The sequence below is a fragment of the Astyanax mexicanus genome, chromosome 15, assembly GCF_023375975.1.
Source record: "Astyanax mexicanus isolate ESR-SI-001 chromosome 15, AstMex3_surface, whole genome shotgun sequence".
Taxonomy (NCBI): Eukaryota; Metazoa; Chordata; class Actinopteri; order Characiformes; family Acestrorhamphidae; genus Astyanax; species Astyanax mexicanus.
This window is the reverse complement of record NC_064422.1, coordinates 4,200,078-4,272,166: the sequence shown is the minus strand read 5'-3', so window position 1 is coordinate 4,272,166 and position 72,089 is coordinate 4,200,078. Positions and strand designations below refer to the sequence as shown.

At 38.7% G+C, this 72,089-nt stretch overlaps 3 protein-coding genes across 4 annotated transcripts in view; all 3 read left to right on the top strand.

Annotated features, from left to right (window-relative positions):
- The first annotated feature begins 20,550 nt into the window (after nt 1-20,550).
- Nucleotides 20,551-43,931, top strand: pth3r (parathyroid hormone 3 receptor). Of its 2 annotated transcripts, none has more exons than XM_022663016.2 (13): nt 20,551-21,735; nt 26,472-26,577; nt 28,194-28,304; nt 28,984-29,108; nt 30,782-30,876; nt 35,897-36,050; nt 36,646-36,799; nt 37,144-37,204; nt 37,308-37,374; nt 38,841-38,935; nt 39,132-39,273; nt 40,081-40,122; nt 41,125-43,931. In XM_022663016.2, the coding sequence occupies exons 1-13, from the start codon at nt 21,673-21,675 to the stop codon at nt 41,584-41,586; spliced, it is 1,677 nt and encodes a 558-aa protein (XP_022518737.2). In that variant the 5' UTR covers nt 20,551-21,672; the 3' UTR covers nt 41,587-43,931. The 2 variants fall into 2 exon arrangements, with proteins under 2 accessions (XP_022518737.2, XP_022518736.2); XM_022663015.2 differs by having other exon boundaries at nt 20,552-21,735; nt 28,984-29,114.
- A 3,524-nt stretch (nt 43,932-47,455) lies between these two features.
- On the top strand, nt 47,456-66,209 carry rundc3ab (RUN domain containing 3Ab). The gene is made up of 11 exons (XM_022663018.2): nt 47,456-47,736; nt 52,362-52,477; nt 52,590-52,717; nt 53,968-54,053; nt 54,370-54,459; nt 54,977-55,057; nt 58,412-58,577; nt 60,973-61,130; nt 61,223-61,342; nt 61,551-61,654; nt 61,776-66,209. Exons 1-11 carry the CDS (start codon nt 47,681-47,683, stop codon nt 61,916-61,918), a joined length of 1,248 nt encoding a protein of 415 aa, XP_022518739.1. The 5' UTR covers nt 47,456-47,680; the 3' UTR covers nt 61,919-66,209.
- A 4,245-nt stretch (nt 66,210-70,454) lies between these two features.
- LOC103043171 (translational activator of cytochrome c oxidase 1) overlaps nt 70,455-72,089 on the top strand; it is a 14,974-nt gene continuing 13,339 nt past the window's right edge. Inside the window, exons 1-2 of the mRNA XM_007239804.3 lie at nt 70,455-70,575; nt 70,861-71,108. Of these exons, the coding sequence (XP_007239866.1) occupies nt 70,871-71,108 (238 nt within the window). The 5' untranslated portion in view covers nt 70,455-70,575; nt 70,861-70,870. The remainder of the gene's footprint in view (nt 70,576-70,860; nt 71,109-72,089) is intronic.

The following is a 72,089-nucleotide window of genomic DNA, read 5'->3' as shown; positions in this document are numbered from 1 at the left end:
GGTTGAGGGGTGCTTAAAACTATACAGCAACAGATGGAAAGGTGCCTGAAAAGCTACACAGGAACAGGGATACTGTGACACTGTGTGTGTGTATATATATATATATATATATACGACAAGGATCCAGAAGCACAGCCTAACACCATGTTCATGGTCCATTGCCTCAACTGCCAAGTATCTAGACCTACCGAAAAATAACCTCACTTCCTTTAACTATGGCAAACAACACATTAACCACAGCACCCTACCTAAGCACAACCACACACACACAAATGACATTATAAGTTGCGTGAGCAGAACACAGCAACCACTATCATCTGATACTGGCTCGACAAGAATCCAGAAGCATAGTGAACTCTGTTCATGGTCCGTGCCTCAACTGCCATGTACTCAGACGTCTGCAAAAACTCATAAGACAAATTACTATTAGAACAACAGCACCACACCAATCCCCTTCATCCAAACTCTAACACAAACTTCAGTGCAAGCTCTTCTCAGGGGTCATCAGGCAGGCACCTTCCTTCGTCAGTGTTTCGCTGAATTAGGCCCACGACACATCCAGAAGGCTCAACAGTGAAGTCTGGTGTCCCAGACCCACCCCCTTCCAAGCCTGCTGTTGAAGCACAAACTCATTCCCTTCCCCACGTAGCCTCAGCCCTTCTGAACCACAACCACTGACTAGATCTTTCAGCTACATCTGACAACTCCTTCACTACTGTCCTCAGCACATGGCCTCTAATCCGAATTCAGACAGCAGTCTTGTGGCAGACTTTGCTACAAAGCCTCTAGTTCCTACCTCTACTGGTCTAATATATGCTTGCCACCCACGCTCTCTTACCTCAGCCACCAAGTCTGTATACTTCAGCCTTTTCCTTTCATAAGCTCCATCTACCTCGTCTTCAAACGGAACAGTCAGCTCTATAAAATACACTATCCACTTACTTTCAGAGTACAACACTACATCCGGCCTCAAGGTTGTAACCAGAATGCACTCTGGGATCTGCAGTTTACTACCTACATCCACTAACAACTTCCAATCTCGTGCATCAGCCCACTTCCCAGCAGTTTTCAAACACTGTGCTGTTTCTTCACTATGCTGCCCCTCACGCACAAACGTGAGACCCTACTGCAACCTACCACGGGCATGTTATTAACTTCTAACTGCTTCTTATCAAGTCCACCTGCAAGAGATCTAATTACCTGATTTTGCCTCCATGTGTAGCGCCCCTGGAATAAACTCACCTTACATGCCGAAAAAATGTGCTTCAGCGTGCCACTTCCTGCACATAGCTTACAACTTTGATCCTCACCCACCCACTGAGCAAGGTTTTGTGGGGTTGGCAGAACATCATATGTAGCTCCCAAAAGAAACTTTATACGACCTGTATCCAATCTCCATAACTCTCACCAGGTGATTCTCCGCTTCTCTACACTTTCCCATCTCATCCACTGCCCCTGCTTACTCTGCCCTGCTGCTTTTGCTCTCCTTGCTTCCTCCTCCTGCTCACGAATAAACCCTGTAACCATACACCTTTTCTCTGGTGATGCGGCCTTGCCAAATGCTTTCCACGAATCACCTAAACCTAATCCTGTCCTCCCATTTCTCACCTGCCCCACAACATCCCTGTGCTCCAGTGCCCTCTTTGCTCCTTGAGTTGCTTCTCGAGCATTACACTTTCTCCCGGACCTAGTCACTGGTGCTGTTGCTTTAGCCAGTCCGTCTTTTGACCCTAACAACTGCATCTCACGTCCTACCTTAGCACATTTGAACTCCTCAACCAAGTTCGTCAATGGCAGTTCCAGCATCCCTCTCCCACACCACGCCACACTACTGAGGCAACGCGGCACCCCAACCATGTCCGTATAGCCTTGTTCATAACCCTTTCTAACCTCTCAACCGCAGAAATCAGAATATCATAAACTGTTAATGGCCACCTTAGACGAGGCAACAAACCAAACTGCAGACACCACAATTTTAATTTACCTGGCAAAAAAGACGTATCAATTCTACTTATGGCCTCCACCATTTCCGTCCTCAACCCTTCCACCTGCTCTTTATCATTCAGTGCTGCAGTATACCACCTACCTAAACTCTTAGCTGACTTCTCCAATATAGATGGTATGACTTCTCCCTCCATCATAAACCTTTCTTGTATCAACTTCCCTTTAACGATTGATACACTCCTAGACTTGCTCGGTTTAACTTTCATCCTAGCCAGCCTAAGATTATCATTTAACTTCCCTAGTAGTCGACGGGTACATGGCATCGTGGTCATTAATGTTGTCATATCGTCCATGAATGCCCTAACTGGTGGGAGCCGGGTGCCATCATGCAGCCTCTCCCCGCCTACGACCCACTTAGAAGCCCTAATAATCACCTCCATTGCCATTGTAAACGCTAACGGTGAAATTGTACACCTTTTTCTCGGCTCTTGCGGTTTGAATCTGGTGCCAAATCATACTATTATGCTCTATGCAACCAGAAAAACCTGAAATTCCTGCCTTTTGTACAGACGTATCAATTAACTTATTTCTTTTCAGGTATGTTGCTAGTCTACATGCAACCACACTAAAGAAGATCTTACCCTCCACATTCAGCAAACTTATGGGACGGAACTGATCAATAGCCACAGAATCCTTTTCTTTTGGGATAAGAACTCCACCTTGTCACGGTCTCGCTCTGTTCCCCTGTGTTTCTCCTGTAATTTTCCGTCACGTGTGTCTAATTTGTAGCTCCGCCCCTCGTTACCTTTCTCCCCAGGTGTTCATTGTTATGTGTTACTATATATAGTACCTGTTAGTCTATGTTCGCGGTCGGTCTTTGCACCTTCCCGTGTTGTCTGTCTCGCCACGTTTACGTATAGCTTATTTCTCGTTTCTTGGTTATTTGTATTTTCACGCTCTTGTTATTTCTAGTTTCGTTTATTTCCTGTTTGTTTCTTTGTTTATTTTGTATATTATTTACGTATTTCCCTTGTATATATTCCCTAGCCCTGTTTAGTTATCTGTTTTACGTCACTCCCTGTTTGTTTGTTTATGTACTTATATCTCCTCGTTTTTTCCTTATTTGTTTGTGTTTATTTGTTATTTAATAAAGTCTGTCTTACCCGCTTTTACGTCCGCCTCCCGTCTGGTCCCGCGTTACACACCTGCTCTGCGTCACTCCTTTGGAATAACCACCTTCTTCCACACTACAGCCATTAGTTTCCATAAAAACTTCAAAACATCTGGTGCACTTTTATATAATCTATATGGAACCCCATTTGGCCCTGGGGCAGAAGCCACCTTTGCAGCCTTTACTACCTCCTGAATCTTACTCCACCTAGGGGGGCTAACATCCATCTTCCACTCTACATCACCTAGCGGCAGCATGTCTGCTGGTAGGTCCAGGTCTCTAGACCTTTCCTTCTCTGTATATTCTCTTTCAGAAAAGAAATCAGGATAATTTGTCGAAGTTGTCAAGTTTCTGGGGTTCTGGGGAAGAAGGAAGCATTGTAATACAACTCCAAATAAAAAAGGCTATGACAGACAAAAACATTCTAGTTTGTTGTAAATTTGGATATTTCTGCCAGTACAGCCCAGATTATAATTAAACTATTCAAGAAATTGGGATGAAAGGACAAGGGCATACGCCTAAACTGAAAACTTTTGCTCTTTTTGACCAAAGAACTCTGGTATCATTCAGGGTGCAGACTGCAGCTGAGGCTGTTCCATGTTGGTGGTAAAGGGCTACTTGTGGTCTCCCATTCCTCAGATGGCAAAGCATCACAAACTTTACTGTGCAGAACAAAAGCCTTTCGTTAACCACAACGAAAAGCAGCATTGACATATGGAATGGAATATTACAGAATTAGTAAGATTTACCAGCAACATATGCTGCCTTTAGGACCATATTTTTTTCCAAGAATATCCATGCATATCCAAGACAAAACTCCACATGCTGGACACATTATAACAAGACGTGTTTGCAGGAAGAATTGGACAAATTATCACGTGAAACACTTCATCACCCACTATCATCTGTACATTATGTCTCAAATGCTTTACTGCCTCAACGTTGTTGGAATGGGTTGTAGGAAAAGATGTATAAAGAATAAATGAAATAAAGTCTACCAGATGAATCTCTGACATACATTGAAATATTTTGGTTCATTTTTACACAAATTACAGTCTTTGCAATGTCATAAATTACTTTACAATACGTGTAATGCCCTGCTAAATATAGTTTAGCCTCTGACCTAGTCTAAGAGTTTCTGTAAAATGCAGAATCCACCGGAGATCCTGTGTAAACTTATTTACTTACACAAAGCTGAGTAGTCCAGGTCCAGAAATTAAAAATCCTTTTTTACGTTTAACTAGTGTAAAGGATTCTTTGCGGTAGGACACCTTTAAAGAAGAAAGATCTTAAGGACTGCTGCTTTAACTTGAATATTGGGCTTATGGATACATTACTTTGTCTGATACATCTACATCATGTACTGATACATCTACATCATGTACTGATAGATCACTTTATGATGTCATAAGTATTATGTGTAGGTTATAGGTGAAGGTAAATGTCATATTTGTTTTGTAGTCGTGGGGTCCCTCATTCCATTAACCACCAAAAAATAAATCAATTGTACTGAGAAAAGGAGAAGAATAAAAATTAGAAAGAGAGAGAAAGGGAGAGAGAAAGAAAGTGTTTGCGTGCGTGCGTGTGTGTGAGAGAAAGACAAAGACAGAGAACGAGAGAGAGATGTCTTTGTCAGACAGTAAGGAGTTAACACTAGCCTGAAGATTCATCCTTTTTGTTGGTCTGAGATATATCCCCCTCTTCAGACTGAACTGTCTCACCACACAAACTCATCCCCCAACAGAGCCTCTGCAGTAGGAAGAGGAACACCAGCTGCAGCGCTTTCCTCCTCTGAAGAAGACTGATCACCGCTAGAAGATCTATGGTAGAACAATGCTAAGAGATCACTGGTAGACGAACAATGCTAAGAGATAACTGGTAGAAGATCACTGGTAATGGATGAACATCTCTTTAATGCTGGTCTAACTTCAGGTAACTGTGAGAGTACCAGCAGAAGGACTTGGTCCATCATGTCAAGTGAAAAAATGGGGTTATCTGACATTCAAGTGAAGAGGGGTATTATAATATTAGCCTAAAAAAGCTTGTGGTTGCAATATGTAGTAAATAGGATAATTAACTGCTTAAAATGGTTTGACAAGTAATCCTTTACCCATGTGATTCTGTAGTTTTTCTGAGATCTGCCTGATACCCATTGTTTCTGATGTATCTCAAAGTCAAAGACTTCATTCACAAAGCAAAAGGCATAATTTTCATGAATAGATTTATCCTGCAGTCTTTGGTCTAACACTGATAGGCATTAATTGTTGTGAGCAGATAGCTTCCTCGGCCACACATATTGGTATCTGTTCAGTGGAGCAGATCATCATTTGGTCATGAAGATGATTGTAAGAGCAAAGCCAGCTAAGACACAACCTCACCACTGTTTTTGGCTCAGCTACTGGGGGAACTCCAAAACTTCTATTTTTTGGGGAGTGGTTTAGAGGTGGACTTGCTCTTGTATTGTAGATCATTGACTTGCTGCCTAACCTTATCATTCTCATGACCCAACATTATAGTATAAGCCGGAGTTCATTCTTCTGCTAGTCATGGAATGTTATTGAGGCTCTAAAGCGGCAAAGTACTCTGTACTGCACTCTAACACCACCAAGTATCGGGACAATTCCTAGTGGGTCACTCGTGTGGGCCGTTGAAAGGGATAAAAAGTCAAAGTCAAAGTGGTTTTTATTGTCATTTCAGCTATATACAGAGTACACAATGAAACGAAACAACGTTCCTCCAGGGACCATGGTACACATAAACACAGTGTAGACAGAACAAATTATGCAGTGTGCAATAAATGTTGAGACCAGTAAGGTAGTAATTACCTCTATTACGCAGTGTGCAATAGAGTCCAGTGAGGTAATAGGGTTTTTTAGTGCAAATGCTTTCCATTTTTTGGGGTAAGTGTGGTAAGAGTGTGTGTGCATGTACAGAAAAACCATCAGTTCAGTCTCTGCAGTTGAGGAGTCTGAGTCTGATGGCTTGGGGGTAGAAGCTGTTGCAGAATCTGGTCGTGCTGGACCGGATGCTGCGGTACCTTCTTCCCGAAGGCAGGAGGGAGAATAGTTCGTGTGAGGGATGAGTGGGGTGTAAATGTCCGTGATGGAGGGGAGAGAGACGCCGATGATCCTCTCAGCTGTCCTCACAATACGCTGGAGGGTCTTGCGTTCAGAGACGGTGCAGGTCCCAAACCAGGCAGTGATGCAGCTGCTCAGGATGCTCTCAATGGTCCCTCTATAGAAGAGTGTGAGGATGGGTGGAGGGAGACGGGCCTTTCTCAGCTTCCGGAGGAAGTAGAGACGCTGCTGGGCTTTCTTGGCTGTAGAGCTGGTGTTCAGGGTCCAGGTGAGGTTATCTGCTAAGTGGACACCAAGGAACTTGGTGCTCTTAACAATCTCCACAGAGGACCCGTCGATGTTGAGTGGAGAGTGGGTGTGTTGTGCTCTCCTGAAGTCAACAACCATTTCCTTTGTCTTGTCCACATTCAGGTGAAGGTTGTTGACTGTACACCAGTCTGTCAGCCGCTGCACCTCCTCTCTGTGTGCTGACTCGTCGCCTTTGGTGATGAGACTAGGGCTGAACGATTTTGGAAAATAATCTAATTGCAATTTTTTATCTATAAATTGCAATTGCGATTTAAAATGAGATTTTTTAATGTCTTCTCAAGTATTTTTCAACAAACAGAAGCAATAAATCAATTTGTTTAATAATAAACAATGTCAGATTTATTTTAAGCACAGATAACAATAAAGCAAACAAATCTATGCTTTTCCTTTTCACCATTTGTTTTTTTTTAATAGAAAAATAAATATATAAATAGCTTTTCCTTTTCACCATTTTTTTTATAGAAAAAATAGATATAAAAAAATTTAACTTACTGCTCTCCAGCTAGTAACATCATAAAAAAATAAAGTGCAAAAAACATAAAGAGAATCTGCTTTAACCAACTCGTTATTTTCTGTATTTGAAGATGCAGCACTGGTCGTTGGCATTTTAGCCTTGCAAATACCATACGAGGCTTTGTGATGTTTTTTTTTAGGGCGTTTTCACACCTGTAGTTCGTTCCTCTGGTCTGAATCAGTTAATGAGTTCGTTTACTTGGAGCGTTTTCTCGCTCTGTTCGGTCTGGTTTCACATAGGCATAAATGTAAACGCACCAAAATGCGCATCAATAAACCACGCGAGCAGCCTGTGTCCTCTGATTGGTCAGAGCTGTCTGACACGGGAGTACGTTAAATATAAATATACGAAAAAAGTAAATACAGCGAGAAGATTTTGTGTTTCTACGTGCAGCGCAGATTTATACATAATAAACAGAGTCACGCGGCTGTGAGCGGTGAATACAGCGCAGACGGCGCGAGCATGGAGACAGTGTTTGTTCACAGCTGTGGTAATTAACGTTATCCACCTCCTCTAGCTGGTCTCGGTTCGGTTCTTTTGATCCGCACCCGAGTGCGATTACTGTTTTCACACCTGCTCAATCAAACCACACTAAAGTTACAAACGGACCAGAGTTCGATTTAACCAGACCAAACAGTGCTGGTGTGAAAGTGCGCTGTGTTGACTTCACTTCTCCACCTCCCTGCCTCCTGCTCAGGTTTGCTCCGCTCGTCCTCGGCTCGGCTCGCTCCCAAGTCACGTGACCAGTCAAATCGCAGCCTGTGCGGTTAGAGAATCTCGTTTTAAAATATCGCGAGATAATCGCAAATGCAATTAATCGTTCAGCCCTAGATGAGACCCAGCACGGTTGTATCATCGTCGAACTTGATAAAGCTGTTAGAACTGTGTTTTGCAGCACAGTCATGAGTCAGCAGGGGACTCAGGAGGACTCGGAACACTGCCCTAGGGGGCCCCAGTGTTCAGTGTGATGGTGCTGGAGGTGCTGCCCCCGAACCGGACTGACTGGGGTCTCCCCGTCAGAAAGTCCAGGATCCAGTTGCAGAGGGGGGTGTTGAGGCCAAGCGAGCTTAGCTTCCTGATGAGGTTCTGTGGGATGATGGTGTTGAATGCTGAACTGAAGTCTATAAACAACATTCTGGCCTAAGTGTCCTTCTCCAGGTGGGTGAGAGAGAGATGAAAGGTGGTGGCATCGTCCGTGGAGCGATTGGGATGATACGCAAACTGCAGGGGGTCCAGTGAAGAGGGCAGTTGTGTCTTGATGTTCCTCATGACTAGCCTCTCAAAGCACTTCATGATGATGGGTGTAAGTGCAACGGGATGGTAGTCATTGAGGAAGGACACTGTGGACTTCTTCGGCACGGGGACGATGGTGTTGGACTTGAGGCACGCTGGGACAGTGGCACTGCACAGGGAGATGTTGAAGATGTCCGTGAGAACATCTGTCAGCTGGTCTGCGCACTCCCTGAGCACTCTGCCGGGGATGTTGTCTGGTCCTGCAGCTTTCCGTGGGTTGACTCTGCGCAGAGTGTTCCTCACGTCCACTGCAGTCAGGCACAACACTTGCTCGTCCGTCTTGGGCATAGTCTTTCTCACCAACGTGTTGTTTTGTGCCTCAAACCGTGCATTAAAGTTATTCAGGGCATCAGGGAGGGAGGCATCACGTTCACAGGACGGTGGCATTGTCCTGTAGTTGGTGATTGCCTGGATGCCCTGCCACATGCGCCGTGCGTCACCCGTGTCCTTGAAGTGGCTGTGAATTCTCTGGGCGTGTGCGCGCTTTGCCTCTCTGATGGCTCGTGACAGGTCGGCTCTCGCTTTCCTCAGGGCCACCTTGTCACCCACTCTGAAGGCGCAGTCGCGGGTCCTCAGCAACGCACGTACCTCAGCAGTCATCCAAGGCTTCTGGTTTGGGCGTGTGGTGGTGGTCTTGGAGACAGTGACATCATCAATACACTTGCTGATGTAGCCAGTGACACAGATAGTCGGAAAGAGTTCACACAGTGCTTCTTTAGCATTAGCACCAATGCTAGCGCTGGGTGGGATGTAAACAGCAGCTATTAGCACGGCGGAGAACTCCCGTACTAAATAAAAAGGTCTGCACTTGACTATCAGGAACTATGCGGAGAGCAGTGTTTGCCGCAGTCACAGCGTTGTTACACCAACCTGAATTAAGTATAATGATATTGAAATTTATCATGTATCCATATTGCCTGAAGTAATTTGAACTACTCATGAACTACGGATGCTGAGATGCATAGTGCACAGAGGTCAACAACTCTGAGTCACTCATTACATTAACTTGTCCAGTGGTGTAAAGCATGCTGCCACTGGACCCTAGAGTAATAGATATTTGTTCTCTGGAGTGGCAAATCATGCTTCTCAATCTTGGAATCTGGTAGACTGGTCTGGGTTTAGCAGTTGCCAAGAGAACTGTACTTGTCTAACTGCAATGTGCCAAGTGTAAAGTTTGGTGGAGGGGGGATTATGGTGTAGGGATGTTTTTTTTTCTCAGTAGACTCTGCCTATTAGTTCCAGTGAAATGAACTATTAATGCTTCAGCATACCAAGAGATTTTTGACAATTTAAGTGTGGGGACAGTACTTTTCTTCTCCAACATAACTGCACACCAGTGCACAAAGCAAGGTTCATAAAGACATAGATAAGCAAGTTTGTTGTGGAAGAGTCCAAACCTCAATCTGATACAACACTATTGGGATGAATAAGACCAGGTTCTGTAGGTGATCGGTTGTGTGTGTGATCAGTTGTGTGGGTGATCAGTTGTGTGGGTGATCAGTTGTGTGTGTGATCAGTTGTGTAGGTGATCGGTTGTGTGTGTGATCAGTTGTGTGTGTGATCAGCTGTATGTGTGATCAGTTGTGTGTGTGATCAGTTGTGTGTGTGATCAGCTGTATGTGTGATCAGTTGTGTGTGTGATCAGTTGTGTGTGTGATCAGTTGTGTGTGTGATCAGTTGTGTGGGTGATCAGTTGTGTGTGTGATCAGTTGTGTGTGTGATCAGTTGTGTGTGTGATCAGCTGTATGTGTGATCAGTTGTGTGTGTGATCAGTTGTGTGTGTGATCAGTTGTGTGTGTGATCAGTTGTGTGGGTGATCAGTTGTGTGGGTGATTCGTTGTGTGGGTGATTCGTTGTGTGGGTCATTAGTTGTGTGGGTCATTAGTTGTGTGGGTGATCAGTTGTGTGGGTGATTCGTTGTGTGGGTGATTCGTTGTGTGGGTCATTAGTTGTGTGGGTCATTAGTTGTGTGGGTGATCAGTTCTGTAGGTGATCCATTGTGTGGGTGATTAGTTGTGTGGGTGATTAGTTGTGTGGGTGATCAGTTGTGTGGGTGATCAGTTGTGTGGGTGATCAGTTGTGTGGGTGATCAGTTGTGTGTGTGATCAGTTGTGTGTGTGATCAGTTGTGTGGGTGATCAGTTGTCTGTGTGATCAGTTGTGTGGGTGATTCGTTGTGTGGGTGATTAGTTGTGTGGGTCATTAGTTGTGTGTGTGATCAGCTGTGTGTGTGATCAGTTGTGTGGGTGATCAGTTGTGTGGGTGATCAGTTGTGTGTGTGATCAGTTGTGTGTGTGATCAGTTGTGTGGGTGATCAGTTGTCTGTGTGATCAGTTGTGTGGGTGATTCGTTGTGTGGGTGATTAGTTGTGTGGGTGATTAGTTGTGTGGGTCATTAGTTGTGTGGGTGATTAGTTGTGTGGGTCATTAGTTGTGTGGGTGATTAGTTGTGTGGGTCATTATTTGTGTGGGTGATCAGTTCTGTAGGTGATTCGTTGTGTGGGTGATTAGTTGTGTGTGTGATCAGTTGTGTGGGTGATCAGTTGTATGGTTGGTCAGTTCTGTAGGTAACCAGTACTTCAAAATACATGTATTTTGACATTTTCATGCTGTACATTGTTTGAATAATTCTTTCAAATAACAAAATATACTTTTATTTATATGATGTAAACCGTCAGATAACACATACCATGTAAAAAGTATATGATACTTTTTTTTAATTAAAATCTGTTGAAAGTGAAAGATTAAATGTAATTATAGGACAGTTTCTTGTAAAATTAATAACTATTCAGTTTTAGGAGGAGTATATGGTACATTTTTAAGAATATAAATCTAGAAGCTAATACATAAAAGATTTCATGTAAATATATGAAACATTTTTTGTAAAATGACAGTAATAATTGTTAATTATAGTAAATACAATAACTGTTTTTTTTACAGTTTATATCTCTTTTAAATGTAACAGTATTTTTCTTTGCTTTTTTTCTGGTGCTCCCTGTTGCCAGAAAATTACCGTTTTTTTACACTTTATTTTTTAACAGTGAATAGTAGCATTATTTTTATGACTGGATGTATAAAATGACTGAACAAAACTGATAATGCTATACTCAATATCATTAAAACATTCATAAAACTGACATTTAAATTTGTGTCAAACATTGCATATGATATGATATGGCACACCCCTAACTGAGATATTTAAAAAATCAAGACTTTTCATCAGATTTGTAACAGAAGTCAATGCACTCCAAATATCTCCATATATCCAGGATTGAAGTAAAATACTGGTACTGTACATATATAATCTGTATGTAGTATATGTATATATATCTATATATCTATATATATATATATATATATATATATATATATATATATATATATATATATATATATATATATATAAAATAAATAAATAAATGTAGTGGGAAATGAAAACCGTGTGAATTTTACTTTTGCTAAAAAACGTAAAAAAAAACAACAAAAAGGAGCACCCTGATGTGATAGTTAGGGGTGGGTGAAATGGTACGATATTTCAGGGTATTTCGTTTATATTCATATTCGTATTATATTTCGTATTATACCATATTCACCAAAAAGTTGGCAATATTATTGTGTACAATACAATAGGATACACCCCTAGTTTGCAGGGCTGTTCAATTGTTTTGTGTTTTACCTGAGAGTATTTTTTAAATAATATAAATAGATTACATATTTGGACAGTTAGCAAACTGAATATCTCAAGCCTGAATAAAGAATGACTTACTGCAGGGCTGTTGGATAAGACTGCATAAATGTAAGCTGTGCAGAGCAGACAACATATTCTTGGCATTTTTAAGAAGACAATATTTTTAATGAATAGGTTTATACTAAGGTATACATGACGTTCTAGAAGATAGAAGATTTAACACACTTTATATGATCTGAACATGTTCAGCTGAGAAATACAAATAAATGATGTAGAATACATGAAATGTATTTTCATAAGTTCAACAACCTTCCATTTCCCATTTTTTCAGTGCAGTGTTGAGTGCCTATGTTAGAGGAGATGTTAGCTGCTACAAAATATGTAAAAACCATGGACAAATTCGCTGCTGCAGCCTCCGCATCCTCTGTAGGTGAAGCCACCAGCAGCCAGACAGAGCAGCAGCCAGAGATGCAGGCTTGTGACAGAGAATCCGAGAGACAGACTGAGTGGGAAATTATAGCACATAAGCAGGTAATGTTAGAATAACACAGAGATTTGAGGTGATGGAGGTAATGATAATAACGTTAGGATAACACAGGGACTTTGAGGTGATGGAGGTAATGTTAGTAAAGTTAGGATAACACAGGGACTTTGAGGTGATGGAGGTAACATTAGTAATGTTAGGATAACACAGGGACTTTGAGGTGATGGAGGTAACATTAGTAATGTTAGGATAACACAGGGACTTTGAGGTGATGGAGTGACATACTATAAACTATAAACAGGCCAGAGGGTCATACACAGCAGAATCAGAGGGCAGGCAAAAATCAGAGAAAACAGTCCGTGGTCATACACAAGAAAACAATAACAGGAAAGAAAAAACGTTTTGCAATGAAGGATAAACCAAACAGTAGTCCTGCAGTCCTGTTTATAGAGTACACAGGTGTGGAAAATTACATTGAATAGCTTCTTGAAAGTGTCAGGTGCAGAGTCATGTGGTCATGTTATGAAATGTCCAGGTGCGCTCTGGGTGACGTTAGAGACTGGAGAGCGCAGATAGAGCCGAGTGTGGGAGCGTTAGACGCCTTATGGCGCCAGGCATGACAGCATGTATGTGTTTTAATCTTTTCCGCCCATTCTCAGGCTCCCTACCTCTTTATGAGGCATTTTTTTCCCAGCTGAAACTCAAGTGACCAGCCGGGGCAGCGGAAGTTTAATGAGTCGCTGTTCTGACAACTCAAGTTCGATCCATGTGTTAGTTGTGGTGTTTTTTTTTTCTTTCTCCCTGGGTTTACCTGCTTCATTTTCTAGATTTTTGTGGCCCGTTACGTATTGGCTTGGAAAATATCTGGCCCGAGGCCAAAACCAATTGCCCACCCCTGCCATAGACTCTGTATAGCTGGACAGAGCATCGTCTCTTAAAAGTGAAATCACCACAGGTCGGGCGCCCTCTGCTGTTCGGTTGCAGAAAGCTGTGTAACCCCACCCATCCCCATAGGTTTCAATGGCAAAACAGACAATTTCAATCACATTTTTTTTTCAAATATACTGTAATTCTACCTCTATTATTTAAATGCAACAGCTAGTGTAATGTAGTGTATATTGTCAATTCTTTTTTTTCCCCCATAGATTTCGTCTTTCAGCTCTATTCAAAAAGGTGTGGTTATTGTAAAAGGGCTGGGTTACACCTAGCCGGGGTGGGACCAATGAATGTATGGGTGGGACCAATAACAGACCATCAGCAGAACCTGCATCAGGGGCGGGGTTATCTAAATCTGCGTCCAGAAACTTTTGCTACTCCTCCTGTCTTACTCCTCCTTTCCTACCCCTGAAGAAGATGGAGGAATTTAGGAAAGGAGAGGAGGAGGAGGATTGGAGGGAAGGATCTGTAATTGGGGAAATGGGACAGCTGTTCCTTTTTAGATACGATGTTGATAGGATATATATGTGTATACGTACAACAACATGTTACCAATAAGGTCATTAATATAGTTTACTGAACATACAGCTTATCTATATTGAAAATTATATAACTGCTTTACTGGCAGTTTAATTAGATAAGGAACCTAGTTAATTAATATGTTTATGACATACATTTGTGCGAATATCCTTAAAAGTCTTCCGGAGTAGGATGCTCTCATGTATCCTCCGTTGAAAGCATCTGACCAAAACACAAAATCACTTTGTATAGTGATTAGTGAAAGGTGTAGTATTTGAGTATGAAGTATGTAGTGTATATAAAAGTTTCAACAGTAAGTATACACAAATATCCACAATATTCAGAATCAATCCTTTTTTTAAAGTGAATGTATACTGCACATACGTTATTTTGTCATGCAGTTTTAGCTGGTTAGGAAAAGAAAGCATCACACTGTGACGCTGTGTTCTGAAACAGAACATGGAGTGTTCATTCAGATTAGTTTAGTGTTGATTGTTTTTGGGGGAGGCTTTCTACTGCTGTTTGTCAGGAAGTATTGACAGGAAATGGTGGGGGGCGTGGCTGGACAGGCTTTGAGTTGTAAAAGAAAAATCCAATAATTACAATCAATTACTTGTGTTCTATAATGTCTTGGAAAAGTAATGATTTACCCAGCAGTGTGGCAAGCTGTCACAAGTGCACAACCTCAACTTAACTGCCAAAAACTGTGTAATGAAACATAAAGATATGAAGATATGACACAAAATGTGCTGAGACTTCAGTATCAGGCTTTTCACTGATACTATTTGTCATCTACAGTGTAACTCCATGTGTAACTGCAGTAAGTATTTAAGGTGGAACAGAAAAACAAATAAAGCGCTGGTGAATAATTACTCAAATTCAGTGTTGTACAAATGGATCAAGTTTAAAATCCTAATCAAGTTTGTCTTTTGGTCTGTTTTTTTTTTATTTCACATTTTTGTTTGGATTATTAAATAAAAAACACAAAATACAAGCTGTTAAATGATTGTTGGTATTATATTCAAAGACAAAATACTGAATTGTTTTTTTACTTTCTTATTTGAAATTCTCAATTGAATATTGGCCAATTTATGATACACCTTGTACCAGATTTGTACCAGTTTCCTATACACTTTCTGGCTTAAATTCAGACTACACTAAGGTTTTAATTGATTTCTTCTCATTGTTGGATGTAGTAAGCTCCTGTGGAGGACCACAACCCTCACTCACCATCAGTGTGTAGTCACACCCACCTACATTGTCTTGGTTATGCAGTTGCTTTTTATGTACTGGTTGTTGACTACCTGTCCACAGGGTTTTAGGCCATAAGAGCAAGTTAATTAAAGGTAGTTATATTGAGAGTCTAATAAGAAACAGCACACATATGTTCCTCATTCCTTCTTTATGTATTAAATGAATACAAAGGGAAGATAGCCCTGTTTGACATAACTACATAGTTAATGCAAATAAATGAAGCAAATCCTCAGAGGGTATTACAGGTAGACATCAGACAAAGCGTGACCCTGAGGAAAAGTGAAGTAAGGATGGATGGGTTTCTATTCAGTAAATACAGGAAAAGCAATGTAAACTAGCTGAAAGAGTGGAAAGGTATAAGAGAAACAGCTTTCAGTTTAGATCTGAAACACAATTCTTTTAAGCATTAAAACCACTGATGGAGATGGAGGATGCCACATTATCTGTTAAATGTGGTGGGGGTAGAGTTATGGCAGGCAGCCACTTCCTTTTTGGTGCCACACTAATTAAAAACATTTGAGCAGTAAGTTATGATGTTTTGTGGTTTCAGTTGTCAACCTTACAGTTTATATTTTAATGTTAGTTTAATGAAGTGGATGTTAGTAATGAGTTAAAAGGGCTTAAATGAGCATGCATCATTCTCATTGGCTACACCCGACCCCTTCCCCTTCATTTACCATCACTGTATAGCTGTGCCTCCAGGGGCAAACCTCTTGGGTGTTGTGGTTTGAAGGAGTTAGACTGGCCAACCATTGTGCTGATTGCTATAAGAGTAGTTTGCCATGTGCTCTTCAGGACTGTTTTGAGCACACTGACTGGGACATGTTCAGCAAGGCTGCTACTTCTGGTGACTCCATCAACCTGGAGGAGTCCACAGACTCAGTGAATGACTACATCAGCAAGTGCATTGATGATGTTACTGTCTCCAAAACCATCACAACCCGCCCCAACCAGAAGCCGTGGATGACTGCAGAGGTGCGTGTGCTGCTGAAAACCCGAGACAGGGCCTCCCTTCCAGATGCACTGAACACCTTCTACACAAGGTTTGAAGCACAGAACTACACAACAGCAAGAAGACCACACCTCCTCCAAACGACCAGTTACTGTGCCTGTCCTCAGCTGATGTGTGACGAACTCTACTCAGAGTCAACCCACAGAAAGCCCCAGGACCAGACAGCATACCTGGCAGAGCGCTCAGAGGATGTGCAGACCAACTCTGTTCTCATGGACATTTTCAACATTTCTCTGAGCACTGCTGTCGTGAAGATGTGCTTCAAAGATAACAACCATCGTCTCTGTGCCAAAGAATCTCGAGTGTGTCCTGCCTTAATGACTACCGTCCCATTGCACTTACTCCCATCATCATGAAGTGCTTTGAGAAGCGTGTCATGAGGCACATCAAAAACCAGCTCCCGTCCTCACTGGACCCACTGCAGGTATCGTCCAAACTGATAAACAGACAATGCCATCTCTACTGCGCTCCACCTGGCTCTCACCCACCTGGACAAAAAAGACTGCTATGTTCGAATGCTGTTCATCGACTTCAGTTCAGCATTCAACACCATCATCCCTCAGCATCTGATCGGAAAATTAGCTTTCTAGACCTGAACTCCTCCCTCTGCAACTAGGTTTGTACTTCCTGTCTGAGAGACCACAATCATTCAGGATTGGAAACAACACCTCCAGAACCACCATACTGAGCACCAGCGCCCCCCAGGGCTGTGTGCTCAGCCCACTGCTGTTCACTCTGCTGACTCATGACTGTACTGCAAAGTACAGCTCAAACCACATCATCAAGTTCGCTGATGACACAACTGTATTTGACCTCATCAGCAAGAACGACGAGTCAGCATACAGAGAGGAGGTGCAGTGGCTGACGGACTGTTGCAGAACCAACAACCTCTACAATCTCTAAACGTGGATAAAACCAAAGAAATGGTAGTTGACTCCAGGAGAGCTCCAGGTGTCCACCACCCGCTGAACATCAACGGCTCTGCTGTGGAAATTGTGGAAAACACCAAGTTCCTCGAAGTTCACATTGCAGAGAACCTCACCTGGTCCCTCAACACCAGCTCCATAACCAAGATAGCCCAGCAGCGTCTCTACTTCCTGTGGAGACTGAGGAAAGCACATCTTCCACCTCCCATCCTCACCATGTTCTACAGAAGGACTGTAGAAAGCATCCTGAGAACCTGCATTACCGTCTGGTTTAGAAACTGCAACACCCCAGACCGCAAGACCTACAGCGGATAGTGAGGACAGCTGAGAAGATCATCATAGTCTCTCAAGCACCGAGATCTACACCACACGCTGCATCCGCAAAGCCACCAGCATTGTGAATGACCCCACCCATCCCTTACACAGACTCCTCGCTCTGATGCCGTCCGACAGAAGATACAGGAGCATCCGAGCCTCCACTACTAGACTCTGCAACAGCTTCATCCACCAGGAAGTCAGACTCCTCAACACACAGAACTGAACTGAACCCCCCACCACCTTTTACACATCCAAAGACTTCCCACGAACTTCACACTGACTGAAATGTCTCTATTCCTATAAGCAACATTTGCTGCCACTCTCAATAACTATAAACTCTTTACCTCAGTAACTGCTGTGATTATATATGTTCTATATGTTACAGTATGTTACACATCTCTGCACCTTATCCTCACTGTGCACGTTATCATACCGTATCGGTACTGCACTGTCCTGTCTTTTAAATCTTGTCTTTTGTATTTATTGTATTTATTGTAGTGTTATAGGTTTATGTTGCACTGTTGTCACTCTTGCACTTTATGTTGATTATTGTTTGTTGTGTACCTGTACTCAGATGTTATGGCAATAAAAACCTCTTGACTCTTGGATGAGCTTTACGTATGTAAGTAAAAAACTCATTGTCATGTTTGGCATTTCTCTCACATTACACAGCAAATTAAATAACAAAGTAGTGAATAAATGACTACAAGTTCATTTAGCTTATTAGAACTTATCTGTATTTTGTAACTTTCAATTTTTAACTTAGTTGAAACAAACATGTATTGTGTAGTCAAATCAACTTGCTGAGAGGAATCCAAAGCTAAATCCGATACAATTATGAAGTAAAATATACATTAAAGCCCATTTAATTTAACTTTAACTTTTATTAACAATGTCCATTACACAATTTGACCCTTAACATGATCCCAGGCTACACATTTGTAATAATGTCAAACACAATTGATTTTAACGGAACATCAAGTTAAGAAAATACTCCACCTTACTCTAAACAATCAAAATAACAGAAGCACTCTTCAGACTGTGCATGTATTTTTTAAACAAGACAGTATTAAACCACATGCTGCACACATAACAAAGGCACGGCAGTGGAAGACGAGGGATCAGGTTTTAGGCTGGCCTGCCAGCTGTCTTGAACTGTCTGTAGTAGACTCCACATTGTTGTACTCCTTAAAATGTGCTTGCAGGATTAATGGAACAGAACACCTGCAACATTTTAGGACTTGGTAGAATCAGAACCAAATGTCTCAAATGTTATGAGAATAAGTGGCAACATTATAAAGAGGAGACATGCATGATTTAATTTGTTCATTGGAAACTTGTCTGTGACAGTAAAATCGCTTAAAAAGTTGTTTGGTGTAAGACGTTAAATGTTCATTTAGAGATTATTTTTTTCTAAAAACGTGAAGAAATCAAATGTTTTGCATGCTTCTTTTATACTAGTCATGCTCTACACCCTTATCAGTGGTCAGTATCTAACCACAGGGCTTCTGTTTGCTGGATATTTTTGGATGGTTGGATACTCTGAAGCTAGACCTGACACTGATGTGTGAGAAAACTGCACACTAGCATGTCAGTGTCAGTGCTGTGCTGAGAATTGTCCACCACTCAAATACTGTCTGGTCCTATCTTGTTGGACCCTTTTAGGTGATGAATGGGGCTGAGGGGTGCTTAAAACTGTCTGAAAAACTACACAGGAACAGGCATTGTGTGACACTGTGCATTTCAGTGGAATCAGTGAGACTGTGGAAATGATTTGTTGAAGTTTTTTTTTTTTTTTAAGACGCAAGCATTGTGATACAACACCAAATAAAAAAAGGCTATCACAGACAAAACATGTTCTAGTTTGTTGTGATTTTGGATATTTCTCATAGTACAGACCATATTATCATTAATCTATTCAAGGAACTGGGAAAAAAGGACAATGGTACATGCCTAAACTGAATTCCTTAGCTCTTTTTGTCCAAAAGAACTCTGGTTCCATTCGGGCACTAAGAACCTATATGTTTTATACGTTCTAGTGTTTTTAGTTTGTATGTTTGTTTGTTTGTTTGGTACTGAGCCTTTTGCATTGCAGAACCGATTTTTGCTTGAGGAAATTAGCTGAATGGTTCAAAATTAGGTGTGCAAACTGGAGCTGAGGTCTCCAATTCCAACAAAGCACCAAAAACTTTACTGTGCACAGTAAAAGCTTTATGTCTAAAAGTGGCATTGACATTTAGGATGGATTATTACACAGTGGAAATTTGTATTGTGGTCAGACAAATCGGTTTTCCAGATCTTTATTGGGAGAAATGGACGCTGTGTGCTCCAAAAGTTCTGACATGGTATGGGGGGTGATGCAGCATTAATGCAGAAAAGTACAATTAGTGAAATCTAACAGCAACATATGCTGCCTTTAGGACCAAATCTTTTCCAGGGACATCTATGGGTTTTCAACAAGACAATGCAAATCCACAGGCTGAACACATTACAGCAGCATGACTGCAAAAGTCCTGAGCTGTCTCAAATAGAGAATGTGTTGAGGAAAAAATGCAACTCTGTACAGTTGTTAATTTTAAGATGTGTTTGCAGGAAGAATTTAAACACTTCATCACTTACTATTGTCTGTATATAATGTTCCAAATGCCCCAAATATTTGGAATTTGTTGCAGGAAAGGATGTATAAAAAAATGAAACAAAGTTAACCAATGTAAACACTGACATATATTGAAATATGTTGCGTTCATACTGGTTTCAATCAAATAAAAGTCAAACTAAATGTAAGAATCTCTGCAGTTTTATTCGTTTATTAATACATTTGATTAAATTATTTATTTCTGTGTGTGGTGGATATATAAGGCAGTTTTTGGTTATGTGGCGATGAGATAAATTGGGTAATATGGTAATGGGAAAAGGATAGGATTTATTATTAATTGTCCCTAAATGTTGAAGAAATTTATTTAGATTTTTAAAGTGACAGTCTATATATTTCTGGTGAGAACTGCACTGAGCATATTGAAACCTTTTAAAATATGAATTGTGGTAAAGTGTCTGTACAGTATGGACGAATCTTTGGATTTTAGCAAGGATTCTCTTTTATCTCTCCAGCTCTCTTCAGTTCTAATTCTGAGTTTATTTGATTTAACGATGCATGAATGTGAAGAAGAAGACTGAGTTTGATAACCATGTTCACAATAGCTCTTGTATCAGCACCAGTAGCAGTGCCGTGGTTGTTTAGGTAACCAGCAAATGCTGTTGTGGACAAAACACTCCCAATAATGTCTACCAGACCTTTTATTTTAATGAATACACAGTATTTGACTTTGCAGAAATTATAGGAGACGCACATTGGTGGCATTTGTTAGAATATTGACATTTTCCCCACTCAGAAATACCATTAATTTTAATTTTAAAGAAAGAAAATGTGCTTATGGATACATTACTTGTCTGATACGTCACTTTATGATTTTATTTGTATTATATACGTTTTTAGTAAATGTTTTGTTGCCATATTTGTGTTGTAGCATTGGGGGCCCCTGATTTAATATTTAATTAACCATCAAAAATAGATCAGTTGTACTAATAAAAAGGAGAAAGATGTAGATTAGAAAGAGAGAAAAAGAGAAAGTGTGTGTGTGTGTGTGTGTGTAAGAGAGAGAGAGAGAGAGAAAGACAAAGACAGTTGTTGGTGTGAGATATATCCCCCTCTTCAGACTGAACTGTCTCACCACACAAACTCATCCCCCAACAGAGCCTCTGCAGTAGGAAGAGGAACACCAGCTGCAGCGCTTTCCTCCTCTGAAGAAGACTGATCACTGCTAGAAGATCAATGATAGAACAATGCTAAGAGATCACTGGTAGAAGATCAATGCTAGGAGATCATTTGTAGAAGATCATTGGTAAGAGAACACTCTAGAAGATCACTGGTAATGGATACACCTCTCTTTAAAGCTGGTCTAACTTCAGGTAACTGTGAGAGTACCAGCAGAAGGACTTGGTCCATCATGTCTACATTAATGTAAAAGTGAAGACCTAGGACCTCGCCTACACCAAAACCAGACCAAGTTCCATTCCAGCTGCAGATACAAGAGAAACAACCCCAGCGACGGCTTCTGAAATGCAAAGTACTTCTCAATGGCTTGAAGAAACCAGAGGACTTGCCAACTTTTAGTGGACTTTTCGAGAAGATCTGCAGTATCGTCCAGAGCTGCTGATTTTGCCTCTAAAGCATGGTGGTGGAAGTATCTGTGACGTTTATTTTTTGCTGTATATTAATGACAGCGAAGGCACTGGTGAGTGTTTTTTTTTTTATGACAGTGAGATGGTTTTCATGCTGTCTTAGGGTTTATCTGACATTTCAGTGAAGAGGGGTATTATAATATTAGCCTAAAAAGCTTGTGGTTGCAATATGTAGTAAATAGGATAATTAACTGCTTAAAATGTATTGACAAGTAATCCTTTACCCATGTGATTCTGTAGTTTTTTTTCTGAAATCTGCCTGATATCCATTTTTTCTGATGTATCTCAAACTCAAAGAGCCATAAGCTCAAAAAAAAAGGCAAAAAGTCAGAATGTTTATCAACAGATTTATCGTGCAGGTCTAACATTGATTACCACACATACTGGTCTCTGTTCAGTGGAGCAGATAATCATTTGGTCATGAAGATGATTGTGAGAGCAAAGCCAGCTAAGAGACAACCTCACCATGAGACCTCCTGATCGATTTTGCCTGGGGACTTTTGCGAATAAACTGTTTACAGCTCAGCTATTGGATTTTTTTGAGGGGGTAGGTGGGTGAATTAGAGGTGGACTTGCTCTTGTATTATAAAGGATTGCCTTGCTGCCTAACCTAATCATGCTCATGACCCAACATTATCCCACATGATCTACTGGTAAAAGCCAGAGTTCATTCTTCTGCTAGTTATGGAATGTCATTCAGGCTCTGAAGCGGCAAAGTACACTGTACTGCACACTAATGTCACCATGGACCTGGACAATTCCTGGTGGGCCACTCAGTGTGTGGGCCATTGAAAGAGATAAAAATAGAACCTAAGTTAAGTATTACAATATTGAAATTTGCATCAAAATGTGCATCCATATTGCCTGAAGTGCATGGCCATGAATTAATCAGTGGATGCTGAGGTCAACAACTCAGTCTTTCATGACATTACCAAGTGCAATGCAAGATGCCTTGTCCAGTGGTGTAAAGCATGCTGCCACTGGACTCTAGAGGTATTTTAGAAATAGAATGAAAGTTGGCCCACTGTTAAGCAGGTTTTTATAATGTGAGATTCAAAGTTTGAACGCTAGGTGTCAGAAACGTGCCAAAGAGTCTAAAAGCGGCAAGAGTGAAGTTGAAGTGCAGAAAAAACAGGCAAACGAGTCTAAAAGCGGAGAGGCTGCGCAGTTTTAGCGCAAAAAAAAAACGGCCAAAGAGTCTAAATGCGGAGAGGCTGCACAGTTTTAGCGCAGAAAAACGGGCAAAAGAGTCTAAAAGCGGAGAGGCTGCACAGTTTTAGCGCAGAAAAATGGGCCAAAGAGTCTAAAAGTTGCCATAATTAAGGAGTTTAATATTAAGAGACATAATGAAATTAAACATCAATTTGAAAAATCTTAGTTTACACAACACTGCCAAAGATAGTAAATGAAAATGAAAATAATCAGGAAATTTTATTATTTAAAGTGCTATATATCATTATTTGTTTTATTATAAAGTCGTTGGCCCGTGACTTCAAATATATTTCTCCTTCTGGCCCCCAACAAAAAAAGTTTGGACACCCCTGCTGTAGAGCAATGCATATGTGTTGCCTGGATTTTGGACCGTTTCAGTTTAGAAGATGGCTCTTCCACCATGACTGAAGGTGAACGAGTTTGTTGTGGAAGGAGTTGCGCGGCCTGCACATGGCACTATCATCAACCTGGAAGAATACCTTTGGAATGAATTAGAGGGAAGAATGGAAGCCAGGCCTTCTCATCCACCATCAGTGTCTGACTTCACAAATGTGCATCTGGAAGAATAGACAAGAATTCCCATAAACACACTCCTTCATCCTAGTGGAAATCCTTTCCAGAAGATGTGAAGTTGCATATGAAGGCAGACAAGCAAAAACTTTTGGCAATATAATATATTTTAAGAAATGGGTTATACAAGCTGAAGTTGGAATGATATCGACATCTTGAAAACGCAGGATGAGTTTTGCAACGAAAATCCACCAGAAAAATTCTAAGTAGAAAATGAAAGGATTTTAATATAAATGGGATAACAGCAAGTATAACTGAAGCATTGCACAACTATAATATGAATTTCAACTAGTATACTGGATTAGCCTGTATACTACCCACAGCTGCAGTACATGCATATGTTAAGGTTGCACTTTTTCTCTTCTTGTAGTAAAAATCTTTGTTTAGTGCATTGTTTTTTCTCTATCACACACTCCTCCCACTCTTTTCAACAGCCATCACCAAATGGTCAATGATCGTGTGAGGCGGTTACCTCTACGCTACATTTGCTCGGTGGTTGTGAAATTTATTTGAGGCACAAAGCCTCCTGTGTTTGCCCATCCGCCTCGGGCCACAAGGAAGACACCCTGGCCGATTGGTGGTTGGAGAGGGATGAGAAGTGTTCCATCCAAAAGGTTAAAGACGGCTCGCTATATATCGCAGGACAGTGAAAGTATTTCACAACAGCTGGAGGCAGCAGCTCAGCCTCACAGAACAGTGTGCCAAATTTCGCTCCAAAGACAAATTGCCTCTCGATGAAAACTGATGGTGGAAGGTAGCAACTGAGAACCTCCCCTTACAGAGCTGTGCGACTGTTTTCAGACCTTATCACTACTGTAGGGTGTTGTTTTGCAGTTTAGTGCTAAAGCATCACGACAAATAGCATTTTCCAATATGGTGGCGGTATTTAAGGCCTTCTGTAACATGGTATAAAAACACCACGGTCTGTTACTGAAACAACATTATAGGCTTTAGTTTATATTCTATGCAAATAATTCAATGTATATTAGAAATGAATAATTTGATGGTTTTGTGCATATTAGCAAGTAACAATGTACATTATTTTACACTTTCCTCTCTGAAACACATACCTTTACATAATCATGTGCAAAGGTTACGGTAATTGAGACCTCAGATGTAGCACAGCTGTTTTGCTAGCTTTCTACTAAGCTATCTATTCTTCCTGCTCAACAAGGTTCAGAAACAAGGATACTATAGTACATCTGACTAGGAGAAAGACCTTATGTTATAGATGGTGGATTCCAATAAGCAAGTACCAGTGTTGTACTAGTTTGTAGCTTTAGTTCAGTCAGCTCATTTGAAGAGGCTGTCTCCGCTACTTGTTCAATACTGCCTACACTGTAAAAGGTGTAAATTTTACAGAAAGTTAACGTCAAAAAAAATTTATTGTAAAAGAATTGCAAAATGACAAAAGTTCACTGTGGAGAAAGATTACAATGCACGACTGTATAAGGAGAATTAATTTACAGCAAATTACAGATTTTTTTGAGAAGGTTTTGCCATGAATAAATATATTACAATGCTCTAAGTATTCTTTGCAATAATTAGATGTACATTAAAAGTTTGGGGTTTACATTAGCTAATGAAGTACTGCACAAATAATAGCTAGCCATGAACTTTAGATAATTTCACTGTAAATGAATAGTAAGTTGCTGGCAGCAGAGACGCAGCATTCTGAACCAGTGTAAAACTAAGCTTTGCAAAAAAGAAAATATTAACTTGATCTGTAGCCAGGCCCTCAACCATGACATTCTATGTAAATGACTACCCAAGAGAAAGTAGCCCTAGTAGGCAAGAATCCGAACTGATGGTGAGTTAGGGGTGTGTGGACATGACCATTATGCAAATAAAGGACGTCAGGGGCCAATAGAAAAGATGTAACTTTTGTGAAACATACTGTTAGAAATGTTAGATGGATCTTAGCTTTTCAGTTTAGGTAAACTCTACCCAAACTAACTGATAGCAAATTGTTGCTGTAAATGTGTTGAGCAGAATCTATTTGTTACTTTTTCCAGTATGTAATTGGGTAAATATATAAGCCACACCCACCCAGTGGGGAAATCTATTCAGCATCTGTTATTCACTTTAATTACAGATTTATAACAATTGTTTTTAAACCAAACATAATCAACATGTTTGGTTGTGTTGTGGTTGGATACCCAAAAATATGTTTTGCATTATTTAAAATGGATTGGCTCCCAGTACAGTATATTAATTACTTAATAAATTGCTTATGCTGGAGTTTAGATTTTACACTGCCTCGCTACATTAGAAGTCTGCTCCAGTCATATCTCTAGTACATACTCTTCACTTCTCTGAATCAAAGTTGCCTATTTTTATTATTATTATTATTATTATTATTATTATTATTATTATTATTATTATTATTTTGAAATAATTACACAAAGAGTGATGTAATGAACAGCCTAATAGATGATTAAAATTTTTTTGGATGTACAGGGCTCAAAAAAGCTTTACTGACTGATGTGTTAAAGCTGAAAATTAGGATGAAGTTTAAAATGTGGATTTTGTTAAAAAAAATTCTCCATTTATTTAACAGTTAATTTTAGTTATACCCCTTTAAATATTTTTTACAGTGTGGCACGTATAGCACGTATCAATGTCCTGCATGGTGGGCTACCTGTACCACCTCCTCCTAATTTCATTAACACCAAAGCACCTGAAACTGATGAACCTTAATTTAACTGACTGGAGCCCAGTTCCCCAAAAGTAGCTTAACATTAAGAGCATCTTAGCATGTGAGAGAGTGTGCTTAGTGTGAAGCATTCTCGACCATCTGAAAATTATCGTAGTGCTAAGAACCTTTTAAGGAACCTCCCCATCAGATATAGAACTGAAGAACCAGCTCTTTCAGAATTGACTCCAAATCTAGTGGTTTTGTAATTAATTGTATTTTTTAATTAATTTTATATTTGCGTGCAGTTTAAATATGCAGTGGTTGTATATAAAAAGTCAAATAATACTATACTATTCACTGTACCTATAGATCGACTCTGATGATGTCATCACACGAGATGAGCAAATCTTCCTCCTGATTGGAGCACGTACCAAGTGTGAGAGGAGCATCCGCTCGCAGCAGGGCTCCATAAGAGGTATGTGAGAAAAAAATCTGTTTTATACTCTACTGGCCACTTTTTTTAAATCTTGAATGAAAACCTCCTGACCTCAGCCAGAAAACAGAAGATGGGTGGTCCAACATGACAATGACCCAAAACATACAGCCAAGGTAACAAAGCAGTGGCTTACAGAGGCACATGTGTCTGCATACCAAAATGAAAATTAAAAAAATATGGTTTAGAGTTTAGTGTCTCTTTAGGATCCTGGAGTAGACTAGCCAGTCTTCAGACCTTAATTCCACAGAAAATCTATGAAGGGATCTTAAACTTCAGTCACGTTTTGCTTTAGGACAAAATACATATTTCACTTTTGTGTGGATATTTTTTCTGTTTGTTAAAATAATCCTACCATAAAATTCATTGGGCTTATGTATGTGTGTTTGTAATGGAGTAAACTTGCAAACTCAGCAGGTGATGAAGTAATTCTTTTCTTTCTCACTGTGTATTACCCTGCTTCTATTCACCTGGTGTTATTTGTGTGGTGTACCACAGCACTGACACTGACATGGTAGAGTTCAGGGGAGTGTTTGCTGCTGCTTTTGTATCAGGCACAGTGATGTCATGGCTTAGTTGAGAGTGAGTCGACAACACAAAAATATCTCACGCTCTAGCCAGCTTATAGTTTAAAACCAGTCTAGAACACTGGCCAACGTATTAGCTAGAGACATTTTGGTTACTATGAGGGTCACGAAAGCAATGAACAATGTTAAATGGTAGAAAAAAGTAATACCTCAAATAATTATTAATTGACACATTATTAAACATTACTACATTAATGAATGCTTAGGAATGTTAATTATTAATAAATTGAGGCATAAATAATTAAATGTATTGATTAAATGTCACTAGTGTCAATTTATAATTAGTTGAGACATTATGTAATAAGCTATATGACATAATAATGAATAAGAAACGTAATAAGGAAACACCACTCTTGAAATAGGGATATACAGCATTGGCAAAAAAAGAGACCGCTTAAAAAAATTGATTTTACCAAATTGAAGACTTCTGGAATAAAATCAAGGGGGAAGATGGATGATATAAATATATTTGCACCAGGAGTAAAGGCATAAAGTTATCAAAAAGCAGTGTGTAAGACTGGTGGAGTAGAACATGCCAAGATGCATGAAAAATGTGTTTTACCAAGATTATTACACCAAATATTGATTTCTGAACTCTTAAAACTATATGAATATGAACTTGTTTTCCATGCATTATTAGAGGTCTGAAAGCTCTGCATTATTTGTATTAATTCAGCCATTTCTCATTTTCTGCAAATAAATGCCGTAAATGACAATATTTTTAGTTGGAATTTGGGAGAAATGTTGTTTGTAGTTTATAGAACAAAACATCTACTTATAAATAGCAAAATCAGAGAATTCAGAAACTGAAGTGGTCTCTTCATTTTTTACAAGAGCTGTATGTGTCATATATTGCATTTCTGTGTAGGATATGCTTTACTTTGTACTGTCACCTTAGCAATGGGGATGTGGCATTAAGTTATTTGTGAAAAACATGAAGATAATGAAAACTGTGATTTGGTTTCTGATCAGTTAAAGACAGTTAAAGATTTGTATAATTATGTTTTGCAGAAAACGACTGTGTGCCAGAGTGGGATGGTATTATCTGCTGGCCCAGAGGGAAACCTGGTCAGCTGGTGGCCGTACTTTGCCCCGAATACATTTATGACTTCAACCATCAAGGTTCATACTGCTGAATCTTTTACCCAAAACTAAAAACATAGTCCACAGACTGCAGGAATTAAATTTGCCATATAATATATTGCACATATAGAGATGTGATTATTCCTAAATTACCTTCTGGATAAGTACAGTATCTATCTATCTATCTATCTATCTATCTATCTATCTATCTATCTATCTATCTATCTATCTGTCTGTCTGTCTGTCTGTGTGTCTGTCTGTCTGTCTGTCTGTCTGTCTGTCTGTCTTATTGTGCCCTTATATACAGTAGATTAAACATTACTACGTAAATAATAATGCTTAAGAATGTTATAACCTGCAATGAAGAATATTGGTATTGGTTTTTGGTGGGCACCAATAAATCCATAATTACAGGTCTTTGCTTATTTAGTTGTATTTTATCCTCTTCAGTAACACAGATGCCATCACTATTGTCTTAAGATATATCAAGTATTACAGAATCATTGTATCATGAGATGCCCTATGATTTACACCCCTAGTGTCAATTAGTAATCTGCTTAACTGAAACACTGAGGAAAAAGGGTAACACCGTTCCTTTTTCTCACCTTATGTGTGTATTATTTCCAAGTTTAACCTACATTGAAACACAATAAAGTCTAGATCACCCTGAGGACCCCCCCCCCCCCTGTTTATTTCTGTAATTATTTCTGTTTATCAGGTAATGCATACCGGAACTGTGATGTGTCAGGGAACTGGGAGCAGGTGCCCATTATTAATCGAACCTGGTCTAATTACACCGAATGCACCACCTACCTACACTCCAACCACGCCGGCCAGCAGGAGGTAAAGGTGTGTGTGTCTGTGTACATTGCTTTTTGGAAGTGACAAACCCTGAAGCTCAAAATCTGTTTACCTTCCTACAGCCCAATTCCAGCATTGTCACATACAACTGCGTTATAAAACACCCAAGTGACACCATACTAAACACCAAGCAACCCCTTAGTATCCATCTAGCAACCACTAAGCAATACTATAGCAATACCTTAGCAACCACCTAGCAGCACCATTGCAACCACCTTGGACACTTTAGCCACTTGGCAACAACATAGCAATCAAGTGGGATACCACAATGCCTGACCTATAATACCTTAGCAACCACCTACATTGTAAGCCCGGATAAGTTGAATTTACTTAAAAAAATGGAGGAAACCGGTTACCTTAAAAAAGTAAAGTAATGGGTAATGAAAGTTAGCGTAACTTAGAACATCAAGTTATTACAACTAAAGGGGAAGTTGATTTAACTTATTTATTTTTGTTATATTGTCAGACCGGATAAATTGAGTTTACTTAACTTTTTTAAGGCGGCCGGTTTGCTCTAATTTTTGAGCTGCATTTACTTAACAAATTTAAGGAAACCGGTTGCGTTAAAAAAGTTAAATAATGGGCATTGAAATCTTAGGTTAGCATGAATTTAAAACATCAAGTTATTACAACTAAAGGGGAACTTCATTTATTTCTAAGGTAGCCCATGGGAAATCACTACACACTGATGGTGAGTGTCAGAACCTGTTGGAGAATTCAAAGATCTCAGTATGAATGTTTATGTGCCCACAAATGTTCAACTAACACAAAATAGTGGAGTATTGTTTAGAAATATCCAATTTTAAGTAAAACAGACTTAAATAATTTGAGTTCCAACAACTAATGGGTTCACAGTGTAGCAACCACCTAGCAATCACTTAACAACAGCATTGCAACCACCTCAGAGACTATAGGACTATAGTGTCATCCTTCAGGAAACTTTTTTTTTTTTTTATACCTGTTGGCCTATTCGGTCCCCCCAATTCTGATAGGGGAACCTCCTATCTAAACATTGTGAGCTAAAATCTGACCATATGTTACAACTGACTCTACATCAGTATTCTCCCTACTGTGTTTGTTTGAAGTGATTTAATAATGTACTAATTGAATATTTAATGCGCAGCTAATTAAAATTTTGTTTAACTAATTCAATAATTTCTTAATTCAGTTCAATAATACTTATTCAGTTCCATCTTAAATCCAGAAATAACTAACTACACTGTAAAACGTTTCTTGTAAATTTTACAGTTAGATAATGCCAAAAAATAAGTGAAACAATTATAGTAATTCAATGTGGAAAAATACTACACTGTATAACTGTATGTTTTGGTATAAATACATGCATTATAATGCTGTAATTATCCTTTAAATCAGCCATATGTATGTTAAATGTTTGTAGTCTTTAGTTAAAGTACCGTAAAATTAAAGCTGGCCATTAATTGTAAATCAACAGTGGAATACTGGCAGCAGAAACACTGCAAATGTACTGCATTACAGTTTACATAAAATTAATGAAAGCTTTTTGAGACTGAACACACTTGACTAATGTTAGGCTGACCAATTAACGAACCTAGGCGAGGAGAGAGTAAGCAGTTTAATCTATATAGTTAATTATTTCAGATTGTATTAAATCAGGCCATTTTTTTCTTTCTCAGGCTGTTTTTAGGAGACTTCACCTGATGTACACCACGGGCTACTCCATCTCTCTGGCCTCTCTACTGGTGGCTGTGTTCATCCTCTGCTTCTTCAAGTACGTACACACTTCATGTTTAAGACATCACATATGGCCTGAATGTATCAGGGAATGAGCGGTGTGATTTGAAACAGTATTTGTTACAGGTCAAAATCTCATAGAAAAGATGATATATGATAGTTTAAAATATTTGGATCATCCATCAGAGCATTTAATCTCCATCCTGTTCTTATTATCTGCTATCGCTTTCACAAATAATTATGCAGTAAGTACACTTATATCAGTGTACTAGTAGTATAGTTCTGTTCCAATATGTGTTATACTGTTAAACTTGCAAAAGAATCATATAACAACACAAAGTTGCACATCATTGTGAAGTGGAATGAAAAGGATACATGGCTTTCAATATTTACATCAAATAAAAAATCTGTGTGATGTAAAAAAGTATTGATCCCCTTTGCTCTGAAACCTCTATGTCAGGACTGGACAGAAATCAGACACATGCAGATTAAAAAAGAGAGAGGCTTTATTTACAAGACTAGGATAAATGCAAAAACAGGTACATACCCAAGAATGCAAGGCCGGACAACTTAGCAAATAAGGGCTTGGCAAAAATACAAAGTCAAAAATAGAGTAGCAAAGGTCATACACGAAAAATCTAACAAGAGCGTTAGGAATGCTTGTAATGCTATGTGGCTAGTCAAAACTTGGCAAGGAACTGAACAAAGGAGAGGGTATAAATAGACAGATTAGCAGGTGAAAACAATCAATTAGTCAAGACTCAGTGAGGGTCATGTGATGATGATCAGGAGTGTCAGTGACATTCTGGGAAATGGAGTCCGGATCAGCTTGGAAGACAGAGGGAAGCGTGACACTCTAAATCCAGTGCCATCTGCCTTCAGAAGTCACTTAATTAGGTAAAAGTGTCCAGCTGTGTGTAATTTAGTCTCAGTGTAAAAACAGCTGTTCTGTGAAGACATCAGTGGTCTGTTAGAAAACTAGTGAACAAACAGCACCATGAAAACCAACTCACCAGAGAGGTTGTGGAGAAGTTTAAAGCAGGGTTAGGTTATTAAAGCATATACTAAGCTTTAAGCATCCAAAAGAACACTGTTAAATCCATCATCCAATAATAGAAAACGTATTCTATAACTGCAAACCTACCAAGACATGGCCATTCACCCAAACTGACTGATCAAGGGGAGCACTGACAAAAAGAAGGCCCATGGTCACTCTGGAGGAGCTGCAGAAATCCACCTTCCAGCAAGACAATGACCCTAAACATACACACAGAGCTGTAGTGGGGTGTAGAATGGCCCAGTCAAAGTCCTGACCTGAATCCCATTGACCCCACTAACCTTGCAAAAACCTCAGTCTCTAGATGCACAAAGCTGGTACAGACTTACCCCCATATACTTGCAGCTGCAATTGCAGTGAAAGGTGGCCCTACTAAGTATCAATATATGAATACTTTTGCACGTACACTTTTCAGATTTTTATTTGATTTATTTTGAAAAACTTATAATTTTTCCTCCATTGTAAATTGAAAAGTTTTGTTTACTAAATGTCTACTATTTAAATGTACTCAGAAAATGTATTTATTAATTTAGTTTAGTTGAGACAGGACAGGAAGACCAGGAATAAGAAAAAGAAGGAGGAAAGAATGAGAAAAGGAGAGGGGAAAAATATACTCCCAGACTGCGCTCCTAAGAGCCCCTTATACTTCAGGAAGTGCGAGTTACAGAGTGTGAATTATTATTTAAGTTACCAAACGTTCTCCCACACCACTTCTCTGCACATGCTCACTGAAGTAACTGAAAGTGTAGAGTGTAGTGTACTCAAGTGTAGGTAGTTATATAAGTATTTCATACTAAATACCAACTTTAATAAATTTACAGAGTTAAATTATATGGAATAATTACGAAATAAGTTCACTAATGTATTTGAGAAAGTAGTGATGTTACCTTTTACAGTGAAAATACTGAAGTAGAGATTATACTTTAGGCTATTTATGTGAATGTGTGAGTCCTGGATACCTATTTCTGCACAGAATGTGTGACAATCATGAGCTCAGGTCATGGAGTTTGGGGCCTAGATCTAATCTTGGGAGTTTTGGAGAAGTGAGTGTGTCTTAGATCTTCAGTCTCATGTTTTGTAGAGAAGGATGACAGCTATCCATCACTGATGTAGAGCAGAAAATAGATAAAACTGATATGGGTAAAAAAAGCAACACGACAGGTCTTCATCCAAAATATAATATAAGAACAGAACCAATCAAATGTTTGGACACAACTTAAATTCTGTGTTTTTGTAGTAAAGTAGTTTTTGTTTTTGTATGTCGTAAACAGAAAAGCATTTAGCAAATTAACGTAGCACCTCTTGTTTAGATGACAGTTTTGCACATCTTAGCTGGATTTTCTCAGGCAGCTTTATGATGTAGAGTCACCTGGAATAGCTTTCAGGTAACAGCTGTGCTGAACTTATCAAGAGTTAATTACTTTAATTTCTTGCCTCTTAATGTGTTAATGAGAGCATCAGTTGTAAAGTTGTGAAGAGGTAGAGTTGGTATACAGTGAATAGTGAATATTTGAGTAATTTTCTAATCCATATTATGAGAAACAAGAACTTCTGAACTATGTAAAGAAAAAAGTGACTTTAAGAAATGAAGGTCAATCAAATGCAAATCCATCAAACCTTATGATGAAATTGGCTCTCATCAGGACCACCCCAGGTAAGGAAGAGCAAGAGTTTTCTCTGTTGCACAGGATAAGTTTATCAGTGTTACCCACCTCAGAAACCACAAGTGAACAGATAAGAGCACCTGAATGCCCTACAGAGTATTTAGTTTTGTCAGGGTGGAGGGAATAAACTAAATAACTAAAAATAGATAAACAAATAACTAAAAATAGATAAACAAATAACCAAAAACCAAAACAAACGAGAGAAACTAAAGAACATAAACTAAACCAACTAGGGATAATAATAAGAAACAAACTAAACAGGGCAGGGAAATATATGCAAGAAATATACTAAGAAATAAACAAGGAAATAGACTTAATATATATACAAGGCAAAAACAGAGAAAAACACAGAGCAAGGAACTAGGAAACGAGGAGAATAAACTAGAGTAACGAGGAACGACAAAACAACAGAAGAAGGTGCAAAGACCGACAAAGACAAAGTGGCACAGGGGATCTATACATATGAACAGGAAACACACTAGAAGTGGAAACACCTGGGGAAGGGGCGGAGCTACAAATGAGACATGTGGTGAAAAACTACTGAGACAGGAGACACAGAGGAGCTGGGGTCACGTGGGAATAACACACAGACACGAGGACAGACAGGAACAGGGCGAGGACGTGAGTTTAAAAGTTTAAAAGTTACTACATGATTCCTTGTGTGTTTCTTAATAGTCTGTATGAGTTCAGTATTAATTTACAATGTAGGAAAAAAGCACATCATTGAATGAGATGGTGTGTCCAAACATTTGACTGGTACACTCTAAGAAATGTAAGTACTTAAAAGAGTACAAAGCTTGTCGCTGGGGCTGTACCTTTCATTAAGGTACAAAAAAGTACCTTTCAGTGAAAGTCCTTTTTTGTACCCATGGTTTTTGTGCCAGTAAAAAAAAATATAAATATAAAAAAATATAAAAAAAAAAATAATAAATACATACTGTTTATTAGTACAGTGATGCAGAATACTGAATGTACCTTTGGGCTGGTTAAATGGTACAAAATTGTACTTATTGCTGTTAGAAATGACTTTGTACTTCAGAGGGAACAAATCTGACCCTGTAAAGACCAATATTGTATCTATGAGGGTACAATTATGAAGAGTGTACCTTCGAGTACAAAAAAGTACTCATATCGTACCTCTGTTTTTTAGAGTGTACTGTATATAAATGAAAAGTAGAATCAGACATCCCAAGTTGCAAAAGTTGATTTCAGGGAGGTTATATGTGACTCGCGGGCATCAGGGAGATTCCCGCAGCTTCAGGAAGACTTGGTTTGTCTGAGAAAGGCAAGATGAAGCATAATGATACTAACCTCTCCATTGCAGAAACAGTAGATGAAAGCCACAAACAAGCCCTAGAGGGAGGAAAAAAACACAAAGGACTTGTTCTGGAAACCAGAATAAAAGAGTGCTGTTTCACACTAGTTCATTACTGTTCTGGTCTGTTTCAGATAAAATAAGAGTAGAAAATAACAGGATCTGGGTTTCTAGGACACATTTCAGTACACACAGTGTTTACTAAAAAATAAAAACTGGGGGCGCCGAGTGGTCCATCGGTCTAAAGCGCTGCCACTATATGAGCATCAAGCCATATGCATTCAAGCTATCGGCACTCAGAGGGAGCACAATTGGCCCTGCTCCCTCCGGGTGGCTAGATGGCGCTCTCTCCCCACATCACTCCTAGGTTGATGTCTGCAGCACAGGGCGTCTGTGAGCTGATGTATCGGAGCAACATTGCCGAGCAGCCAGCGCGCTTGGAGGACAGCGCAGCGGCTCGGCAATGCTGCATCATCAGCAGCTCGAAAAGAAGGTGTGTCCTGGTGTGTTGGGGCATCACTAGTGATAGGGGGAGTCCTGATGAGTGGGTTGGGTAATTGGCCATTGAAATTGGGGAGAAAAAGAGAAAAAATAATAATAATAAATAAATAAAAATAAATAAATAAAATCTGAACGAGTCTGGAACTCACCAGACAGATCATTGATAAAGTCGTAGAGAAGTTTAAAGCAGGGTTAGGTTATAACAACATATGTCAAATTTTGTGCACCGAAAAGAGAACTGTTCAATTTCTAATCCAAAAAATATGACCAGTCCAAGATAATCCAAGATATGACCAGTCAGTGAAGCAGCCAAGAGACCCATGGTCACTCTGGAGGAGATGCAGAAATCCATAGAATAACATAGAATCAATGTAATTTAATCACAATGGGATTTTATTTATATTAAAATATGTTTGTCTGTACTGTGATAAAGAATTGCTACATACAGGACAGGATCCAGCACTGCATTGGATTAGTATTAGAGGTTCATAATCACTCAACACTATCTGTTTCCTTTTAGACGTCTGCACTGCACTCGCAACTACATCCACACCCATCTGTTCACTTCTTTCATATGCCGAGCGGTCAGCATCTTCGTGAAAGACGCAGTACTCTACACCTTCGCTGAAGAAGTCGAGACAGACTATGTGGTGGTGGACCCCAGACCCCCGATGGTACATACACCTTATATGGGCATACATCTACACTGGTATCATCTTAGCTTCTAACTGTCTTTACTATATAAAGGGGTGTATTGACTTATTTCTGATATAACATAAATCAAGGATGTTAAGAGTTTATCCTGCTTTTGTTGGAGCAGCTGTCTCTACTCTCCAGAGAACACTTGCTGTATCCTTGGAGCATTACTAATGAACATGTCTTTATATTTAGTGATAAGAATATTATTCAGATCTGGATGTTGTATGATCCCTACTATATAATATATCAAATTGGTTGGAGCACCATAATTCCAGAGCTCCACACTTCAATGCTAGAGGGAGATGTTATACCCCGAATAGCTTGGGCTACACACTCTGTACTTGTGTCCACAATTGGGTGCAATCTATTTATATATAGGATCAGTTTCCCAGACAGGGATTAAGCCTAGCCTTGTAATACACAGTGTTTTGAAAGAAGATTTTCCACTGAAAGAAAAATGTAGTCTAGGACTAGGCTTAATCCCTGTTTGAGAACCTGACCTATATTGTATGTACAGGTATAAATCTCATACTGCTTTCTCTTTTTAAATTCCACCTGTCTGGAGTTCAGGTGGGCTGCAAGCTGGCTGTGACCTTCTTCCTGTATTTCCTGGCCACTAATCATTACTGGATCCTGGTGGAGGGGCTCTACCTGCACAGTCTGATCTTCATGGCCTTCCTGTCTGATAAGAATTATTTGTGGGCTCTTACCATCATTGGCTGGGGTGAGGAACCACTTTTTATCTTAGCATAATAACCACCGTTTGTGAAATCATCTTTGTGCCTGCCAATCTCATGCTGCAAAGAATACCTCTGTAATATATGTGTGTAATAATGTATTTATTTATTACACATCTTGCAAAATGTAATAAACATCTCATCACAGTTTGCAGCGTATGAATTGTCTTTGCAAAGAACAAGCAAACTTTAGAAACCAAATCTTAAATTATCAATTACCATTGGAGTGAAGTTATTGTGTTATTGTGAGGTATAAGGTGCATAGATCTTGGATCTGCTCACCATATATCAGAAATATATTTGTTTATGTTTTTATATCTGTGTGATGTAGGTGTTCCTGCGTTGTTCGTGTCCATTTGGGTCAGCGTTCGAGCCTCACTCGCAGATACACAGTAGGTTCTAAAGTAAATGCTCAACACACATACACACACACACACATGAATACACATTTTGTACTGTACTCATACTGCCTGTCCCTAATTGTTGGTCTTTCAGATGCTGGGATATCAGTGCAGGAAATCTGAAATGGATCTATCAAGTTCCCATCCTGGCGGCTATCGTTGTGAGGACATGCTTACTTTTTTAAATTACAACTCCAAACTCCATTACTACTACAAACTACAAAGTCCAACCACTGGCCACTTTATTAAAGCCCCCTTCTAAGTTCTTGTAATCACTGGCCACTTCATCAGAAACCCATACTTAGTTTTCACCTCACTGGCCACTTTATTAGAAGCCCCTACCTTGCGCCACACACTACCCAGCTAACGATTTGTGGTAGAACGTTTTCTGAACATTACAGTAAACATTTTTAGAACGATCAATCCATCAAGTTTTCTGAATTTTGTTAGAATGGTTTTAGTTAATGTTTTAAACATTCTGGTAACGTTGCTGAAACATTATTTTACTTTTTGGTTTTGTGAATATTAATTTTAAAGTGTGTGTAATGTAATGTAACTTTTAATGTAATGATGTAAACCATTATAATTACTTGTTTTCAGAATGTTCCCTGTACATATGCTTAGGCTTACCTAAATGGAACCTGAAAACATTGCTAATCATTCTTATAGCATTCCCTGTTAGCTGAGTGGCCACTTTATTAGAAACCTCTACCTTTTGCTTTCACTTACTGGAGATTTAATTAGAAACATCTGCATTATACTTTAAGTGTTTAGCTCTTTTATTGTTTATCAAATGTGCGAAAATGACTGACATTCATTATTTAGGTAGAAGTATAGATACTAGGATTTAAAATACGTCTGTAGAAGTTGAATCATCAACTCAAGCTTTTTATGTAAGTAAAATACTGGTTTTAAAACTATTAAAGTATAAAGTTAAAGTAATATAATGGGGAAAAATTCATTTTGGACAACAGGTTAGGCCACACCAGTCCTATAGTGCATTACACCCCCCACCTCTTCCTTAAACACATTTTTCTAAAATCAATAATGACTATAATGTTATATTAAAATGGTAATGTTGGTAAATCTGTAATGCATTAGTCTCCCTTTTTCAGCTGCATAAATGCTGATTGTAAATGAATGTATTTTAGTAGAATGTAAATATATTAAAGCAGCTTATTTGGACTGGATTTGTCTGGAGTTCTCTTGAGTCTCTGCACGGATCATCTTCATACTAGGCTACATACATCTGCTATGTTCTTGCTGGAGTGTGTGTGTGTGGGGGGGGGGGACGTGTGCAGGTGTGATGCATTGTGTATAAACCAATAGGGACTGAGAATGGATTCACTTTATCTAGATGGAGAGAATTATCTGGATCTGGGTTTTTTGAACAATGAGAAGCTGAAATGAAAGTAAACTGAAATTAAATAGGAGTAATGAGGTTATTTTTAAATTGTAAGGAGTGGAACGTTCAGATAATTGGTTAAAAATGTAAGGAAGAGAAGTAGAAAGTGGTCTGAAAAATAAAATACTCCAGTAAATTATTTGTTTATATATAAGTATACTTATATATAAAGTATATGTTGTTTACCATAATTTTTTATTATTGTGTTATTTCTCCTGTTAGGTAAACTTCTTCCTCTTCCTCAACATCATCAGGGTTTTGGCATCTAAGCTGTGGGAAACTAACACTGGGAAATTGGACCCTAGACAGCAGTACAGGTCATCATCCTTACATATTCTCAGCAGTACAACAGCACTACAACACTAGTTACTGTATGTAGAGAGTGGGTGTTTTAAACTGTTGTTCAGCATTTATTATATTACTATTTCCACCAGTGTTGCTAAAGCACTGCTGATTTTAACTCAGACTCAGACCGGTGTTTAGTTGGCTGTGTTTGCACTCTGTTTGTCACAGGAAGCTCCTAAAGTCCACACTTGTGCTGATGCCCCTGTTTGGTGTTCACTACATGGTCTTCATGGCTCTGCCCTATACTGAGGTCACCGGGTTGTTATGGCAGGTCCAGATGCACTACGAGATGTTCTTCAACAGCCTGCAGGTTAAAAACACACAAAAAATGCACACTGTGAATTATGTTTAATGATGATACAGTATTATACAGTAAACTCATACAAAACAAAGAGAAAAAAGAAAATTATTAATATGCAGTACTGAAGTCATCCAGACTATGAAGGGACACTTAAAAGTGTTAAACATACCAAATTACTCTGTGAATTTTTTCTTAAAGTCCACTTTGTGTTTACTAAATAATAATGTTTTTCATCATATTTTGAATGACTTCAAAATAACATTTTAAAATAATAAAAAAGAACTCTGAATTTATGGTGTGGTGGAAGGGGTAACTAAGGTTTTGTGACTCTGGTGAACCAGCTGAGAGGTGGCACGCCATCCAAAATTCCCCCACAGTCCCAACAGAAACCAGATAAACATCTGACAAACTACAGGCCTCAAACTCTAAAATAAGATTAACACTTCTAGAACAGGAGAACCCAGAGGAATATCTTTACAAGATAAATCATCTTAAATGAAGTATAAATATCTGACATTTCTTAATTCTGTATTGTTGAAAAAAAACTTATTGTTCCTTAAATGATGTTTTCATATGAAAGTGTCTTATTCCACTGTTAGATATTTTTGCTTGTTTTATTTATTAATAAAAACTAAATCTGATATCTGTATCTTTAATGTATTATTTCCTGAATTAAGCAAAATAATCTGCTAATAGTGTAAGACACTTTTGGTAGGTTAAACCACAATCTTTTGACACACTGGGGTTCAGTGTTATTATTATGTTTTATTCTGGCTTTAAAGTCCTCGCAAAAAATGTTCTTTCTTCTTCCTCCAGGGCTTTTTTGTGGCCTTCATCTACTGTTTCTGCAATGGAGAGGTTAGGTTCATTTTGCTTTGTCTTGCTTCATTACTTTTAATTTATTTATAATATTATATAATATAATACTATTTACTATTCCAACTTTTCCCCATGTTTCTAGTGTCTGTGTTGTCTAGAATGTAGTTTTTCTCATCATTCTGTAATTTTAAGTTGACTTATTTAACTTTAATATTATCTTTAGACTTTATTGGGTTTAATAAAATCAAACATAGCAAAAATGAAGAGGAACAGATGTACAGACCACAATAGCAAATATTACATCTCCAAAATTGAATACAACAAGCTTTTCATAATTGCAAAATATCTATAATATTCCAAAAACCTTCAATCCTTACTGCTGAGTTGGGCTGTTAGCTAGCATTGAGTCGCTAGCTGCATTCCAGCGTTCTGAGTTTAATAACTAAACACTGAAGTGAACTATAGCTATAGTACATATATCAAACACCAGCCATTAATCCAGCTCGGAAAGCCGTTAGCTATTCTCACTAATGTGCCTTTTGGGCTTCATAATAAAAGTCCCTAGATTGTAACGCTAGATTGTATTATCTAAAATGCATAGTTAAAAAATTAAGAAAATCCATTTTTTTATTTTATTTTGACTATTTGATTTTGTTAGGACTGAATTCTGTTAATATTTGCAATTCACATTACATATATGTAAGCATCTTCTATAATAGTTTTGTAATGTTTAGGTGAATAATGGACGAAGTTACTGGACCTGCAGGACAGGATGAGCAAATAGACAAAGACCTGTCACTGTCCTTCATACATAGCTTTTAAACCTATTCTAGTTTTTTTTTTTTTTTAAGTCATTCCTCACTAATAATTTCCTTTGAATTGAACAGTTTTAAATACTTTCTTCATTTCGATTAGTTCTATGTATTTATTTATTTTCAATAACGTGACAGCATTATTCATAACATTTGTAATAATTTATCTACTGTAATGTAATTAAATAAATTTATCTACTTTAATGTAATTAAATTAATATCAATTCAGGTGCAGGCGGAGGTAAAGAAGGCGTGGCTGAGGCGAAGCCTTGTCCTCGATCTTAAGCAGAAAGCTCGCATCACCAGCAGCGCAGGGGGCGGAAGCTGTTACTACGGAGGCATGATGTCCCACACAACCACCCAGAGCGTCTGCCTGAGCGTCAGTGGCTCTAAGGCCCTAGCCCTCGGAGGCGGGGCCCTGGGCATCAGGGGTCAAGCCCATTCCCAGCCCGTAGCCAGCTTACCAGGGGACATACCCAATAACACTGAAACTACATTACCCGCAGTGCAGGAGCCTGGGCTGATCTGGAGACGGGCTGACAGCACGGGCATACTGTACAATCTAACCGAAGAAGAGGATGCTGGACCTGGAGGACAGGATGAGCAAATAGACAAAGACCTGTCACTGTCCCTCATACCTGAAGATCACTCCAGCTCTCGGTCTTCCAGAGTTCTGGAGACTGTTGTGTGAAAGACTGTGGGGAACTGGGCACGTGGGAAGGGTAATGTATTGCTACGGCAGCATAAAGGACACACCTGAGTGAGATAGTTTTAAGCGTAAGCTGAATGTCTGGGTTTTGTTTTCTCAGGTAATTGTGATCTTGTCAAATTTCTGAAAGCAGTGTGCTATGAAAAATCTGACATTTGTAGATGCACAGTTTGTGTTTTCCACCATCCATGTAGGATATTTTTGGGTTATGCGCCCTCTTGTAGAATGGTAATGAGCAGGGGTGGCAGTCACAGGGCATCTCACGATATGGTGATATCTTCATATATCACAAGACAGTTGTCTGTGATACTTCTCAGCATCTGTGTTACCGAAGAGGATAAAATACTCCTAAATAAGAAAATATCAGGATCTATGGATTTATTAGTGACATTCATTTGATAAGCGGCACCATGTAGAATAATGAAGCAGTACCTTCATTATTAAGTAAGTCAAATTTTGGGGCAAGTTTAAAGTACCTATGTGTCAACAGAAATCTAAATATTTGATGCCACATATTAATACGATATGATCAAAACAATACAATATTGATATATTGTCCCACCCCTATTCCAGGCAGGATATTTTGAGTGGTGAACCCTTTCTCAGCGTAGCAGTAAGACTGACATGTTTTCTGCTAACAAAAAAAGTGGCTGCATATGGTTACTTTCACCACCATGCTTCACAGTTGGTAGAATTAATTGAGTTTCAATGCCCATACCTTTACTCCTGCAAACAAATCTTAACTCACTTGAAGTTACTCTTTCCTGGATGTTGTTGGATGGTAAGCCATATGTTTTCATCCATCCATCCATTGTCAATACCCGCTTTATACACCCTGGCCACATTTTCCACTGACAGAAAATCAGTTCCAGAGCATGTTGCTACAGAGCATAATGTGTATCTGGCTCAGACACTGTTTTGGTTAAAATGTAAATGGTTTGGTAATAAAAACCTGAATTGTATTTAAATTGTAAAAATATAACAAAACTTGGATAAACTGGGTGTCCAGTGGAAAATTCAGGTTTGTTTCTGGTCCTTTAGGCTGAAAACTCAGGCTGAAAACATCCCAGTTCTTGTATGGCACGTTCTAGTTCCTGCCAATATCCAGCAACTCTGCACAGGTATTGAAACGAAGTGGACTAACATTCCACAGCACACAATTCACAGCCTGATCAACTCTATGCAAAAGAGGATGTGTTGCACTGCGAGAGGCAAAAGGTGGTTACTCCAGATACTGACTGTCTTTCTGAACCCTACAGATTCTCACAATACTGTAAAACTGCACATTTTTGAGTGGCCTTTTATTGTGGCCAGCTCAAGCTACATCTGTGTAAAAATCAGCATCTTGATAGGCCACACCTGTGACTGGTATAAAATACAAATTATCCAACTTAAGGGGGAAAACTCTTGTTAACTCATTCGGACCAGAAAAACAAACTACACATGTGGTATGAGAAGAGGATGAGGTTACTCACTTTCTGAATCAGTGTCTAGTTTTAAGATTGTTAGTCAGCCAGACAATTCTTGGTAGATTCAGATATATTTCAATAAAATTCTTCACACCTTCCTCATATTTTCTCTTAGCTTTGCATGCTTAAAATTCCAAAGTTGTACAGAGCTGCCCGTAATGAAGCACTGAATGATTTCAGTGAAGAACTAATTCATTTAATCAGCCATTTCAGTGATTGTAAATGATTACTAAAAGGCTGTATTTTGTGTATGATTGGGTTGTGTTTGTCTTATGTGAGTTTTAAGATAGACAACCATGCAGCCACAACTATGGAAACAGAAAGGGTAACACACTTTTAAGATGCTTAAAAGACATTTATAGTCTTATTTACAGTTCAAGTTTTAAGAAAATAAATGTCCTGCACTGTTTTTCAGTGTGCTGTATTAGCGTGTACTTCACTGTACTTGTGTTGTGGTCCATATCTGTACTGTAATTCTATTCCTGCTGCTGTTTATATTTATTATTTCTTGCTCAAATCGTTGCAATATGAAGCAAAACGTTTAAAACCTAAGCATGCTGAATGAGTGTGATTAAAAGATCTTGGTGTATTCTTTTATCAACAGTATTAGTTTTGTAGTCACACACTGGATATTTAATGAAAAATGCACAACTGTAATATGAATTTCAAATTAAAAGGTTACTTTTTGTATATTTGTATGTTCTGTTATATTTATGCCATTGGTTTGTACCATCTAAAAACTCTCTCACGCAAAGCCAATCAGAATCATTCCTTTCATTTGGGAACAAAGTATCTGTTTGGATGTATTCAATAAAATGAATTAATAATAAAACGATTTGTGTGGCATAAGTTTAGGTGGATTGTGTTTGTTTGTAACTGAGAATACAAACCTTTTAATGTGATCCACTTAATTGTTGTATTTACTTCATTTTAATTTATTTTCAAAAAAGAAATAACAGCAAATCAAGGTCAGCATCATTCTCTCTTTCCAACCTTTGATAATAAGCAGCTGTATTAGTTTCCAGAGTAGTCTGTGTTGATGAATGTAAACTAGTAACTAGTCGAATCGAATCGCATCGAATCGAATCGAATCGAATCGCCTTTATTGTCATTATAATTTGCATTACAATGAAATTGGATTTGCTTCTCCAAAATGCCTTTGTTGTATAAATTAAACAGAAAATAATTTAAGTTAAAAGCAACAAATTTAAAATAGACAAAAATTAAATGTAATAAAAACAAGATATACACTGTACAATCTATCCACAAAATATTGCACTTCAAATATATTGCACACGTTATATTACTCCTGGGGTTTAAAATTGTACGTTTTTGTTTGCCATTGTTTTTTTATTGTTCAGTGCAGTGATGGCTCTTGGGAAAAAACTGTCCTTGAGCCTACTTGTCCGAATTTTATGTGACCTGTACCGCCGGCCTGAGGGTAGCAGGTCAAACAAATAGTTGCTGGGGTGGGATGTATCCTTGGTGATACTGTCAGCTCTGCTAATGTAACGAGAGGTAGCAATATCCTCAAGGCTGGGCAGGGAACAGCCAGTGATCCTTTGGGCCGTGCTGATCACCCTCTGCAGCGCCCTTTTGTCTGCTGCTGAGCACCCCCCGTACCATGCCGTGATGCCGTATGCAAGGATGCTCTCAATGGTAGCTCTATAGAACAGCACCAGCAGCTTCTCCTCCAGCTTGTTCCTCTTTAAGACCCTCAGGAAGTGGAGTCTCTGCAGAGCTTTCTTCACCACTATATTTGTATTTGCAGACCAGGAGAGGCTATCGGTGATCTGCACACCCAGGAACCTAATAGAACTGACCCTTTCCACACAGACCCCATTTATGTGAAGCGGGGCTGGATCAGCCCTGCCCTTTCTGAAGTCCAGAATTATTTCTTTTGTTTTTGTAATGTTCAGTGGCAAGTTGTTTGCAGAGCACCACCCTGTCAGCCGATCTATCTCATCTCTGTAATCAGACTCATCTCCCCCTGAGATGAGCCCAACCACAGTCCTGGGTTCTGCTGGTTTTGTTCATCCTGCTAATCAAGGGGTATCAATACTTTTTACAAGCCACTCTATATATGTGTGTGTGCATAATTTTTCCATATATTTATCCACAGCTCCACAATTCTGCCTTAGGACATATCAGAACATCTCTTTCTTTCTGCTGCAATCCAGCACCTACCGTCCTCTCACTGCTATCAGGAATTTCACACATTGGTATCAGATCCAGACCTGAGCTGCTCACACAATCCTAGTATTTACACACTCTCAGACTCAGCTTTAAACAGCAGGTAGCACTACAGGTAAGTTCCATTGATCTACACTATATATTATTCACTATTACATTTTTATTAAAGTAATTAAATAACAATAACTTTAAGTGCTCAGCACCAGTTAAAAAAGTTCATATGGGTCAAACAACCCACAGCCATCAGGTTCAGATGATTTGTGAGATTTAAAAAGGGAGAGGATTGTTACTACATAAATTGAGGTCTCTGGAAAACAAACTACCCTAAGATTTAATACCTTGGTTTTGTTGCCAAGGCATGAATTGTGATCCAAAAATAGATTGTGTTTCTTACTGCAATATATGTGTTTCTCCAATAGGTGGCGCCCAAAGCTCTTATTAGGAACCAGAAACTGAACAGTCCTCCTGACCTGCACTGCTGAAGAGGAGAGCTGGTTAATATTACCACCACCAATACTGCATATCGATTTTACAGTTATTCAGTGTTTTATATGTCGGTTTTATATGTTTTATTTGTAATAAAGTTTACTCACATTAAACATGTATATATCGTACTCTCATACCTTGTAATTTATATTATTATTTAAGGGAAGCATCTTTCAACTGAAAGTGTAGACTCAGTTCCCCAAGCATTGAAAAGCTTTAAATAAACGTTAATTTAATGTCACCACTAACTTATGCATATGAGGCAATGTTAAATAAAGGTTGTTTAAATGTTGTTTTTTCCATCATCAACCTTAAAATATACAGTGCTACCAAAAATGTAATGTTCAGGTTTATTCAATATTCCTTGACATCAGGGGAATTAAATATGGTAGAATAACATAAAAGGTGAAAAAGGTGAAGCATAAAAACAATTAAACAGCAAAAAAAAATGAAAGTGTAATGTAAAATAAATAAAAGTAGTAGTAAAAGTAAAATATGTAACAGTAATAATATGATAAATAAAATAAAGAATAATAAAACAAATCACATTTTAAAACATTTTTGATTATTTTCCTTTTAAATCTTATATTTCAATATTTTACTGCATAATTTCAAAGTACTGATTATCCTCTTCTGTTTTATTAAAGGGCATGAAATGTCCTGTAAATGAATAATTATTACGTTTTTAACAAATTGGAGGATCTGCAGTGGAAGTGGTCGACAGCTACAGGTACTTGGGTACCTGAGCAGCAACCTCACCTGGAGCAACAACACTTCCACTCTGGTCAGGTAGGCACATCAGCGGCTCTACTTCCTCAGGAGGCTGAGACGAGCTGGACTCGTTGTGTGCTCCAGCATCAACATGGCATGGAAGCTGCTCCGCTGCAGACAGGAAAGCTCTGCAGAGGGTGGTGAAGGCTGCACAGAGGGTTGTTGGAGTCAGGCACCCCAGCACCACAGACATCTACACCTCCAGATGCAGGAAAAGAGCCACCTCAGGCAGAAGGCTGCGGAGCATCAAGTGCAAAACAAGACTAAGAAACAGCTTCTCTCCAGAAACTCTAAGACTCTTAAACTTCACCTAGCCAACACACTGCACCGACCAAGTACAATTACACATTTAAACAACACTGACACTTTACTCGCACTGAGACACTTTATCATGTTACTGCTCTTCATTCACACTATCATGCTGCTAAAGCAAAACTTGCACTCTAGACTTCATGTAGCTGCTACTTGCCTACTCTCCCTTTTTTGTTTATGTATCCTTATCTATTTTGTTTAATTTTATATTTATATATTTTAACAATTTCTCTTTTCGGTGTAAACTGGACCGTGAGATTACAATTTTGTTCCACCTCATGTACCACATTTAATGACAAAAAAAAGTCTCCTTGAATCCATTGAATCCTTGAAATATGGTGAAAAAAAAAATCCCGTTTTATATTTTGCATATTTTCATCAGCAGTAATGACTGACATAAAAGATCAGTACAGTTTACTGCATTGTTTTTTTTTTTTAGAAAGCACTGATTACCCTCTGCAATTTCATTGAAAGACACAAAACGACCCGTAAATAAATAATTTAACCAGTTTTTGACGTTTTCTGCTGACTTTTTGTGACGAGATGAGATTATGTCATCGTGGCGTCACCGCCGGGGCGGGGCCGCCCTGTCTCGATCCCGCCCAGTAAGGAGAGGCAGCCAATCAGAGGCGGAGAGCTGGACAGCTGCTTTATAGTGCACTATATATCTACAGTAGAGATTTTTGATTTAGGCGTGTTTAATGATGCCGCTTTACACAGGATAGCGTGACTCTTAGAGCGAGTATGGCTGTGTGATGTCTGTGTGTAGTGAGAGTGTGTGTATGTGTAGTGTGTGTGTTTATTGTTTGTATATGTAGTGTGTGTGTGTGTGTGTTTAGTGAGAAATGGAGGCGAAGAGGAGCACAGCAGTGGAAAGGAGGAACCTCCTGACCGTGTGCAGGTAGGTTCTTCTGCCTTGTTTTGCTAATTTTGGATTTTAAAAATGTATAAATATTGGCTTTGGTTATATTTCAGTTATCAGGAGGAACATATTTATATATAGATGTGTCTGCGTTTGGGGGATGCTGGGCTGTGTTTGCTGTTATGCCTGTTTTTATTATTAACCTATTGATTATATATGTATTTACATAGCTAAATGTTTGATACTATTATATATATAATTATATATTTCGTGCATTGGGAAATTAAATTAATGTTATCATTTATTTTAAGCTCGTATCGAGGCAGGCAGGCTGTGTCAGGTTGATTCAGGCACTGTTATTGCGGTAGGGCGTTAGTAACATTTTACTTCCCACCCGTTTTCTGCCTTATGTCCCGCCTTATCTGCTTCACGATTGGCCGGTCGGTTAGGCTTGCGAACCGTCCAAGCAAATCATAATGGCTCTGTGCAGCAGTAGGATCCATCAGCCAATCGTAGAACAAGAGAGGCGGGACCTTTCTGAAAACAGGTGGGGTGGGGACCGTTGCCCGGATGATGTCGTTACTATGACGACAACCTTCTCTGGGCAAGGACGAGCGGTAACGGCTAGCGGCGGGGAGTTGGCAGCTGAGATAATGGGAGTTAGCTTAGCCTGCTAGCTAGCTAACCTAGCTAACTGTGTTGGCATTGTTTCTTTTTTATTTATAGAGCTATATTATGATTTATTATTATTGTTTATAGACTTCTGTAATCATTTTATTCCTGTTTTTTCATCATTGTATGAATATATTACATTTCTTTATTAGTGTTACACACAATCCTTTCTCCTTCACTTAGCTACCAAGCTAATGAGCTTATCTAGGATGCTAGCTAATAGTTCCTTTAAAACAAAACATGACAAATTTGTCTAAATATTGTATACACCTCCAGTCTAAGCTTTATGTAGCCTACTCTACAAGTCACTCCTCAAAATCTGCCAAAAGGCACTCTTTAGACCCCTCTGTAAACTTTGTTGTCATAATATAATAATTAACTTTGTTCATATTATCATAGTTTTAATGACAACACATACACCCTTAAATTGGAGAAGCTGTGCAGGGGAGGTTGTGCAGTCTCTGGCTGCGCTTTTTAGTTTTTTCTTTTGAATTGCAGCTCAATTTTAAATTAAATTAAATTACATTTTATTCATATAGTGCTGTTTACAACTAAATGTTGTCACAAAACCCCCCTCATACTAAGAGGAAAAAATCCTAGGAGGAACCAGGACTCAGACGAACGCTATCCCCAATATCACACAAAGTACACAATAAAATAACTTAGTGAATATTTGGATAGTTTGATAGTCCTCTTTTGGTTGCTCAGACTCAAAGAGAGGGCGGAGCTATGTTAACAATCTTGTGAATACTCAGGGTTCTTTTTGACAATAACTTGACCCACTTTAAGACCCAGCCATTTTACAGGCAGGCAGTGCCTCGCCCAGGTCCATGGCATTATTTTTTCAGTACATTGTGACGAGTTAAATAATATCCATATGAAAGAACTGACCATTTAAATTACTAACAAATTTTTATGGAGGGGCAGCATCTAACAATGTTCATGTGTACAACTGACATTAGTTTGCAGCTTTAGCAAACTAAATAGTAGAAAAAAATAGCAAGTTTCTCTGATGGAAGATACGTTTATTAAGAAGGTTCACAATAATTCTAAAGAAAGCCCAGTTCTTACGCAGTTTGGACCTAATAAAGTTACTGTGTTTTTTTACATTTGCAATTTTGTTGTCCAGTATTTTTAACTGGACAAATCCAGTGTCTTTGTTTCTCCCAATAATCAGTATTTTGAAGTCTGTTTAAAGGCCTGTTTAATGATTGAAGGCTTGGCTGGCATTGTTGTGCTGTTTTGGACGTGGTCGCCTGCTGCTGAAGGGGACATTGTTGCCCACAGAACAACAGTCAGTGATGTCATGTGCGCTTCTTGCTTCTGGTTCTGGTTACTGGCTTTTATAACCCCCTTTGTTTAAAGCATGACTTGGCTGTGCAGTGTCTGACTCTCTCTCACGTGTAGTGTGATGTGGGCTCCAGGTCTTCGTTAATGGATTTGAATTGACTGATGTTCTCGTCAGTGTACTTGCTGCTGACGCAATGATCCAGCCAGTGACTCCTAGGCATTTACTGGACCTGAACATTTTACTTTTTAACCATGTGATCCATGATGTTATATTATTAAAAGGAAAAAAAGTAATTGACTACTAATACAAATGCCAAAGTCACATTTTTCAGATGAACACAATCTAACTAAACTAATGAAACACACTCATATTGTTTATGTCTTGTATCTTGTGAGAACTCTAAGTAAAAATCCACATTGCAGGCTACAAAAAGCAACATTTTATCAACAGTCACCTCCACCAAATGTGTACTGTAGCTGCAAATAAGGTTTCCACAGTGTAGAGTAAGAGTTTCTGATCAATTCTCCATGCAAATGTAGTATTTGATTTGGTATTTTTAGGAAGCCCTGCCTGCACACACCTCTTTAGGTCATGCCATAACACCTTACATTACATTTGGAATGAGGTTTTAGTTTTAGTACGTCTGTTCAATAAAGTTTCATCTGTCTATAGAACCTTTTACCAGAAGCATTGTTAAACATTCAAATTGACTAGGGGCAAATTGAGATAAGCTGCAAAGGGGTTTAAAATGAACAGGACTCCACAAAAAGACCAACTTTCTTTGTGTGGTTCTTCCAAAATGACCATTCTTGTTCAGCATCTGCTTAATAGTAAACAGAGGAGCAGGTTTTTGCTAGTGATGTCATGATTAAATTATTTCCCCTCCCTATCTTATTCAAGTCTCTTAATATCAGCTGATACAGATGATAACAATATTAATAATAATAATAATAATAATAAATAAATAATAATTCTACTACTAATAATAATATAGAATAAAATAGAATATAGGGAATGCACAATGGTATCAAAACTATATTGTTATCGATAATTGTTGTTTTAGAATTTTCTGCACCAGGTGGATTTGGCCAATAATTTAAACTGATACTTGCTGACATATTTATTGTATACTGGAAAAGAAACAAGCAATGCTGGCCATTACAACCTAATTCAGCAATTAATTCCTTAAAACACTGAGGTCAAATCAGGTTTTGTGTGTGTGTGTGTGTGTGTGCGTGTGTGTAGTGGTAAACACTCTGGACTCCTATCTGTTGTTATTTTTTGACTACTGATATGAAATAATTGTTTCATAGTGTGCTAGCATTAGCATGTGTGGTTCTCCCATCAGTAAAACAGAGCATTTCTGTGAGTTTTTTTTTTATAGTTTCAGATATTATGCTATGTGTTCATGCTCCACTGAAAGATAGTTCCACACTACAGATAAACTCTATATTTACTAACTAAACTCTTTATGTACCTTCTGAGAACTCTCTTCAGTGCTGCTGACTGGCCAGTAAAATCCAATAAGGGTGCCCTGAGGACACCAGATGGGTCACTGAACACTATGGTTAAAATTGAATCTCAGACCTGGAATGGAAAACAAGTAGCCAATTACAGATCCTTTAAAAAATGCTTAGATTGGCCCAGGTGGCTATCCACTGGACTGGATTGGGATATCCCACTTTTTCCTTTTGTTTCGTCATCTGTCATGCTAACCAGAATTCTTTAACTTATAGTAGCTAGAAAAACTATAAAAGCAAACTTTTGATCAAATATCAATAGGCCTGTCAAGCTATTGAAACTTATTGAACTTTCTTTCATTGCTCTAGAGTCTAAATTTTTAAAGGATTATTATTTTTTTAATTTCTGCTAAAGTTTAGACTCTCTCTCCCTCTCTATCGCATGCACATATGCACAGCTGCTGGCACATTTCCTGCGTTCTGGTTGTTAAATGTGGAATATGGAGCTACTCTAGCATTTATTGCCTCCATTAAATATCTCACTCTTAAACTTTAACTCAGAAAATTACAATATTCCAATTTTAAAAAAGCATCAAACCTGCCCTTAGATAATATATTATAGTAAAAAGGCCCCAGTCCTTCAGTCTCTTCCAAACATACAGGGATGTACCTGCATTTATAAAAAAAAAATAATTTATAAGTTAATTATAAGTATAATTAATCACAAAAAATATTTAAAATATTTAAATACCTAGTATTAAAAACTTAATAAGTGACTTAAGTGGAAGAAAAAGTGTGATTAATCACACATAATACTGTTGCAATAAATGTATTTATTTTATCACTTGTCACTTTATCAGCTTTGACTGGGTTAAATACAAAAGATATAAGGACTTTTTTTTAACATATTTAACATATTTGTTTAATTTACTGTCCAGCTCTTAATGTTAAGGGAAGCATAAGATGCTACAGGAAAATAAAACATTATTCATGTTTTCTCCCACTGCATAAAGCCAGTCACTAACTCACAGTTAGACACCTACTGCTACCTTTAACTACTGAGTCACATAATGATATAATATTTCATCCTGTGTATTAATAACATTGGACTCTTTCTTCCCGCTGCATACCAAAGGGAAGGAGTGCCAGTTTAATGTGATTGATTTTCCATCAGTTCAGAGAGGTCTCAATGTTGCAGTTGAGCTTTTGTGAACTCATTAATTACACTGTTTGTGTGGCAGGTTTTCAGTGAAGACACTGCTGGAGAAGTACACGGCCGAACCCATAGACGACTCATCCGAGGAGTTCATCAACTTCGCCGCCATCCTCGAACACATCCTCAGCCACCGTTTTAAAGGTGTGTAAGTTTGGTTTGAAAAGGAACAATCTGTTTATGTGGTTTCTACTTAAGAAGATTGAGTGCAAACGTAATACTGTAAATTATTATGTTTCTGTGTGCTCTCTGACAGGTTCGGGTAGCTGGTTCGATGGCCAGCGCAGTTTCTGGGACTTCATACGTCTGGCCTGCAGCAAACTCCAGAACAACTGCATCGGCAGCATCGAGAACATGGAGAACATCAACTCCTCCAGAGCAAAGGTGGGCCCCAAACCCCCCCACCAAATTTGACCTGATTAAGTAATTTCCAATTCCCATCTTGTAGCTAGGACTCCACCAATCTCATCAGCTCTTTAATAATTATGAAATTTCTTACTGGTGTCATTGCATTTATTTGACATTAACATAAATAATATTACATGACATTACATAACACTTAAATCTTCCTACAGCAGGCTGTACTCACAAATGAAAATAATTTACAAGAATTTATCTAGTGAGAGAGGCAACCAAAATGTACGCTTTTAAGAATATGCGTCACAGTTTTGATGTGCAGTGACTGGTGTTAATTAAATATAGTTTGATGCCCAAAAAGCTACTTTATGGTCTCATCAGACCAAAAACCAACTTCCAGGTGACCTTACTTTCTCCCACAGACCTTAAGATGAACTGTTGGTGGCTTATAGTTTTCATTGCTATCTCAGAAACTTACTGACTCATTGGCCATCATAGAGCATCCAACAGTAAAGAAAGCACGGAGCTTATTTTGTATAGTGATAGAAAACTGGAGCACAGAGTGCTGCATGTCAGGTTTTTAAGGGTATCTGTCCATAAGTCTCTACTTTTTTACTATAAACGCATGTATCATATTTAACATTTTACAAGCAAATATGGATGCACCATATACAGGCTCAAAAAAAATAAATAGACCCCTTACACATTTGAAAATACTTTATTATATCTTTTCATGGGACAACTCTGAAAATATGACACTTTGATACAATGTAAGGTAGTCAGCGTACAGCTTGTATAACAGTGTAAATTTTATCTGTCCTCAAAATAATTCAACACACAGCCATTAACATCTAAACCCCTGGCAATAAAAGTGAGTACACCTCTAAGTGAAATGGCCAAATTGTGCACAATTAGTAATTTACCTCCACATTGCATTTTGACGTATTAGTGTTACAAGGTTGCAGGTGTGAGTGATTAATGTGGCACCTCATGGCAAAGAACTCTACATAAATATGGCCTAAACACCCTGAAACTGAGCTGCAGCACAGTGGCCAAGACCATACAGCAGTTCAATAGGACGGGTTCCTCTCAGAACAGACCTCTCCAGGGTCGACCAAAGAAGGTGAATGCAGAGGTTGGCTTTAAAAGAATAGACAGTCAGACTGATTGCTGCAAAATCTGCAGGTGAAATAGCAACCAGCATAAAAAGGCCCTGCTCTAAAATTTCATTTTATAAGACGCTGTGCTGTACAAACCCTTTGTTGTTGTGTCTGCAGGGCAGAGCATGGATAAGGGTGGCACTGATGGAGAAGCGTCTGTCTGAATACATTGCCACTGCTCTGAGAGACAGCCGAACCACCAGGTAAGATCTTAGTAAAAGCACATGGAAGACTGTACATATACAGGTGAAGTGATGGTCAGCTTTTAATGTGTTAACTGTGCAGCCCCAGGTTAGTTCTGTGTTCAATAAAAGAGCACAATACACAGATATTTTGAACGAGAGGTGCAGATTTGCTCTGCCCCATCTGTATATAGTAGCCTACATAGCAATGAGTAAATTATGAGTAAAATTAAGTGAAGAACAAGACATATTTATCATAAATTATAATGTTTTAAATAATAGTAAATAGTAAAACATGACAATAGTCAGCAGTAATAACATCATATGCTTTCTAAAGGAGGTTCTACGATGAAGGGGCCATCATGTTAAGAGAGGAAGCTTCTGTGCTGACCGGTATGCTTATTGGACTCGGAGCGATTGATTTCAGGTGAGAGGAGAAAAGAAAGGGATGATTTTTACTGAATGTTGATAGGTTTTGCTTTTAACATACGATACTGACAGTAGGGTGCTCTCCACTTTATTATTGTACATTGATTTGTAAAAGTGTTTTTCTTCTTTTTTACATGTTTTTACTCTTAAATCTTTCATATCATCAAACACTTTTAAATATTAGTCAAAGACCAACTTAAATGTGGTTTATCACACCTAAGTTCAATTTCTCTTGGTATAACCCTGATTTATACCCTTAATATAATCAGGGTTATACACAGGCTGTTTATATATCTGGGCCCAGGGGTCAACAAGTTATGTGTTAAAAGTGTGTCGCATACAGTACATAGACGGGGAGAAGGAGGGCCATACGCCCCAATCCCAGTGAGACATACTGTGACTGTGGCATCACAAGGAATTTAATTACAGCCTCCCTGTAATAGAGACAGCACTATGGAGGCTTGGTGGACTGAAGTGTGCTGAGGTTCTCATTGCCGTTGTGTGTGTCCTTTTAGTTTCTGTCTGAAGGGAGAAGCTCTGGACGGTAAATCCGAGGCAGTGATTGATTACACGCCTTACTTAAAGTTCACACAGAGGTAAGATTCTTACTGTATTCTTTCACAGACACTTTCCTCTATCTACCTTCCATCGATAGACAATGGTTTACATCATTACATGTGGGGTATTTCTGTTCTAAATTATATTTTATACAAGATGATGTATTTCCATTAATTTCTCAAAAATACTACAGAATTTACCGTCATGAAACTTAGAGTATGTGCTCAATAATGGTCAATTTATTAGAATTGGTGCCTACAATAACTGGCAGCTTTACTAGAAACTCCTACTTGGTTCCTCCACTCACTGGCCACTTTATTAGAAACATTTACTTGGTGCCTACAATAACTGGCAGCTTTACTAGAAACTCCTACTTGGTTCCTCCACTCACTGGCCACTTTATTTGAAACATTTACTTGGTGCCTCCACTCATTGGCCACTTTATTAGAAACTCCTACTTGGTCACTTCTTTCTCTGGCCACTTTATTAGAAACACCCGCTTGGTACCTCCACTCAATGGACACTTTTTAGAAACACCCACCTTGTGCCTCCACTCACTGGCCACTTTATTAGAAACTCCTACTTGATGACTTCTTTCTCTGGCCACTTTATTAGAAACCCCTACCATCCTTTGCTTCACACTTACATGGCCACTTTATTAGAACCCCCTACCTTTTGCTTCTCATTCACTGGCCACTTTAGTAGAAACACCCACCTTTTGCCTCCACTCACTGGCCACTTTATTAGAAACCCCTATGTTTTGCTTCACGCTCACTGGCCACTTTATTAGAAACTCCTACTTGGTCACTTCTTTCTCTGGTCACTTTTTTAGAAACACCTCCACTCACAGTCACTTACCTAGTGTTTCCACTCTCTGGCCATTTAAGAAAAAAAACTCTACTTTTGCTTCACACTCACTGGCCACTTTAGTAGAAACACCTATCTTGTGCTTCCTCTCACTGGCCACTTTATTAGAAACCCCTACTTTTTGCTTTAGACTCACTGGCCACTTTTTTAGAAACACCTACTTGGTCACTCCTCTCTCTGGCCACTTCATTAGAAACTCCCACCTTGTGCCTCCACTCCCTGGCCACTTTATTAGGAACTCCTACTTGGTGCCTCCACTCACTGGCCCTTTTATTAGAAACCTCTACTTCACAGGTCCACCATGTATGTGCACATCTGCAGTCATGCATAGTTCTCCCACACTGATCCACAGGAAGCACAAATGCTTGGTCAGTACCTCTACATGTACAGTAGCTGCTGATTGGCCACACTGTAACTGTTCTATTATCTGTTCCATTTTACTTTGGTGTAACCATATAATAACAGGATGGAAGAGGAAAAAGGCCTGCCATATCCGCAACTGGCTGCATGTTATCTCTGATTCTGCTATAATGGGATCATGTGTAATCAGATCCCGCCACTGTTTCAAATCCCTGCAGTGTCAGGGTTTATTTTACACAGGAAAACCAAGTACAATTATTCCATGGGCTTTTTGCATGCATTCAACATCTAGGCCTGTATTGAGTGTACTGAGATATGTGTTGTTTTGACTAATATGATCTGAGCAAGAAGGCAGACGTACTTGTAAATAGTGCCGGACAATATGGCCAAAAATGATCAAGATACCGTTCTTATTATTGGTCAATACAACATAATTCTGTTATTGATATGAAAATTATAAAGCCACCGCTTTACTGTTTAGTAGGTTCTGGGGTTTGATAACAGATGGATGATGCTGTGCTGGTTAGATTAGTAGGTTCTGGGGTTTGATAACAGATGGATGTTGCTGTGCTGGTTAGATTAGTACGTTCTGGGGTTTGATAACAGATGGGTGGTGATGTGCTGGTTAGATTAGTACGTTCTGGGGTTTGATAACAGATGGGTGGTGCTGTGCTGGTTAGATTAGTAGGTTCTGGGGTTTGATAACAGATTGATGGTCCTGTGCTGGTTAGATTAGTAGGTTCTGGGGTTTGATAACAGATGGATGGTGCTGTGCTGGTTAGATTAGTAGGTTCTGGGGTTTGATAATAGATGGATGGTGCTGTGCCGGTTAGATTAGTAGGTTCTAGGATTTGATAACAGATGGATGGAGCTGTGCTGGTTAGATTAGTAGGTTCTGGGGTTTGATAACAGATGGATGGAGCTGTGCTGGTTAGATTAATAGGTTCTGGGGTTTGATAACAGATGGGTGGTGCTGTGCTGGTTAGATTAGTAGGTTCTGATGTTTAATAACAGATGGATGGAGCTGTGCTGGTTAGATTAGTAGGTTCTGATGTTTAATAACAGATGGATGGAGCTGTGCTGGTTAGATTAGTAGGTTCTGGGGTTTGATAACAGATGGATGGCGCTGTGCTGGTTAGATTAGTAGGCTCTAGGGTTTGATATGATAAGTGGAATATGGCTATAATTCACTCAAACTAGGTAAACAGATGGCCGGTCTCAGTGGAGCTGGCTGATGGCTAACTAGTGATGCAAACTGTAATTCTGAGCTGAATTGATCACTGACTTTAATAACAGGCTGATGTTCTTGTGCTGATTAGCTAGAGTAAGTTCTGCTGTTTGATTTCTACCTGATGCCTACCATCTAGTCAAAGTTCACTGTAGAAAAAAGGTCAATATGAATGATTTAGCAATCCACAAAATTAACGGTATTAAGTATCCCTCATCATGATTAATATTAAATGCAATATGGACTTCCTAAATAGACAAGATCAGACAATCGTGACTAGGTGCCGAATTGGACATACTGCTCTTACCCATCACCACCTCCTGGTTGGCGAACAGGCTTCACCAGAAATTACTTTTATAGGGTTACAAATATGAAAGAACTGTTTGAAAGGATTCCACCAGCTAAAATACTTAATTTTCTGGAAGTCCTTCATATCAAGAAACTGATTTGTTTCTGTGATGCTCAAGTCATAAACATTGTTGATGCTATAATATAGCCATTATGTTGCTGATGTGGCACAAAACACAAACAAACTCATATCTGTTATGAAGCTTATAACATATAATAAGTTATTAATAGGTTACTGGATTAATGCAGACCACAATGTGCTTACACTGTTCATATTTTACATGACATTATCTACATCATAACATTCATTTTACTCCATTCATTGATGCACAGTGTTGAATCATTGACTTCTGGCAAAATGTGGTAAAATTGCTGTAAACTGTAATATTGCAATATATAACGCAGAACAATAAAATATCACAATGTAAACATTTAATATGGTGCAGCCCTGATATCACTGGTATTTAAATATTTTAGATTGCGATAAAGATTGATATTGAAATGTTGTCTGGTCCTTTGAGTAAATCATAAGAAACTAAGCATTTGAAATTATGTGATTTCAGCACTAATGCTGTTATTTGTTCTGCAGCTATGACTACCTGAGTGACGACGATGACTGCCGCAGTGTGGACAGTAGTAACAGTGATGACAGCGTCCCAGAGCACCCCTACATCCCTCTGGTTACTGATGAAGAGAGCTGGAGCAACAAGTGCCGCAGAATGGAGCAGAGGTTTAAGATCGTCAATGCGCAGAAGGTTAGTAAGTCTGTCTGGATACACGTCTACATGTCCTACATGTAGTCAGGGCGTGAGATGACCACCACTTATACCAAGAGTTGGATGGCCTGTGGCGTTAAACATGGTTGAAGTTGTCTGATGTTGTAGCGTAAAGCGACAAGAGCGAGCAACTGAGGCAACATGGCAAACAACATTGGCATTGATTGGTCTGGATCCACTACTAATACTACTAATAATAAGTAGTGCTGTCAAAATTAATGTGCTATCTAATGTTATTAGTCTAAAAAAGTTAACAAATATATTGAAATCTTATTTTCTTATTAAAAATAAGATTCAACAGAAGGATCTAGGATTAACGTTTGATGATGAAGTCTGGTTAAAATATTTGTAATTGGATATTTCCTAAATGTACTTCTGTTAATATCAATGAACAAAATTTCAGACTTACACTTTTAGACTTAGACTTTTTACAGACTTTTGATTTTACTTGATGTGTATGTTACCTGGCTGGTGGGACACGGGGGAGAAGAAGTCTATCTGTTGCAGTGCGTGCTGTGCTGAAGACTCGCTGAACTGAGCTGCTGTTGCAGCGCATCTAGTGTTCCTTGCACACGACCGTGCGGGGTCACGTGACAGAGGAAGAGAGAGGTCGGGTGTGTGCGAGCTGATTTCAGGGCATTCTGTTTTCACTCGTTTTTAATCGCTCAGGTTTTCAAAATATCGTTTTAAATAGGCCTCAGTAAAATCTTAATAATAATAATATTTTAAAAAAAACATGTTTCAAAAGGGCACTTTGGTTGATAAAGGGCAGAGTTGGTGGTGCTTTAGCACCACCTGATGTCTATGTCTGCACTCCTATATTCGTCCTATATCCTGATTGGTTCAGTCCACTGTCTATATTGAAAATGGGCCAATGGGCCGCGCCCCTCTATATTGTGGGCCGGTCTCTTACAAAAAAAGGGAAGAAACAGCGTCGGCCCCTGAGGACTGTCGGCCCACCCAGAAAATGCCCGGTACGCCAGATTACCAGTTCAGCCCTGTCTTACCCCAGTGCGCCTGCACAGGTTATTCCCTAGTACTTGTGGTACATGTGGTTTAAATGTTCTGCCGAAGTGGGTACAGTCTACATGTTTTTGGTCATGTGTCAAACTACAGAATTACTGAAAGGAAATTCATTTGGCCATACAAAAAATAACTGGTATACAATTTGTCATCTCTCCAAAAGTGCATCATTAGTCTTTTACATATTTTATTTTATCTCACTAGAAAGTGTATCCTGTTATTATGGTCAAAAACAGACATTCCTTCCAAAAAGATGTGGTTAAAGCAGATTGTCAAATGGTAACCTATGGAAAAATTTACTTATGAGTTGCACCAGAACTCAGAAAAATTCACCAGAATTTGGTCCCCTCTACAATTGTATCTGCAAAAGGCCAACTGAAATTCTTTCTACATGCGTATCTCTGCATGCTATTATTGTATGTCCCTTTTGTTTTTAGACTTGGCACCTGAAGAAAAGATGTTCTTATTTTTTTTATATCAAGAGACACAAACTTTATTGTATTGTTTATTATACGGTTACCCTGGACTTTGTATATTTTTCTACATTTTTATATTGTTATAAATAATGTAAAACCCAATAAAATGAATATTGCTTTATTTTCTATATTTTGCATTCATGTTTTTTTTATTTTTACTTTTTTGAAAGTCAACTGGTACGTGAACATAGTTCACAAAGGACAATCTGTGATTATCCTACATTTATTACTTTATTTTACATCTAAATATTTATTAAAAATAAAACACCAAACTCTAGACTAGTTCTAATTTACAGAATGAACAAGCTCATCCTACCACAAGTATATAATCACCAGCGAATATAATCACTAAGCCAACCAATGCAATTCATAATGCAATCGATTGTTCAGTTTGATCTGGATTGAGACCACCTCTTTTGATTGGACCTAATTTGGTCTGAGCAGCCTTTCACATCAACCTTTTTGGTTCAGACCAAACTGGAAATTTCAATTATGAGAGCTCAGATTAAGTAAGGTAAGAGTAAAATCACTCCTGTGGATGCCACACTTTGTATTCCTCGTTTCAGACATAAATCATCTCAGCATCTGTGTTTTATGTATGCATTTGTGTGTTCAGAAGATTTAAATGTGGTAAAAGGGGCATCAATGCCTCAACTGTACCCTAGATGGCACCAACATAGTATAGTTTATTTAAAATCAGACCAAACTGATTTTCATTCAGTTCAGGTTTACAACTTTTAACATTTACATGTAGAAGATCTTTGTTCTTTATTTGTTTCATTTAACACTTTCTCTCACTTACCTTGATATCAATTCAGATTTATTGTCACATGTGTAATGTGTTATGTTTGTGTGTGTGCATTGTGTTTGCGCAGGGATATCTAGAGGAGCTGGTGCGGCTGCGAGAGTCCCAGCTGAAGAATGTGGAGACGGAGAATAAACGAATGAGTTCCAGGCTGGAAGAGCTGCAGCTTCAGAGCCATCAGGAGAAAAGAGAGCTAGAGAGCATCATACTCGAACTACAAGAACAACTGTGAGAAATCTCCCTGTGAAAAGTGTGAAATATCATACTGTACTATGTGATATACAGTGAGTAATTAGTACTGTGATACTGTGGCATTTCAGGACAAGTCTGATTCCTGTTGAATCTCACCCTTTGTCCAAGGACATGTCGATCCCTCTTGTTAACCAGTGGCCATCGCTTCATACCTACAATAACCAAGAGGACAGTAAACTGTACCGCAGGTGAGACAGAGAAATCACTTCTAGTAGAGTGATGATTTTCTGTGTGAATGTGTGAATGTTTGGCCTAATCCTGTTTTAAAAGTATGTAGCATTACTGATCACAGCACTCGGAGGAAAGCGCAGTAACCCGATTATAAAACATGACAACATAAAAAGCATGTGATGATTGTGAAAAAATCCAGGTGAACATTTATGTGCAATCCCACAGAGGAAGTTTCCCCAGCCCTGAGCTTCTCTCAGCACACATTAGCCTGGACTCCGATTCCCAGAAGCTCGAGGGGAAGCAGAACGGCCAGCCTTGGTGTGCAGCAGGTAAATCCTTTTAACTTTGATAAAAAGGCGTTCCAGTATTTAGTGTAGATTTTCAAGAATGTGAAACTTCTGTCTCATGAATGTCTCTTTTCTCCCTTTCTCTCCCTCCCTTTTCTCACAGAAAAAGACTACACCCCCTCCATGCTGGGCCTGTGCGGGTCTCTGGCCTCACTGCCCAGCTGCAAGTCCCTGCCCAGCTTGAGGTCCACAGAGTGCCTGGTCAACATTAGCGCCGAGCCCAGCCCTGCGCTTACCCCTAGCTAGGGGGTGCCAATGTCTAATCTAACACACTAACACACATTTTGTCAGCAAAGGCATCCAAAGACTGTTGTGGCTACTGTATTCTGATCATTTGCCCTATCTAAATCTGCTGATAGCATTCTCCACTTTTAGTGTCTTTGCTCTTTCCTTCAAGAAAATAAACACAGCAGTATGGGATGACTTTGGGTTTGATGGACAGGGTTAGTTCATAATGAGGTGAGCTTATTTTCAGTGCCTCGTTGTATAAAACACTTGAAGTAAATTTTCCCCGAGATTGCCCTTAACAGTCCTTTAAAGATAAGTATGTTGTATGAAAATGCCTTAAGTGTTAGCTAAGGGCTTTCCTAAGGGAAATCATCATAAACCCTTAAATGTTAATAGTGTTATATAAAGTCCTTTAACAGTCTGTTCCCCTTTTTAACAAACTCAGAACCTCACCTTAAGGGCAGGTTTATAACCAGAAAATGTTTAAACACACATTCAATTTAGTGTTTTTTCAGTAATGTCTGATTGCAGATTAATATTAACGTTATCCAAAATATGAAGAGAAACATATGGAATTATTTAGTAAACAAAAAAATCTTAAACAAACCAGAATATGTTTTATATTTAACATTCCAAAGTAACTCCTCTTGCTTAAATGACAGTTTTGCACATCTTGCTGATTTTTCTCAGTCAGCTTTATGTAGTGGAGTCACCTGGAATTCAGGCTTTTAGTTAACAGCTGTGCTGAACTTCTCAAGAGTTAATTACTTGAATTTGAACAGCACCACAGATAAGAGCATCTAAATGCTTCACATAATATTTTGGTTTGTTTAACAGTTTTAAGTTACTACATGATTCCTTATGTGTTCCTTCATCGTCTGGATGAGTTCAGTATTCATTTACAATATGGGGGGGGGGAAACAATGAATGAGAGGGTGTGTCCAACCATTTGACTGGGACTGTACTTTGAGTAAAGAGTGCTGGGCACAGGGGGTGGGGTAATGGTGTTGGGTTTATTTCCCACAATGAAGAGTGTTTTTGGTCAGTTGCGGCACATATCTAAGATGCCTGCAGTCATGTTTCGAAAAACTGAGAATATGAATGAGTTTTTCATAGGGAATAAACTAAAACAGGGGAGATTTATTTCCTATGAGAAGTACTTGATTTTAATTTAAAAAAAAAAATTGAAACAAAAGTGGGGTCTGGAAGTCTCTAAATCTAGCTACAAAATCGATAGGTTAGCGACACTGGCTTTCTAACAGCGGTGTTCAGTAAATGTTTTTGCCATTGATGATCTGTTTCTTTACCCAACACCTCACACACTGCAGTAAAATCCTTTACCATGATCCCTTAGTTAAGTCATTTTATGCAACGCACTTATGTCATTCTAATGGGGAAGGGAAAAAATGTCCCTTAAGGTTTATACAACCTTCTGTTAAGGTGTTTTATGCAACCAGGCATGTGTGCAACCTGCAGCAATGTTAGCTTGCCTCACCTTCCTCCTGTTTGGACTGCACTTACTGTAACGCGGTCTATGTGCATCTCTGAATGTCTTTGCTGTCTGTTTTCCCTCATCTCATGCTCTTTCTAGCTGCCTGGACTGCAGACTATGCACCGACTGACTTGGTCCTGATCTACCAGCACCTACCGTGTCACTTCCCTTTAAGAAATAAACAAAACACAGCCATGCTGATGCAGACAACAGCACACACACACACACACATTCACACACACATATAGACACGTTACAGTCAGTCAGCATCTGTGTTTCTGAGCTACTCACTTCATACAACCCACAGGCCAAAATGTTCAGAAACCTTTCAGAAAGGGGAGATCTTCGTCCAGTCTTCCTCTGAAACTGCATGCAGACGCTCGAGACACAAGGAGACACCAGTCACTCCTGATCTGACTTTTTACGGTACACTTTCACCATCACCTAATGACCTGTACGTCAAGTTCTATGAGAAAGCTGCGGTACTGCCTTTTCCTTCTCCTCCTCCTCAGATCTAAGCAGGTACAGGTGGACAATATCCGTGATACATTATAACTGCCAAAAGACGGGCATCGCCGTGCCAGTGGTACAACAAAAACAAGGAATGCCTGTACACACAGGATGATAAAACGAGAGGGTGCGTTGCACTACATGGCCAAAAGTATGTGGATACATGAACACCTCATTCCAAATTGAAGCTTGAATATGTATTATGTAGGTGCTTCCCCCGTTGCTGCAGTGCTGCCTCTACCCTTCTGAGCAGATTTTTTTACACTAATTTAATTAATTCACTTTCATTCAACCACAGGAGCATTAAAGAGGTTGGACACAGATGTTAGGCAGTCAGTATTTTAGTTTACTCAGAAAGGTTTTCAGTAGGGTTGAGGTCAGATGGAGTTCTGTGCAGGTCAGTCAGGCTCTTCTACACCAATCTTGGTACTTTATACAGCATTATGGAGTGTTCAGTTTGGAAAAAGAGCCTTTACTGGAACTAAGGGCATTTTCACCCTAGCCTTGATGGACCTGAGAGCATTTGATCCACGGATTTCAGTACATTTGGTCAAGTATGAAGGCTGATTTTAAGAGAAAGAACAGTCCAGAGCTATGGTCTCTATTCCTCTTGAAATCGGTGGACTGGGGTTTGTTTAATCTGACTCTGGGGCAATTGCTGTGTGTGGGCTTACACGATTGGTTAATTTTGTAATGTGACTGTTTTAACTTGATGAATTACTGTGAAATGACTGGAGCAAGGGGACTGTAATAAGCTCAGCTTTGTGGAGTGAGTGCTGGTACTGACAGCATGGTGATGAGAGCTGCAATTAATGTTTTTTTTTTTTTTGATAGTTGACTAATCTGGCATTTGTTTTTCCAATTTGTCGATTAGTCAGTAATTATTTCTGCCAGGTCCTCCATCTGTGCTAACAGCCCTTCCCTCTCCCCCACTGTATTCCTGTCCCCAGTAGTTTGTGTAGTGTAGTGTGGTGCAGTTAAAAATGAACAAATTTAAATTTGGAATCAACAATATTTTATAATCGACATTGTCTGCAATATCTGTGATCTATGATATCCCCTAAATGAGCCCAGAATCTGTCCAAACCTTTTCTAAACTACCCCAGACTTTTACCAGAGTTTATTGGTTGGATCCACCAAATCCAGATGTGTCCATCAAACTGCCAGATATTGAAAAATTCTTCATCACTCCAGATGATGTTTAGGTATGTGAGCAGCTACTCAGCCATGGAAACTCAATCCTTGAAGCTGCTAACAATACTTTCCAGTGCTGAAGTTGCTTCCCACCCATTTTTTGGCAGTTCCAGCAATGACCAGAAACAGCTAAAGCTAGCCATCTGGGCTTTTTTTTTCTCACCTGATTAAGCGCAAAATTTTTTTGCTGTTGGTCTGTGTAACGTTTATCAGTTCAATTTTCTGACTGACTGAGGTTACATTTAAAAATGGAGAAGTATGTGTAAAACTTTACTTTAACAATATTTCATCTTCTCCAATTTGCTATAGCAAAAAAATCAATGTATTAAGATATTTAATTCAATTTTCCAAGGTATGTTTGTTTTGTGTCTTCAGATAAAGCATTGCCAGTAGAATGGGGCATTCTGGAGCAGCTACATAAGAGTCTAAGGTCACTATACCAAATGCCAGGTGTATGATGGAACTGTACTCTCTGGTGTTAAAGTGCTGATCCGTGAGATGTGAGATTTCACTAATGCTCCTGTTGGTATGAATCTGGTGTAAAGTCTTTCAGGAAGAGTCAATGCTGTTACTGCAGTAAACATGGGAAGACTGCCTTTTATTACCTGTAATTTCAGAAGGAATATTGGATGAGAAATGGGTCTGTGAACTTTTGGACATGCAGTGTATACAGCACTGTTACAGACCAGTATATATAACCTGCACCACGTACTGTTTTGCTGTACTGTAGGTTTGTGTGTCTGACATTAGATTGTTGCATTTGTCTCATCATGTTAGCATTGTTGTGTGTTGAGCCTGGAATGAACAGAAAGGACAGTAATGGAGCTCCTATCCTGTAAAAGCGCAATGAATGATCAGACACGGATGAGTTTATTCTTTTTATTGTGAGGTAGTTTTCCCTCGGCTCCAGTGTAAAGAGGTAGAATAAAGCCCATATGCGTGTGTGTATGAGCGAGGGTGATGCTAGGCAGTTTTAAATCTTAGCGTTTATTAATTTTTAATATGTACTTACAGTTTATTTATACTGAAAAGGCTGTTATTTATTATGCCCCTGGCAACTATGCTGTTCTTCATTCTAAACTGCAATAAAACTGCCTCTCTTTTTTGTCCCTTTCTTTTTGCCACAGCTGCTTCTTGTGTGGCTCTCACTGTCTTGTCTTGTGGTACTTTTCCTCTGCATTGTATCTACACTACTCACGTCGAGTACCCAGATTTTTTTCTATTTTATTAGGCAGATTTAGTACTTGGTATATTTTAATACCTCATTGCTCGTTGTTTCAAGCCAGGGAATTGCTAAAACGAGATGTGTAACCCTTGCAAATCGCTGATTGGCCAAAGAGAATCATTATACTTTGCTACTCAAAAAGCCACAAATTGATAATATGGTATACGATTCTTTCTCTAAAGATCATGTAGTGATTAAATTTTGATATCATAGGCTACATTCCTAAATGTCCTATGAAAGCCTATTTTTGTATAGAAGATTTTGCATATAGTTCTATTTTCAAAAATTCTCAGTCCTTCTGGTATAGTTGCCAAACTAAATTTAGAATGTTATTAGGCTTAGGTTTGTTATCTGAAAAACATTATACTCATATGGGAGCATAAAAGGGATTGCAACATTCTATGTTGGTTTACTATCTGATTTAGCTTATTTACAGGCTCTAATTGGCAAGAAAGAAACTTTCTATAACGACCTGTCAGTCTATTGTGATGAGGAATGATATGGCAAAGAAATTGAATATCTCACTATGCTGTTAACTATTCCATTCAAAGAGTTTTACAAATTGACATAAACAAGGACAGAAAAGGGAGTGGGAGGCCCCGATGCACAACTGGGCAAGAAGATAAATACATGATAAATACTGACAGTAGATAAAAAAGAAGATAAATACTTGACTGTGAAGAGACGACTTCAGGATGCTGGACTTTATTACAGAACAAAAAAAGAGAAAGAAACGTGATGGATCAAAGAGAAGAGACATTGGACACTGGAAGATTGGAAGATGTTGTGGATAGATGAGTCCAAGTTTCAGGTCTTTGGATTAAACAGAAGAACTTTAGTGAGGCATAGAAACAATAAAAAAGATGCAAGACCAATGCTTGATCCCATCTGTGCAGCAGTGTAGAAGAGAAGGCTGGCCACTATATAATGGTAAAAAAAAATATGCAGGAGCCTCATATAGTTTTTAATGGACCACAGCTTGCTTTAAGTCGTGTAAGTTACAAACAGGAATTTGGTGACCTGGGCAACACCTGAAATTTCTTGGGCCCTATAATACACCCTGCGCAAAACAGTTAAAATAAAATCTGAGTTTAGGAATATATTTATGCTAATGGGCTTAGTGGTCTGAAAGTGAGGTGTGTTCATATTCTCTCACCTAAATTGTGGATTTCTGCAGCTTCTCCAGAGTGACCATGGGCCTCTTGGCTGCTTCTCTGACCAGTTCTCTCTATGCTCGATCTGTCATTTTGGGTGGACAGCCATGTCTTGGCAGGTTTGCAGTTGTAGAATACTTTTTTCCATCGCTGGATGATGGATTAAGCAGTGACTTTGGGATGCTCAAAGCTTGGGAAATGTTTTTATAACCTAACCCTGCTTTAAACTTCTCCACAACTTTATCTCTGACCTGTCTGGTGAGTCCCTTGGTCTATTAAACCACTGATGTCTTCACAGAACTGCTGTATTTAAACTGAGACTAAATTACCCACAGCTGGACTCTATTAACTAATTAAGTGACTTCTGAAGGCAGTTGATTGCACTGGATTTTATTTGGGGTATTCAGAGTAAAGGGGGCTGAATACTTTTGTACGTCACACTTTTTATATTTTTATTTGATTAAAATTCTATAAACCAGGTATGATTCTTGTAACTCTTTACAATTATGTGCTACTTTGTATAAGGCCCATTTACTTAAAATCTCAAGTTTGTGGTTGTAAGGTGATAAAATGTGAAAAAGTTCTGAAAAAGATGTGATTTTCCTGTTAAAACAAGGAAAATTGATTGGCATTTTTGGTCTCCTGCTCTCTGATTGCTGTGGGTTTAATATCCTCTCTTACTGTTCGGACAACAGGTTGCATTAGTGTAGGTGAGGAATTATTTCCCAGCTTACAATTTTTGTTTAGTAGAATATTTTCTGAATGTTACCATTAAATTTCTTAAAACATTCATGCTCTCAAGTTGTCTGGATGTTCTTAAATGTTCAGAACGATTTTAAACGTTCTGGTAATGTCGTTGGAATGTCGTTTGTGTCAATGTTTTCATTTTTAGTGTGGGGGAAAAAAACGTTTTCAAAACACAGAGAGAGAGAGAGAGAGAGAGAGAGAGAGAGAGAGAGAGAGAGAGAGAGAGAGAGAGAGAGACTCCAGAAAGAATAAATATCTCAGGCTGTAGAAGCAGATCTATAAAATCTTTTTTTTTTAATTGTCATTCCAGAGATTTGTCTCACTGCTTTTTTAAAATCTTTAATTAGACAATGTTAATTGCAGCAGAAGCTTACAGCAGGGGTGCCCAAAGTCTGTATGTTAATCCACTGTGTTATAGACGTTAACTTTAATAAAGAGTGGTTAGTTTCTCTGACTGGACTGTATTTACAGAACAGCATTTAGTAATGGCAGCAAATTCCTGTTCCTAAAGAGCCATTGATATCACTGTTGGGAGTTTTCCCTCAGGGTTTTGACAACAGGAACCTCCTTCAAGTTTTATTTGCAGCAGCAACTAAGGGTATAACTACTGGCTCAAAACCACGGTTCCGACATATGAATCTTGGATAAAGCGTGCATGGGTAATACATTATATGAAAGAAATATTGTATAGCCTGAGACTACAGAGGAAAAAAATATTAAGCAGTGGAGTTCAGCAATGGTAATAACGCTTCGAGATCAAATGTAACTGTATTTATTAGGGATGCAACGGTACAGTGTGGCTACAGTTTCATATCACGGGTTCATATCACAATTCTTGGGCCACAGTTTCGGTTCGGTTTTTGATATATCAATGTAGCTCCAACATGCAGCACGTTTTTACCCCTTTCTATTTCAAATCAACGAAGCGCTCCTAGTGACACTTGCAGAGCCAATATTAAATAGAAAAAAGGCACAGATAAATTCAAATCACAAAATGTATTGTTATTTATTTGTCTGCTGTCTGTCTTTTTGATTGTTCATAATACTCAACACTGAAGCCAAAATGGTCCCAAACAGCGGATTTATAAGATGACGGCGCCTCTTGAAATTTCCTTTCCTCCGTTTCGTGTTCAATTTGCATAATACATGTCTTTGAGGCTGAGTAAAAATGTGAGTAAAAAACACCCTAAATATGTTAGAAATGTTACAAATAAATTCTAATTCTAATTCTAACTGCTTTTTAAATAGGCAGTCACTTCTCAAAATAACCTAATTTTTACATAAATTACATAAATTATTTTTTGCAGTGTTGTTATTATAAGAGTAGCAGTTGGCCGAAACTGTTATTCCAATTTCTTTTTAAGTTTTCTTAAACCTATTATAGAAAAATAGTTCAATGATAAGCCACCTAGCTAGATTTTAATTTTTTTATAAAGAGGCAATCACTGTGGACAGTGGTGAATGAGGTGCGTGACTGAGACTGTGTGAGTTAAATGCAGTGAAGAAGCATTTATATTTACATCCCGCTCTGTGGTGGTGGCTTTGGGTATGCGCAGTTCATTTACAGTGTGTTTGTGCAGCGGTGTGGCTCTGCTCTGCACTGTGAGTGTTGTGGGCGGGGCTCACGGCAGCACCCGCTGCTCACTGAGGACAGTAACTAAAGAGCCTGTGTTCATCTCAGAGTCTCTCTTAAATTACATTGTAAATGAAGTGATTTAATTTAGTTTTAATTTTGTCATAATATTTTCACATGTTTAAAAAAGAAAGTGAAAAACGATATTTGCATTTTCATTTTAGTGTTTTCATTTTTGTTTTATTTTTGGCAGGATTTACAGTACAGGCCAAAAGTTTGGACACACCTCTTTTTCAATGTGTTTTCTTTTTTTCAATGTTATTTTTTATGACTTTTTACATTGTAGATTCTCACTGAAGGCATCAAAACTATGAATGAACACATGTGGAGTTATTTTGGATTTTAAAACCTAAATAAATAATAAACAATATATATTTAACAAAGAATATTTAAGATTTTGTTTTAAGTAATGTACAGCAAATGTTATTTGCAAACACAGTGTTGTGTTTGTCATTGTATGTATCTTTAATGTCTCAATAGAAACTTAAAATTACACAGACTCATCGTAAAATAAATGTGCTCTTGTTTGAAATTTGGTTTGAAAAACCCTCCACTCTCTTTATGGCTATGGCTCGCTGCAGAAGGACTTTTATTTTGAAGGTGGTTGGTGGGTGTAGAGTAGGGGTGTCTCAGTGCTAAGGGCTCGGGCTGGAGCTGTGTAAAGTAAAGCAGCTGGTTTATATACACAGATCTTCAGCTGCAAATGTAGCGCAACGTTTCGTAAGTAAAGGCGAATACTGTAACTGCAGGCTGAGTGAATGAGTGAATGCAGTAAGCGGTGTGATTCAAGAGCTGAACTGCAGCGTTAGAGACAGGAGCAGTATTATAAACACTGTTTAAACCCTGCTTTAGCCTAAATCCTGAGCTTAAGTCTTAGATAATAGAGCTACAGATCTGCTGCTGTAGTTTAACTAACGCGTTTAGATTCAATTTGTTATTATTACAGGATTATAATTTTTCAGTCAGTATTTAATATTTTTCCTCTGCTGTCTGTTTTCACTCAAGGGCACGGAGCATGGCAGCGGCAGCGGCGTCGCGGGCTTTACTGTCCGGGTGCGCGCTTCAGCTGGCGTCGGAGGTTCTGTGCTCGGGCGCGCGCCTCCTCCCGCAGACCCGCGCGCTGCACCTGTGCGCGCCTCTGAGCGCGGGGCACAACAAGTGGTCCAAAGTGAAGGACATCAAAATCCCAAAGGATGCGGCGCGCTCCCGCGTCATCATTAAATACATGAATCTCATCAGAGTGGCGGTGAAAGGTGACAGACCACTGACATAAAAGTTAAAGACACAGTGATGATAAACATACAGAATAAATAATATAATATACTCAGTTAGTTACAGTGTGTCACAGGAATCTGGTTTAAATGGACTTAGGTTGTAGTGAAACATGATAACAAGTAGAAATTTTGTAGAATAGCCCACCTCCACTCACCCCCTGCATTCTCAAATACAGCGCTTTTAGTTGACAGGCTTACAATGCTGGAGATAGGGGCATGACATTACTCTTGCAAAGAAATGGCCATTGATAGATTTCTGAGGGTCCTGTTGAGGCATTGAGAACTTTGAAGTGAAAATTGAAAAACAATATTTAAACAATCTTAATATTCTTAATAACTTTACCTAATAGTTATGTGTTAATTCTGACATGAATACATGTTTATGTAAAGGTTTTCAATGCCTGGCCTAAGCTTTTTTACAATCACAGTGCTTTTAGAGGAAAGGAACGTCCCACAAATAATAAAATGTAATAATATATATTTTTTAAATGCCCCTTTCTATACTGCTAGACCAACACAGTGCAGGTTATGAGAATAGAATAGAAATAAAGTTTAATACTAAAAAGTACCTATGAAGTACATATAAAACCTTAATTAATGTAAAGTCGATAATAAATCGGAGGACATTGGAGATCAGCAATTTTCAGTGCATTTGAGATGGAAACATTCTTGTTGATTCACTTTTCTTTTGCTATCTGGGTAAAAACTGTTCCACTATCTACCCACTCTGTTAATGTGTTTGACTGTGTTTAAATCAGTGTGATACAAATGTGCTTTACAGTGTATTGCTGTTTTGTCATTGTAAAAATATTGGATAAATACGTTAAGTTAAGTTCAAAGCTCCCACAACTGCATTTAAGGTGGAATGGTAAATTCAAGCAATCTAAAATCTTCATTTGAGTGATATTCTGAGGGCAAATAAGTGTATTTGAGAAAGCAGCTACTTGTGCAGGTTAAGTC

What these genes read in the sequence shown, in the direction of transcription:
- pth3r (XM_022663015.2), top strand. Translation starts at nt 21,673, where the DNA reads ATGGTGGTGGAAGTATCTGTGACGTTTATTTTTTGCTGTATATTAATG. An exon ending in TTCATCCTCTGCTTCTTCAA is followed by an intron (nt 30,877 to 35,896) that starts GTACGTACACAC and finishes GTTTCCTTTTAG; the next exon opens with ACGTCTGCACTGCACTCGCA. An exon ending in GCCTCACTCGCAGATACACA is followed by an intron (nt 37,205 to 37,307) that starts GTAGGTTCTAAA and finishes TTGGTCTTTCAG; the next exon opens with ATGCTGGGATATCAGTGCAG.
- rundc3ab (XM_022663018.2), top strand. Translation starts at nt 47,681, where the DNA reads ATGGAGGCGAAGAGGAGCACAGCAGTGGAAAGGAGGAACCTCCTGACC. An exon ending in TACTTAAAGTTCACACAGAG is followed by an intron (nt 55,058 to 58,411) that starts GTAAGATTCTTA and finishes TTTGTTCTGCAG; the next exon opens with CTATGACTACCTGAGTGACG. An exon ending in AGATCGTCAATGCGCAGAAG is followed by an intron (nt 58,578 to 60,972) that starts GTTAGTAAGTCT and finishes GTGTTTGCGCAG; the next exon opens with GGATATCTAGAGGAGCTGGT.